Source organism: Brachyhypopomus gauderio, chromosome 20, assembly GCF_052324685.1.
Source record: "Brachyhypopomus gauderio isolate BG-103 chromosome 20, BGAUD_0.2, whole genome shotgun sequence".
In the NCBI taxonomy this organism is placed as follows: Eukaryota; Metazoa; Chordata; class Actinopteri; order Gymnotiformes; family Hypopomidae; genus Brachyhypopomus; species Brachyhypopomus gauderio.
The window spans coordinates 6035396-6107484 of NC_135230.1; the positions used below are offsets into that span (position 1 = coordinate 6035396).

The 72089-nt window shown below is 42.9% G+C and overlaps 2 protein-coding genes and 1 long non-coding RNA gene across 6 annotated transcripts; all 3 read right to left on the bottom strand.

The window, feature by feature from the left end:
- Positions 1 to 14079: 14079 nt before the first annotated feature.
- Positions 14080 to 31262, bottom strand: micall2b (mical-like 2b). Of its 3 annotated transcripts, none has more exons than XM_076983426.1 (17): positions 30975 to 31259; positions 30627 to 30675; positions 25683 to 25824; positions 25392 to 25513; positions 25076 to 25206; positions 22603 to 23886; positions 21561 to 22244; positions 20689 to 20846; positions 20519 to 20579; positions 19824 to 19984; positions 19578 to 19648; positions 19173 to 19290; positions 18229 to 18331; positions 17987 to 18060; positions 17746 to 17860; positions 16620 to 16666; positions 14080 to 15117 (listed from the first exon to the last, which is right to left on the bottom strand). In XM_076983426.1, the coding sequence occupies exons 1-17, from the start codon at positions 31115 to 31117 to the stop codon at positions 15056 to 15058; spliced, it is 3525 nt and encodes a 1174-aa protein (XP_076839541.1). In that variant the 5' UTR covers positions 31118 to 31259; the 3' UTR covers positions 14080 to 15055. The 3 variants fall into 3 exon arrangements, with proteins under 3 accessions (XP_076839541.1, XP_076839540.1, XP_076839542.1); XM_076983425.1 differs by having other exon boundaries at positions 20689 to 20849; XM_076983427.1 differs by lacking the exons at positions 14080 to 15117; positions 16620 to 16666; positions 17746 to 17860; ... (3 more) ...; positions 19578 to 19648; positions 19824 to 19984 and adding an exon at positions 20127 to 20283 and having other exon boundaries at positions 20689 to 20849; positions 30975 to 31262.
- A 3691-nt stretch (positions 31263 to 34953) lies between these two features.
- On the bottom strand, positions 34954 to 48876 carry gaa2 (alpha glucosidase 2). Of its 2 annotated transcripts, XM_076983430.1 has the most exons (21): positions 48737 to 48876; positions 46457 to 47101; positions 46107 to 46252; positions 45672 to 45837; positions 45330 to 45426; positions 44434 to 44553; positions 44198 to 44316; positions 42892 to 43023; positions 42635 to 42745; positions 42376 to 42489; positions 42210 to 42294; positions 41998 to 42115; positions 41591 to 41724; positions 40818 to 40969; positions 39113 to 39261; positions 38851 to 38992; positions 38496 to 38594; positions 37782 to 37946; positions 36244 to 36390; positions 36053 to 36129; positions 34954 to 35079 (listed from the first exon to the last, which is right to left on the bottom strand). In XM_076983430.1, the coding sequence occupies exons 2-20, from the start codon at positions 47090 to 47092 to the stop codon at positions 36067 to 36069; spliced, it is 2895 nt and encodes a 964-aa protein (XP_076839545.1). In that variant the 5' UTR covers positions 47093 to 47101; positions 48737 to 48876; the 3' UTR covers positions 34954 to 35079; positions 36053 to 36066. The 2 variants fall into 2 exon arrangements, with proteins under 2 accessions (XP_076839545.1, XP_076839543.1); XM_076983428.1 differs by having other exon boundaries at positions 34954 to 36129.
- Positions 48877 to 53358: 4482 nt separating this feature from the next.
- LOC143483983 (uncharacterized) lies at positions 53359 to 56551 on the bottom strand. The gene is made up of 3 exons (XR_013122518.1): positions 56384 to 56551; positions 54895 to 54947; positions 53359 to 53745 (listed from the first exon to the last, which is right to left on the bottom strand). It is a non-coding gene; the product is annotated as an uncharacterized LOC143483983 (long non-coding RNA).
- Between the last annotated feature and the right edge of the window lie 15538 nt (positions 56552 to 72089).

Genomic DNA, 72089 nt, shown 5'->3' on the forward strand with positions numbered 1-72089 from the left:
TTTATTAATATTCATAATTTAATAATGCAGCATTTGAGGCTGTCCGCAGAGGGAGAATCTCCAAGATAAAGCACCGTGACATCCAGGGATAAGGGCTCTCTCTCTCTCTCTCTCTCTCTCTCTCTCTCTGGCTGTCTGATACACACATACATGGATAATTTTTCAAAGGTAAAATCACAGAAATACACCATGCATAATTGCGCCTACTGTTGGTCTTGAATGTAAAATTGATTTTTTAAAATAAACTTATTTTCTCCTAATAAAATTTTATTACCTCAGGCCAAAAAATTTAATTTTTATTATTTTCAGAATTCTTTTAGAGTAGTTAGAAATTTTCCAACGTACAGAAATCACATGTGCAAGATACATGTTCTGAGTTCTGGGGGACAGTTTTTATTTCCAGTTTATTTTAGTTCCAGTTTTTATTCACACTTCAATTTGCATTATTTGACTATAGTTATTATACAGGACAATAAAGTTATAGCACATCCACTTATCGTTATGCATTTTGTACCTTCACCTAATTTCTCTCTCTCTCTCTCTCTCTCTCTCTCTCTCTCTCTCTCTCTCCCTCTCTCTCACTGCAGGTGAGGAGAGCTGAATTGACATTTTCTCTTTCCCCTCCCTCTCTGCTCTTCTCTGGTGCTGTAATTTGGCATAATTAATGCTAACATTACTGCTGATAATTTAGCTAGTTAATTAAACTCCGAGGACTTCATTAAGGCTGGAATGGCACCGAGGTGCATCTGTATGTGCGCCTACATCACAGATTCAACATACGTGTGTGGCTGTATGTGCGCCTACATCACAGATTCAACATACGTGTGTGGCTGTATGTGCGCCTACATCACAGATTCAACATACGTGTGTGGCTGTATGTGCGCCTACATCACAGATTCAACATACGTGTGTGGTTGCGTGTGCGCCTACATCACAGATTCAACATACGTCTGTGGCTGTATGTGTGCCTACATCACAGATTCAACATACATGTGTGGCTGTATGTGCACCTACATCACAGATTCAACATACGTGTGTGGCTGTATGTGCGCCTACATCACAGATTCAACATACGTGTGTGGTTGCGTGTGCGCCTACATCACAGATTCAACATACGTGTGTGGTTGCGTGTGCGCCTACATCACAGATTCAACATACGTCTGTGGCTGTATGTGTGCCTACATCACAGATTCAACATACGTGTGTGGCTGTATGTGCGCCTACATCACAAATTCAACATACCTGTGTGGCTGTATGTGCACCTACATCAAAGATTCAACATACGTGTGTGGCTGTATGTGCGCCTACATCACAGATTCAACATACGTGTGTGGCTGTATGTGCGCCTACATCACAGATTCAACATACGTGTGTGGCTGTATGTGTGCCCACATCACAAATTCAACATACGTGTGTGGCTGTATGTGCGCCTACATCACAGATTCAACATACGTGTGTGGCTGTATGTGCGCCTACATCACAGATTCAACATACGTGTGTGGCTGTATGTGTGCCTACATCACAGATTCAACATACGTGTGTGGCTGTATGTGCGCCTACATCACAAATTCAACATACCTGTGTGGCTGTATGTGCACCTACATCACAGATTCAACATACGTGTGTGGCTGTATGTGCGCCTACATCACAGATTCAACATACATGTGTGGCTGTATGTGCGCCTACATCACAGATTCAACATACGTGTGTGGCTGTATGTGTGCCTACATCACAGATTCAACATATGTGTGTGGCTGTATGTGCGCCTACATCACAAATTCAACATACCTGTGTGGCTGTATGTGCACCTACATCACAGATTCAACATACGTGTGTGGTTGCGTGTGCGCCTACATCACAGATTCAACATACGTGTGTGGTTGCGTGTGCGCCTACATCACAGATTCAACATACGTCTGTGGCTGTATGTGTGCCTACATCACAGATTCAACATACGTGTGTGGCTGTATGTGCGCCTACATCACAAATTCAACATACCTGTGTGGCTGTATGTGCACCTACATCAAAGATTCAACATACGTGTGTGGCTGTATGTGCGCCTACATCACAGATTCAACATACGTGTGTGGCTGTATGTGCGCCTACATCACAGATTCAACATACGTGTGTGGCTGTATGTGTGCCTACATCACAAATTCAACATACGTGTGTGGCTGTATGTGCGCCTACATCACAGATTCAACATACGTGTGTGGCTGTATGTGCGCCTACATCACAGATTCAACATACGTGTGTGGCTGTATGTGTGCCTACATCACAGATTCAACATACGTGTGTGGCTGTATGTGCGCCTACATCACAAATTCAACATACCTGTGTGGCTGTATGTGCACCTACATCACAGATTCAACATACGTGTGTGGCTGTATGTGCGCCTACATCACAGATTCAACATACATGTGTGGCTGTATGTGCGCCTACATCACAGATTCAACATACGTGTGTGGCTGTATGTGTGCCTACATCACAAATTCAACATACGTGTGTGGCTGTATGTGCGCCTACATCACAAATTCAACATACCTGTGTGGCTGTATGTGCACCTACATCACAGATTCAACATACGTGTGTGGCTGTATGTGCGCCTACATCACAAATTCAACATACGTGTGTGGCTGTATGTGCGCCTACATCACAAATTCAACATACGTGTGTGGCTGTATGTGTGCCTACATCACAGATTCAACATACGTGTGTGGCTGTATGTGCGCCTACATCACAAATTCAACATACGTGTGTGGCTGTATGTGCGCCTACATCACAGATTCAACATACGTGTGTGGCTGTATGTGCCCCTACATCACAGATTCAACATACATGTGTGGCTGTATGTGCACCTACATCACAGATTCAACATACATGTGTGGCTGTATGTGCACCTACATCACAGATTCAACATACATGTGTGGCTGTATGTGCGCCTACATCACAGATTCAACATACATGTGTGGCTGCGTGTGCGCCTACATCACAGATTCAACATACGTGTGTGGCTGCGTGTGCAGGCATGTTTTGTTGTCTATTTGTTTCTGCCATTAGAAACATGAAATCTGTGAGCATCAAACTTCTGAACTCAAGCACGTTTGTTGAATGGCTGAAGGTTCAAGTTTCTACAGACTGTATCAGCAAATTATGTCAGAGTTCTATAATCTGCAAAGGATGTGCTACAGTATCACATTGGATAGTTATATGACCTTTATGTAAATATTCCACCGATGGGAAATGAAAATTTCAAATGTTGAAACATACTGTATTCGGATCCATATATGGACACCGGCAGACAGATCGTTAAATTTGCAGTGAATAAACCAATTGTCCAAGAGAAGCCATTTAAAAGGAGGGGCCTCATTTTCTTCTCCACAAGCTAAGGCAGTTCAAGACTGTCTGTTTTACTAATCACTGCTCGAATGGTGGGATGAAATATGTCTCATTCATACATTATGCATGTGAATCACTGGCGGTGTGTAACTTGGCTTGTGAGTTTGAAGGGCCTATAATTCACGGCACTGTTTTCCTGCTACTCCATAGCATCCACCCAACCCCCACCCGACCCCCACCTGCCATTTACCACTTTACCAGAACTCATTAAACAACACAGAAACACAGAGGTGCGAAAGAACTGTAGCTCAGACTGGTTTACGGTCCCATCAGTAAGGGCTTCTCTGGATTTGTGGTCCTAAACCCAACCTGAACCAGAATTCCAAGACAGGTTTATGAGTGCGAACGTTAAAGTTTAAGCGGAGGCTGTTTGCACCATGCATGTGCTGATAGGTTGGGCTGTGTTCTTACAGCTCCCATCTGTAAGAGGGTTCAAAGGTCAAGTACCACTAAAGACATGTGATCAGTGCCATGATCCAGCTCCTTTGCTTTTGTTTTCAAACTAAATGTACATAAAAGCTTGTGAAAACATATCTACTTAGCCTCTCCTCCTCGGGTGCCTTATATTTGCACAGCACCGACCACAGGAGGCATTTGCAACCATTTTTTACACTAATATTAAAGTTCTAACCTAGACCCTGTGTTAGTGTTGAATTAGTGTTAAAGGAGCTCGAAACATGTATTTTTAATCTAATTCTGAAAAAAACACTTTCCTTTATCTTTCTTGCTGGTGGCACTTTCCTGAAGGACATTAATTCAGTAAAGATTTGCTACTTGTGCAGGTGCTTGCCCACGTGACCTGAAAAAGTAAGTACCCTCCAGTGAGGGTCCCTGGCTGCGTAATAGGACGAAGCCTTCTTTCCCCTAGACCCTTTACCCCCCAAGGTCACGCCAGTTGAGTGGGTGTCTGCTTTTAATCCTGAATGAAGTCAGCTCCACAAATTCATATGTTCGGTGCCATCTCTGTATCTTGATTAAGGTTTAAGGATTTAACGTTGAACTGTCACTGGATTTTGTAATTATTAGCAATAATTATCATTGTTACATTTGTTGTATTAGCTACTATACTCTGTAAAGGGGTAAAAATGTCTTTACCACTATTATCAGGGTATGACAGTGGTGTGGACGGAGGGTGGTTTGTTACTGACACACATCCAAGTGTGTGTATGTGTGTGTGTGTGTGTGTGTGTTTGTGTGTGCATATGTGCACGCATGTGTGTGTTTGTGTGTGTGTGCATGTGTGCATGCATGTGTGTGTATGTGTGTGTGCATGTGTGTGTGTGTGTGTGTGCGTGCACGCGCGCGCGTGTGTGTGTGTGTGTGTGTGTGTGTGCGTGTGCGTGTGTTTGTGCGTGTGTTTGTGTGTGTGTGTGTGTGTGTTTGTAAAGGCAGATTCCAAATCAGGTCTGCTGTCATGCTGAGTGGCTTTGGGATTATCTGTGTACTAATTAACGCCTGTCCTGAGCAGGTGAGAGAGGGTCTGTCTCAACCTCATGACACAGGGGCAGCACAGGGGGAAAGAAGCCAAGAACCAAGTAGCCTGCCTGCATAAAACACGCTCATACATCAAAGTGTTTCCTTTCGTCTGTTCCTTCCTGGTTTTACATTTTCGTCAACACTTTAATGTGTCTTAACTCCCTAATATAAAAAATATAGAGGCTTTCATGCTTGTTTATTTATGTTATTAGGTTTGGCTGTAAAACATAATTCTGCTGGATCAATTTGAGAAATGGGACATTCCATCTTGTTCTATTGTAACTGTCATGTCACTGCACGTACATAAATAAAAAAATTGATTAGTTATGTTAGTACTGATTTAACTGATCTGCGAATCAGGTGTTGTGTAAAGGTACAATACTCCTCAATACTTCAATACTACTATCAATACATTTAGAACCTTTGCTCTAATATAGAACTCACTGCAAAGTAAACAAAAACATGTAGGTTTCACTTCTCCGTTTGTTCGTTCCTAACTCTCACAGATTAAAAGCTTATCTTCCACACGCTCTCAGCCACTAGTCCGCATAACATCTAAAACGCCCAAACTAAGTCCGAAACAGAGCTCAAAGGAAAATAAGGCCATTACTGGCAAAGAGGAGCAATAAAAGCAAGAAAGTGGGCCTGTCAAACGACTCCAGGCAAGATGATCTGATAAGGTATAATCAATCAGGAGCGCGCAGAAATGCAGAAGTGGCTGGTGTAGGAGCCCTCAAATTCAATCAGGCAGCCTTAGAGGAAGCTCATTCAGCACGGTGTCCTGTTAGCGGGAGCAGCTCGGATATCACGTAATTCCATGAAAGGCTTGTGATGAAGTTTTACACACCCGTCGCAGAGGCAAAAACTAAAAGGTTGGAGGATTTTTTAATATTGAAAATTGAGGGATATTATATCATTCAATTTGTCAGAGAGGGAGGGGAGATCTGATTATGCCGTCTAATGCGCTTTGGTTGAGAAAGGTGTCTGATCCTCAATGGGAAGCCAACAGAGAGGTTGTAATATACCGTGATTAACTATCTAATCCACTAAACAGAGCAGGATCTGTCTTCATCTGTGCAGGCTACATGGGATGAAATCAGGTTAGCTTAGAAAATGAGGAGGGGAACGGGGGGGGGGGGGGTGTAATGAGAGAGCAGAGGAAGAGGAGGATTGGAGAGGAGCAGAAGAAATGGCGAAGACAAGAAGGAAAGGGAAGGAGAGAAATGGAGAGAATGCACATGGAAGGACCAAGAACCATGGTGAGCATGATGGACTACTACTGTTTTAGTGTTAAACTCCAGGTTATTGTCGTAGTGGAACAGTAGGAGAAGCTGTTCTCCTACTAAGGCCTAAAGCCTTAAAGCCCTGCCAGACTGAAATGTTCCTCCATCAGTCAGTATCCTCAGCACCTCTACGTTTATAACAAATGGCTGTTCAGTCCTATAGGTAGTCTCATGAAATGAAATATTCAGGTTGATTCAAATTGTGGGCTTTCCATTTTACAGGTGTAGGGGTGAATCTCACCTCACTATAATTAACCATAGTAGCCTTGCACAGCGGTTTTATTTGTGCACAATACATATTCCAACTTTAACTGCACAGTGCCAAAAAACAGCAAAAAACCAAAAATGGTCCAATCAGTCATTTGGTAACTTTGAAGCAGGGTCTAGCATGAACTCACTGAAGCTTACAGGCCAATATAAAGTGTTGACCAAAGATGAACCTTTGTTTTGGCAAATTAAAATGTTTAATAATCTCCAGGAAAAAGCCTGACATACTCTTATTTCTCCTCAGTATTTAATGGGCTAACTGCAGAATGTTTAAGCTGGAGTAATACAGGATGGAATAACTCTTGAATAAGTTGTCATATTTTGGGCCGAGACTTGTTGGCATGGTGATGCAACGTGTTTTCTTGGGAGATTATTAGTCAGACCGTAATAAACGTCAGAAGAGAATGATGGCAGTGATGACAGACAGCGGCCAAATCGGGCTCTACTGCTCATGTCTCCCGCCATAAGGTCACAGTAGTCTGCGCTTAGACAGAAAGGCTGCAGAGAACAAGACGAAACCACACGAGTGCCCACAGTGCCCCATCACACAACAGCGCAAGCGCCAGACAAAGACAGCCGCTTTCACCCGCTGACGCAAGTTTTGCGCAGCTACGTCCGCAAGCGAACACACAAACGCACAATCACACGTGGAGCGATAATTATACTCTAACTATGTTAGCCTTGGCAACGGGTCCTGGTCCAGTATGATTTTGAGTTATCACCTCGTATGTGTGTATGTCTATGGGAGAGTGTGAGAGACACATGACAAATTGTGCGTGCACTCCGACACTCACGTCAGTGGGAGTGATTCACTACCTCTGAGTGAAAACGCAGTGCCACATTGAATTACACATCAATTTCTCTCTGTGTCTCTCTAACACACACAGGAGCCAAAATGGGAGGGGTGGGGTTGAGGTGGGGTGGTAAAGGGGGCGGAGGGGGGATTAAGTCCTGCTTAGACACAGCTTTAAGCCATTCCGACGACACAGAATCGTGTCGTGCTGTGCGTGACTCTGACACTGTCCAGGTAGACACGTGGAGAGAACAGAAGACACAGATTATGAAACCCAACCTCCTCAGTAGAGGAACAAGGCCTCGGGTGAATCCTGCTGAAGTCAACACAGAAAGCCAAAAATGGCAGCCAGATGACCACCGGTTGTTTACTGCTATAAAAATGTGGGAATGAAGGATAGGGTCTTGAACCTTGAATTTCAGGTGCAACAATCAGTAGATTTCTTCAGTCCAGCATTGGACTACCTCAGACTGAGGTTAAGATGTCTTAACCTGCAGAAGTTCTTCTGTTTGACCAATCGTGTTCTTGTGTTGCCCCTGTGGTTTTGGATCATTACCATGTCGTAATTTTAGCTCTCGCCACCATGCGTCACAGTTCGGCTTTTGGAGTTGGTATGACGAGCTTATAAAGTGGTATATTGTGTACCTTTACTTGAAAATTTAACTTTTGTCTTATTTGAGGTAAATTGTTGAGGTAATGCTCTCGTAAACCCAGATGGTCTTTTGTCATGTGAAATTATCAGGAGCGTTTGTTTTTGATTCAAATACACCCAAGCAGCCTTAGAGGAAGACCGTATAGCATGGAGTCCCGTTAGAGGAAGACCGTATAGCATGGAGTCCCGTTAGAGGAAGACCGTATAGCGTGGAGTCCCGTTAGAGGAAGACCGTATAGCGTGGAGTCCCGTTAGAGGAAGACCGTATAGCGTGGAGTCCCGTTAGAGGAAGACCGTATAGCGTGGAGTCCCGTTAGAGGAAGACCGTATAGCGTGGAGTCCCGTTAGAGGAAGACTGTATAGCATGGAGTCCCGTTAGAGGAAGACCGTATAGCATGGAGTCCCGTTAGAGGAAGACCGTATAGCGTGGAGTCCCGTTAGAGGAAGACCGTATAGCGTGGAGTCCCGTTAGAGGAAGCGGCTCAGACATGAACTTCTTGGTCACCTCGCATACACAAATGTCTTGATAAACTCAAGTACAAGTGATGCCTGCATTACCTTACTTATCATATTTTAGCATTCCTCACTTTTATAACATTTTTACAGGGTGCACTGGTATTTGTACGGTGGCTGAGAAGACCCATTGTGGTGCAAAAGAAAAACGTGACGCAAATACAAACGTCACCAAAATTACATATATGCTACATTTTAGAAATGCGCCGCAAATTCAGAAACATTGCAAATCCAGTGACAACACAATGGAAGTGGTTCTGGATGAAGTATAAGCAGTGACTAAGTGAAAAGTGATTACCACAATATTATCATGAGTAAGCAAACTTATATGATACTGAATGAAAATCTAGTTTATTTGAGGTCTGCATTCTTGTTTATTTTCGCTATTCTGTAACATGGTGCAGCTTTGAAAACCCTGATAAAACAATCTAGTTTCTCTATAAATAACTAGCTAGTTAACTACATTTAAAGAGAATTACTAATTTGCTCATTTAACCTAATGAGATAATGAACTGTATAATACAACTCCTGTTTCTGGCGAACTTACAATTAGTGGTATTGCCTTTGTCTCAGCAGTTTTTTTGCCCATTTTGTGGTTTGAAACATATTGCATCATTTATCGTACCAGTGATAAAATACTGTGAACTTGATAGTCACTGCTTATAATTGTTTGTCCAGAAACAATTGTGTTGTGTTGTGACTGGATCTGCAGTCTTTCTGAATTTGAAGCATGTAGTGTTCGTGTTGTTTTTATAAATTTGCTTTGTGTCTAGGAACTGGTCTTGTGACCGGAGGGTCGTGGGTTCGATTCCCAGACCTGAGGCCATGACTGAGGTGCCCATGAGCAAGGCCCTTAACCCTCACTTGCTCACTTGTATAAAAAATGAGATAAAAATGTAAGACGCTCTGGATAAGGGCGTCTTCCAAATGCCATAAAATGTAAATGTATTTGCAGAGCAATTGGTCTTCTCGGCCACCATAAAGATATATGTCTTTAATCCACTCTTGTATTATCCAGAGAGAGAGAGAGTGAGAGAGAGAGAGAGAGAGAGAGAGAGAGAGAGAGAGAGACTTATTATATATTACTATATATTGTGTGTATGAAAATATATATTAGGAACCACTGTGGAGAAAACACTCCTAAATGCATTTTTCTTAGATTTCTCAAAAGATTTTTGTAAACATAAGCTATTTTGGTATGACACCTAAAGACTTTCAACTATTAATTATCACCACAACCATCTCATGCACATTTCAGAAATAAAACAGCATATTCCTTGTTCAGATGTCAATGCTGCATTAAATACCTGGGACCACAGAGTAATGCGTGCAGCCAAATGAAGTGATCTAAAACACACACGTGTTTGCTAGTTAAGACACTCTCTGTAGACACAACAAGTCTAATAGAGGTTGGATGAAGAGACAATAACGTGGCATCAGATGCCTGTATGTGCACGTCTGGGGGACGGCCGGGGTATAAAGAAGGTGGCTGAGTTAGAAAACGGCTGCCTCTCCAGGACAGTTTGAATACTTTTTCCATTCCATAATGTCTTTTCCAGAAATCTCCCCACACTCACACACACACACAATGAAAGGATTATATTTTTAAGAATGCACGTGTGTGTGTCTGTGTACAAGCTATTGAACTGTAAAATGAATAATTGTGAGTGAATGCTGAAAGCTCATGCGAATGCCGTTGTTAGATGGTACCCAGAGGCCCAAAATGTTTGTTTCACAGACAGTTGGAGTTTTTAAAGTCAAAATGAAGACTGATATCAATCTATATTGTTAGCATATAAAAACACATTTCCAGAAGTTCAACCATGGGAGTCTAGGTCCCTCACCAAGTCTATAGACTATTAATGGTGACTCACTGCTTTACAAAATAAGTCTTGATTTGGCTTTATCCAAGACCCCTTTACAACATAGTTGGCCTGCGTGCAGACTAAATCACTCTTAAACTAAGCTTCTCACAGCCTCGCAAATGTTCAAACTCTCCAGCTCATTTTAACAGTGTATAATAAGAAAATGAAAATCTGTCTACACACATGCACAGAGACCACTTTATTATGTACATCCACTCTAGGTGCACCTAAACGGCATTATACATTATAAAGATAATTGTAAAATGTAAGTAATCTGCCAATTTTTTGGTAACGCCGACATGCTCAGAACTCTGCTCCCTGGCGGAAAGATCAGCCTTCATCTGCATCTTTACAAGCTCGGTGGGCCGGATGTTTCTAAACCTGTTGGTAAATACTCGTTCAACAAATCCTTCCAAATGTAGCTAACATGTAAACTTGTACGTCTCTTTATGAGGTATGCCTGCACTTTCCATTAAGGACTCCTTAGGTAGCGATGCCCCACAGGCAGTGGGTGGGCCCGTGCCCAACGCTTGAGTGTATGAACACTTCAGAGAAAGAACTGTAGCCAACTCCTCAGGTATCGTAAGACGTAGCCCAAATTCAGACGCTTTACCCCATGCCTTAGCTGACTACAACTGCTTTTAAATAAGCTCCATATAGTGCTCAGCGGGCTGGCCCATAGCAGACGCTTGTTTCGGATCAGATGGAGAAGAACAGAGTTAATCCACTCTGCCTATCAACGATGACTCAGTAAACACGCACATTTGCATACGTTAGCATTTCCATTCTTTATTTTACTTGGTGTGTAATCTGTGTGGCTGCAGATGTCTTTATTGATCATCCAAAAAACGAGATGAAATGAGAAACACACACACACACAATCACAGCGATATACAAATTAGTGTGTGTTCTAGATAAACACATTTACATTTACACATAAATACATTTAAATACATAAACCTATTTAAATACACAAAATAAAAGTACATAATTGATTTTTTCTTCTTGCACAACAGAGACCCTATTCCACATTTGCTTTTTTTAAAATCAGCATCAGATTTCCAAAATGCCGTACTGTAAACATTATTACTCCGACTTGTTTTTTTTAGACAGGAAAATGGCTTGTTTGCAGTTCTCAACTTGCTACAGGTAGCCAAATGGGCCATCTGGCAAACACACAATACTGCGAGTTACCCAATGAGAAGGCTACGAAGCTGTGTTTTTTATATTATTTTATTGCATGCAGCTTTAATTAATGTATTCGTTTTACAGTGACATGTGTGGCAGTTTCATTTATCCAATTATAGCCAAGGTACAAAGCTCAGATTTTTGTGCCACGTCAGAGTTTCTTTGTAAATATGCCAGTGTTCTAAAAACAGACAAATTAAGCCAATATTACTTATATAGCGAATGGTACAATGGCTGTTGCCACACCTAAAATCTGACGTTTTATATCTGACTGGATGCCTAAGAAATAGCAGAATGATTATTGGGATGATTCTGACTAAGTGAGTGAATAAATAGGTAACAAGTAATCTAGTAATTACTACTGTCATTACTTCACATAACAGTAAAGTGCAGGAAAACTGCATATTAAGCCTTTAATGTTCCTGGGCTTCTGTGTGTGTGACTGGACTGGGTCTTGAATAATGTCTGGACTGCACTGGACATGTGGAGATTTTAATATATTAGCTGGACAAGTACATCTCAATGTCTTAATGACCAAATAAAGGGGGTGGGGATTATTTACACCACATTGTGGTTCAGAATTCATGTCAGAATATTTGGAGTGATGGGTACTCTGATATAGTGAGGGCAGATGGCTATGTTTCATATAACAGGGTCTTTCATACAATCAAAAGTGAAAGGCACCACAGTGCTATTAAATATACAGCTGTATGTACACAGTTATTCTCATTCAGAAAACAGATACTGACTACCTTCTTGTTCGGACAGATCCACTATATTTTCCAGAATCAGCTTCTAATAATGCACTCCTCAAATGTCCTGAAAAAGACTGAAAGAATCTTCAAATAGTGCCCTTGTCATAGGGACTTAAACCTTTGGGATTGATTTGTTTACAATTTTTAAAAACTGCACCACTACAAACCCCCTGAAGTCTTAGGTGTTACCATAAGTTGTAACACACAGTGATATCTGTATGTTGGGTTAACCTGCCACCACCAAGCACTTCTGGGACCGTTACCAGGCTGGGTATCTGTCACTCCATCCAGAGCATTTAACTTGGTCAAAACAAATGAAAATACATTCACCTATAGTTTATTGAATACTATTAAAATCCATGTGTGTTTGGACCTCCGGAGTGAACCAGAAATATTGACATTTGTAGCAGAAGCAGGTTTGACCTCAGTACTGTTCTTCAGTTATTCTTCAGTTGTAGGGACCTGGACCCATGCACTCGTAAAGCTGCTCTGTGTCAACATGTGTTGTAAATATGTGAGTTATATAAATAAATCTGACTTGATGTACAAAAAGGAGCAGATATATTCATCTAGTGGTGAGGTGGATCTGCTGCACTAATTAATATGCATGCATTAATATACTTTCTGTAAATTTCATCTCTGAGGTTGGGCTGCCCCTTCCAGTATCGTGTCCCACTTTAGTATTTTCACATGCCCTTGTCGACTTGCCCTCATTCCTTAACTTATAGCAACTCAAATGAAGTGCACTGAATGACCCTTCGGAGGACTGAGGGGTCAAGTCAAAATAAGTGTAGACTTCAGAGAGCTGAACATGTGTAGAACGCATCACGATCTGGCCATATTATTTCAAAGCTGCAAAGGAGTTGTTGGACAAATCTGCTTATGAATAATAAATAATATTAATATTTGCTGTTTATATTCAGTTGCACACAAGCAACAACTCAAATCAATTTATGACAGCTGACATTTTCCTAATGGCTGGTCAACCATTTTTGCTTGCTGAGAAAACGTGTAGTTTGTGTCAGGCAGATTTCTTCTTCATAGGAATTTTCATATGCTGAAATTCTAAGTCTTTAACCTTTGCCACACAGGGCAAGTGTTTTTATTAGAAAGTCTCCAGCGTGCTTCCTGGAACATTGCAGAGATGGCCAATCAAGGCCACTTGATCCGACGATCTCAGGATTACATTCTACAATGAATTAGGGTCATTTCCTAAACTACAGACAAACAAGTCCAATCCCGGTTCGTCTTAGCAGTTCAAACATTTACCTGCTTCTGCGTCATTATTTCATTAAATCAATGGATACTCAAATCTGTGAGGTGTGAAGGTTAGGAAGGGTGAAAACCACGGAGAAAGTCCTAGCCCAACGGTGCTCAGCAAACACAGCAGTCAAACTAGTCAAATGACTCCTAAGCACAGTTGTTCTTTGAGAAAGGAGAACAGAAAGGTCAGAGCTCGTGATGCTCACCACCAGATTCTCCACCTAAAGATTGCACAACCAAAGTTCCTCCATGACTTGTTACTAGAACAAATAAAACAAACAAAATATGTAATGGCTTTATACTGGGAGGACAAGGTTCTTTACAAGACCCATTAAAGGAACCTCCACTTAAGATAGATGAACCTCCCCCACAGCACCCGTATCCAGTCCACCCACTGGTTTATGAAGGACGTTGATGAACATGTACACACACTGGAGCGCTTAACCTATGGGAAGCAGAAGGTCAGGCCCAAGACTGTAGTACCACCTTCCCGTACCGTGTTAAATCAGGAGGTTCACGCAGGGTCTGACAGGAATGGTCTATATTATGCAAAAGACCTTTACCCTGCTAGTCATAAATCACTTCGATGAAATCGCCTCACAAGATTAAATGAGGGAAAACAGGAGAATTTTCAAACTTTATTGTACATATTAAATGTCATTATTTTGCATTTAAAATCTGGGTAGTAACCACAAACACTGAAGTGGCAGGTTGTTTCAAGGAAACAAATGCATCTTAAAATGTTGAATTTTTAAATTGGATAAAATAGTACCCATATTTAAGCAGGGATTTCACTTACTGAACCAGAGTACAAAGCAAGAATATTCATAAACAAGCATAAATACTAATAAGTTAATTCAATAATACTGCCACGTTCACATATTTCTCATTGGTTTCCAACAGTTTATATACATGTTCAGAACAAATTTCAACAATTATGTTGCAAGTCCTAAATATTTTGTATCACCACTTAAAGAAGCCCCATGACAAATTTTAAAAAGTTAATTACTGATAAATTCAGAGACTCTTTTGTCAAAAATAAGAATCAGGGTGCCCCCTGCTGGTAAAAATATATAAGCACATGAGATAGTCCAAGAAAAGTAGCCTGTTCTAGTAATGCGTTTTTAACAGGATTAGATTTCACAAGATACAAAAAAGAAATTGTGGAACAGCATGACTAAAATGTTGGACTTAATGCAGTCCACTGACAAACTTGATTCAATATGAATCGATATGAACATGTATTTCTATTCAAACTCCCCAGTAGTGCCAGAAACAGAGAAATAAAACCCAGCACACATTTGCCAACATGGAAAATGTGGAACACGTGCACAGAAATCACTTTTCTTTTCTTTTTTTTCTTTTCTTTTTTTTTTTTTTTTTTACAGTGAACATATCTAAAACAACAGAACACTCGCTTGTGGGTTACACGATTCAGTTCTCAGATTACAGAAGTCATCTGTCCCACTTACAGTCCTGTCAAAAACCCGAACAAACCCCAGTTTTAAACTCATTTCCAAATGTAAACGACTAAATAAAACAGCATCTGAAAACCCATGAACACTTCTCTCTTGCTTGAAGGATCAAATCATCATCTCTCACTAATTTTTCCAGCCAAACAACTTGGCCATGGGTGATTTCTTCTTTTTTTCTTTCTTCATATCTGAATAAAAGAAACAAGAACGTGTGAGGCAGACCATGTTCAGAGGTGACTCTCTGATGCCAACAGAAGCCAAAGGCCCATTTACTGGGGTGCTTTTCAAGCTAGGAAATTCCAACAATAGCTTTCAACACATTCAAAGTTCTTAAAATCATGCATTGCAAATGTTTGACATCTGCCCACATTTGAATCTGGCTTAATTGGTCCAGTAAATTATACATTTTATTAACACATCTTTCAGCTCTAAAAAGCAAAAGTCATTAGCTATGACTAGACTGTAATTGTTTCCATTAGTGGTCATCAAAATAAATGGGATGCATATCTTCTGTTACTCACATTTAGGACTTGAATACATAAACACAGTGATATCTGTGAAGTTTCTGAGTACTGGCTGCGGGGGCGGTGAACATTACGTAGGTGCACCCCAAAAAGACACTCGTTTTATGAACTTTCCCATTCGAAACAAAATGCAAGACCTTTAAACTCCTGAAGCTCAAAAGAGACCATTAGTGCCACGAGTCGAACCTAAAACACTCGCACACCAAAATCTGCACACACTTTCATAAACGTTTAAAAAACATAACTGTCCACGCACAGCAGTCTGGAAAAGTTCAGTTTGGAATGTGACGTGTCTTGTCAGACCCAAGATAAATACTTTAAGGTTACTTTCAGTCATGTATGTCATCACGACAGTTCATTCGTCTTTGAAATAGAAACCTAATAGCCGTGTTGGCAAAGAAAAACACAGTCTGGGAAGGCAATTTAAAACTCGAGTGAAACACTTAGCAAATATTTGTTTGTTGATGATTTGTTGATGACACTTGTTTGTTAACAGACCGGACTGCTCTGTGGGACCTGCTCTAAACACAGACTCCGCTCCATCTTTCTTTAATGAAGTTTGCAGAGAACGTATTTATGATTCCACAGAGAGAAGTCACACATTCTTAAATGTGGAACATGGAAAACGCATGCAGCTGACTGAAGAAAACACCTTCCTGACGGGTTACTGAATTTGTGAACACACACACACACACACACACACACCATTTTATTTAGATACACCCTGCTAGTACTGGGTTGGACCCCTTCTTGTCTTCAGAACTGCTAACAACCGTGCCATGTTCACTTAAATCACCTTTCTTCCCCATTCTGATGCTCAGTTTGAACTGCAGCAGATCGTCTTGGCCATGTCTACATGCCTAGGTGTGTAATTTTACCTGTGGCCATGGAAGTGATAGGAACACCTGATTCTGATCATTTGAATGGGTGAGTGAATACTTTTGGCAATACAGTGTCTAATTATATATAATTTTATACGCACACAAACCTGGACACATTTCAGTTCATTTTTTAAATATTCTCTACGTTTTAGAAGGTATCAAAATGATGAATTAACACATATTAAATCAATCACACACACACACACACACACACACACACACACACACACACACACACACACACACACACACACACACACACACACACACACACACTTTTCTTACCCAGGTCTTGCATCATCTTGTTCAACTGCTCATCCTCCTCTTCTTCCCTTTGGAAGCCAAAAATTAAACAAGAAATTAAACAAACTGACAAAGACTAAAAGACTAAAAGACTATAAAAGACTACAGTGAAAAGTTCTCAGATGAAAGACTGTAGCTTGAACTTTTAACCAACTGGAATTCCAAAGTTTAATTACCACCATCAAGAGTTCCTCCACAAGCTTTAAATAGCAGATCCCAATCAGTCCAAATGACATTAAGCACGCTTGACATCAAATAGAGCAGTAGAATGGAGATGTACATTTCCATCAAATAAGACAGTTAACGATATAAGGTCAAACAAACAAAGGGAGAGAGCGCTCTGCTTTCTGGTGAGAAGTCTTCGCTTGATTAAACATATCTGAAAGTTATTATACTGTCTAACTATAAATACCAGCATAGGAACCAGCATAAAAACCTAACTTTAGCATCAATTTAAATGTTGGCAGGTTATGAATTTACAGTTTCTGTGCAAATAATGTGTTAAAATGTGATCTGGTCCAGGAGGTCAACCGTCATGCAGAGTTACAGCACACTTGTCCCAGGTGAACATGGCCCTTCAGTGAGGTCTGAATATTAGAGTTGGGTGTGTGATTGCTAAACCCTGTAGAACTTCAGGAGGTCTGCTGGCCCCCTCTGTCCTGCGTGTTATTTGTGTATGTGCATAGTGTGGTCTGGACATAGTTGGAAAGGAACCACTTTTGTTGCCACATCTAGTATTAACTCTAAGGTTTGTTGTGCCATTCTGTACAACATAATGATGCACTGTTGTGCAAGAACCAACTGAGAGGCCCGCTGTCCAAATATTTATGGTCCTCAAATATACAGAAGCTTGGAAGATGAAACGAACATGATTCCTAAATGCAAATGTCCTTAGATTAAAGATTGCAATTATCCTTCATTATGGCTAATCCATCACGCTCGAGTCAAGAAACAAAGCCACGATGAAATTGCATCACAGCCTGTTACTTAAATACACTGACACAACACCTAGATCACATGTCACTGCAACAGAACTGTCCAGAGGTTTCTGCCAAGTTAATAGAAAACAAAACCAAAAAACCCCCCAGAGAGCAACAATGTTGGACACCTTATTCTGTCTTCGTCCAGGCCGTCCACGATAGCGTTCCGGTCATCGACTATTTCTACCAGTTTGGCAATGAGCTCCTCCTCCCGCTTCCGGTCTCGAAACGTCTTTCGGTGCTCTATGGTGACGCATTCATACGAAAAGAAGAACAAACAACGATCAACATCGCCGCTACACTATAAGCACCATAAGTGGTTGTTTGTTTGCCAACCACACACACACAACTATTTTATCCTCTTTTGACCTGGTTTTTCCATCAGTTTCCGCAGCTCTGCCTCGACGGTGGGCTGCTCTTCTTCTAGGTCCTGGGTTCGTCCTCTGCCACACAGAGATGGTCACGTGATTATTTCTTGAATGGTTTCATTCTTTTTTTTTTTTTTTTTTTTTTAAACAGCTGATTTTGCAACACGTCTCAGTTCCCTGCTCACACAGTCTTGGCCAAACCCTCGAGCCTCACCCAGTTTCCCCCAAACAACATGTACTTACATGTACACAAGTTCACTCTCTCGCCTCATGTAGACCTGCTTGTTTCGGATGAGGTTGAACCAGTCCACCATCAAGTCGTTCATCAACACGTCCCCTTTGCCCTCTGGAAGTGAACCGTACCATTACCACGAGTCAAGTGGGAAGAGTGATCTGTTCACCCTCTGACCTCAGCTGGTACCTTCTCTCTGAACGGCTTACCCAGACACTTTCCTAACCTGGACCAAAAACGATCTCCCTAATGTCTCGTTTTGCCTTTACTCCATTGTGGTCCGTTTTCACCCATTAGAGCACTCTTTCACACGGGACCCATCTTAGGGAGCAGAGAGCACGGTGCAGTGGTTCAGCCCTCTTTGATTTGAGCTCTGTAATTACTCACTAAACGTTATAAGCCAAGACCTAATAAACCTACAGCTATTAAACAAATATTTCAAGTCTTGTTTAGTGATTGTAAGAAATCGTGCCTTATTTGTGGGTTATGAATTAGCTTTATGGCAGTGCGTCTCACTAATTGGGTTCGTTTTCAGTTCGCTCCATATTTCATGGCTCTGACACAAACGTGCACCATGTAGCCCATAATGGAGTTCAGGAATAATACCGCCACCTGCTGGACACTAATACTTTTGCCTGATTACTGTAATCATGTGCAATTTAACCCTTCATTGTAAAATAAACCAGGCAGCTGGTGTGAAGATGTAATTCTGAGCCGTGACACTACGTTCTGAGATGGTATTAGAAGTGTGACTAGCGGAAGCCTGGAACAACACATAAGGATGCTGTCCATGACCATCCGATTCCAGTTTCTTTTACACTTTTTTACACACTTCACAGTTTAAAGCCATGGAAGGCACATAATGGATTCTATAGGATATAAATGCATGCCACAGACCCCCACCCACCCCATCCACCCCCACCCGTTTGTGTAGTTTGTGTATGCGCACACCCACCCTCCTCATAAAGTCGGAGCTGCTTCTCCAACTCGATTCCCTGCTTCTCCAGTTCGTCCAGACTCTCCTCAATCTCCCTCAGCTCACGGAGGATCTTCTCTTTGGGGATGTGGTCAGGCTGTATTAACGCAAACAACATTGGGCAGTTAGTGGGAGCCAGCTGACTGCATTCACACACATTCACAGTACAGTGAAGTACCGTGCATGATTAGTGTAACACTGAGAAGGAAAAGAAAAACCTACTTGATTTAATGTCACAAGAATGTCAAATAATTTCAATTATGTTTAGGCTACACTTGCAAATGGAGCACAAGTCCCTTTTCAAAGTTTAATTTAATTACAGGGGTCAGCTGAAAAAAAGTGTTTGCCCCAACCGAGAAACAGCAGCTGAGAGAAGACACAGACCTTTGCCATCTTCTGTGCGTTTGTTCCTGACGAGGAGTCTGAAAGTGCTGCGATGCTTCTGTTCTTGGCTTCTAAGAAAGACAAACAAAAAGAAAGAAGGCAAAGAGACAGATGAGGAGATGGAAAACATGGCCATGGTAAATATTAAATCACAAGCACTCAGTCTTGACAGAAACGCATCACACACACCTTGCTTGTCATTTTCTTTTTTTTTTTTTTTTAATACAAATTTTTTCAGGGCTTTACCTTCAGCCTTACCACACGGTGCAGTCCCATTCAAAACCTGGCTGGGCAAAGCTGAACTGCGCTGTGTGTTATTGGTGAAGCCAGGGCTAGCGGTAGCCAGAGCAGGCCCAGAAGCCTGGGATTTTCCTGAGCCTGGCTGTGTGTCTTTGGATGTTGCTGATCTAATAAATGTGGGGGGAAGGAAAGAAAGAAAAAGGCAGGAGTGTTAAATTCCTCCACTTCACAATAAGCTGTGAAATGTGGGCCAACTATCCTCTCACCTCCGACTAGGTGAACATTAAAGAGGGACACGGAGGGGGAGGGGAGGGGGGGGGTCTGGGGGAGGGGGTGTATTTCTGGTCTTCGCTGAGAGGGAAACTTCCTTCAGACGCGACATGGCGCTGGTTTCGTGCGCCGTAGAGGAGAACGCACATCAAGACAACCAATCAACAAGCGCGAGGGAGCGGGAAGGACAGAGCATCTGGAGAGTCAACCAATCCCAGAAGATTAAAAAAAAAAAAAAACCAGTAAAAACTACAAAACAGGAGAAAGTCAGAAATGTTTTCCACAGAAAAAACTACGAGATGGTAAACTGAAAAGCGTGAGGCGATAGACTCTTGGCCTAATTATTTGACCATTCACAAAAAACAACAAGCATGCTTGCAGGACATCATAAGAACAACGGGCGGGAACTAAATGTATGTGGAAAAACGTACTTTGAATCTTTGGCCACAGGCTTGAGCATAGACCTCCAGTCGGCAGGCGTTGCGTCTGCTTCTAAAATTGCAGACCAGTCAGGTTCATCAGGTTGGACTCAAATAACACACAACACCGTTGTTATGTAGGCGAATACAAAAGTGTCATTGATGTGATTGAAGGGCTCTACCTTTATTAACAAGAGTCAGCGAGTTAGCCGTTTTGTCCTTTTCTTTGGTAGCAAGCCAGCTTAGTGTTTTAGCCGATGCTGGAGCCGGGCTCTGTCCTGAATCCTTGTGCAGTGGTTTCTCAGAAGGGCCTGTGCAGTCAGTATCCCAGGGGACACTGCTACTATACACAACAGTGGAATAAGAGTTGTATTAGCACCAGGATTCCACAAGAGGGCAGTGGCAGTATGGGTTGATGGACAGAGACATCATTACAGGAAATACAGGAAAGATAGCCCTGAGGCCAACACAGGAAACTACACGGTGTTTCAGAAGGTCATTGTTCAGCACGGTTTAGGGACTTCAGGGATTTCCCTGTTCAAAATGCACCTGATTCCAATTAGCAGGTTTAGTAAGAAGGGAAATCACTACAAACTCCAGTTACAGGAATGAAGCTGAGCCTCCCTACACAGGAGTCTCAGACCAACCAGGAGGATTAAATCCCCTGTTGATTTCAAGCACTATATGAACATAGTTGACTGTAATGCGGGTTTTAATGTAAGGCCTGTTGTTGTGTGAAACAGTTTGATATTGACAGCCGTTTTAAATAACAAATGCATGTGAACATATACCATCCAGCCTATAGAAATATTTCCTTATGAATAAATTGAAGGACTATTCACTTTCACAGGTCCAGATTTACGCCACCGTTGTCCTTTGCTTCCGTTCCTGCAATTTCTAGTTAACGCTTTAAGCTTTTGTACGTTAGATATGAATACTGAGAAAATGAACCAATGGTATTGTTGGTCAAAACAAACTTAGTGACATGATGTTTTCATGGATGCGTGCGACCAATGGCATGAGTGGGGGGGGGGAGTAAGGAGGCAGCGCTCACCTAGCTGGAGCTGATCTCAGGTCAGCGGGCATCCGCGCCGGGCTGCTACTCTTTCCGATTTCCACCGTCACCATCTTGCTGATGACAGACTTGGCTTCTTCCTTCTCGTTCTCCTTGTCTCTCTCCCTGTCTTTGGCCCAGTCTCCCACACGCAGCACAACCCTGCTTTTAACCGGCCGCCCGCTGGCTGGGGCCACCACCGCCACGGGTGGGTCTGCTGCCGGTGCAGTCACCACAGAGAGGCGCGCGTTCTCATTGGTCTTTACAGCCATTGGTGAGGTCACCACAGAGAGGCGCGCGTTCTCATTGGTCTTTACAGCCATTGGTGAGGTCACCACAGAGAGGCGCGCGTTCTCATTGGTCTTTACAGCCATTGGTGAGGTCACCACAGGTAGCCGCGCGTTCTCATTGGTCTTTACAGCCATTGGTGAGGTCACCACAGGCAGGCGTGCATTATCATTGGTCTTGATCTCTATTGGCGCGGTCACCACAGGTAGGCGTGATTTCTCATCGGTCTTGATGGCCATTGTTACAGTCACAACAGGTAGGCGTGCGTTCTCATTGGTCCCGACCACTGCTGGTGCCGTCACCACAGGCAGGGCTACGCTCTCATTGGTTCGACCAGCCAGAACGCTCCTGGTGATTGGACCAGTGCTCCCCGAGCTACTGCTCCCCTCAAAGAATCTGTTGGTAAAACAAGGGATTGCATTTTAAAATACATCTTCAGAGCAATTCCTTTGATCATGCCCATTACGAAGAGGTCTGGCCCCCTGACCAGAGGAATAGCTCTGCTGGCCATCTGAACGCATGAGCATGTCCCCTGTGCAGTACAGCAAGCCTGATGTGATGCATGGCCAGCAAGTGGGAGAAGGTGTAATGTCAGAACTACTCTGCTGTCAAGATATCACAGTGATCAGTTGTAGCCACAAACCTGCAGGAGACGCTCATGACTCACTGGGACGGCGTCTGTCCAGTCACGGCCAGTAAGCTCCCTGTGACGAAGGTCAGATATGCGACCGCTAACCCCAAATGTCCTGCTCACCTTTGTCTTGCCTCCTGGTTCCTGACAGCTGTGCTGCTCACGGGTTTCTGGGTCTCGGCAGGTGTTCTTCGATCTGAGGGGCTTTTCATGGATGGGGCCAGGGCAGCAGAATGGGCCAGTGTGGGCTTAGAACGGGGAGCAGGCGTAGGGGTAGAGGGACCATACTTTCCAGCCAACCAATGGGAGCTTGGTTTGGATATGGTGGAGGCCTTTCCCAAGTCAGCAGGTGATGGAGGAAGACTGGAGTGGACAGCTGGGGAAAAGAGTTTGGCATAGGCAGAGGGTGTGGCCTTGGGAGAGGGTGTGGCCTTGGGAGAGGGTGTGGGTGTGGCCTTGGGAGAGGGTTTGGCCTCAAAAGAGGGTGTAGGTGTGGCCTCGACAGATGGTTTGGCATCAAAAGAGGGTGTGGCCTTGACAGAGGGCTTGGCCTCAAAAGAAGGTGTGGCCTTGACAGAGGGTTTGGCCTCAAAAGAGGGTGTAGGTGTGGCCTTGTCAGAGGGTTTGGCCTCAAAAGAAGGTGTGGCTTTGACAGAGGGTTTGGCCTCAAAAGAAGGTGTGGGTGGGGCCTTGACAGAGGGTTTGGCCTCAAAAGAAGGTGTGGCCTTGACAGAGGGTTTGGCCTCAAATGAAGGGGTGGGTGTGGCCTTGACAGAGGGTTTGGCCTCAAAAGAAGGGGTGGGTGTGGCCTTGACAGAGGGTTTGGCCTCAAAAGAAGGTGTGGGTGTGGCCTTGACAGAGGGTTTGGCCTCAAAAGAAGGTGTGGGTGTGGCCTTGACAGAGGGTTTGGCCTCAAAAGAAGGTGTGGGTGTGGCCTTGACAGAGGGTTTGGCCTCAAAAGAAGGTGTGGGTGTGGCCTTGACATAGGGTTTGGCCTCAAAAGAAGGTGTGGGTGTGGCCTTGACATAGGGTTTGGCCTCAAAAGAAGGTGTGGGTGTAGCCTTAACAGAGGGTTTGGCCTCGGCAGAGGGTGTGGCCTTGACAGAGGGGGTGGCACTGGTGGGGGATGTGACCTTTACAGTGGAGGTGACCTTGACAGGGGGTGTGGCATTTGTGGTGGACTTTGCATTTATGGTGGGCGTGGCGTGTGTGGTGGGTGTGACATGTGGTGTGGGCGTGGCATTTGGGGTCAGCGTAGGTAGAGTATCCCGCGGGGGCAGTGAGATCTGTCTGGGCTGAGGGGTTGGAGGGTTGTGTGTACTCTGGTGTGTTCGACAGATGAACGTGTTGGGCTCCTTTCCAGGTTTATATGTGCCCGACAGAAGAATGCTGGAGCACTCACTGCACCTGTTGATTACAGTTTTATTGAATGATTAAAGAAATTAAGGCTTTAATTCAATCTAGATACTTGGTTGATGTTACTACACATTGTGATGCACCTCACAATATGTGGAAAACATTAAAGCACAACACTGGATGTGATGGCGTTATTTTGACCAGCGTACTCCATGATTGCAGTATTGTGTGTGTTGATTCATCAGCATACACTGCTGACAGCGACATTAGCAATAGGTCAGGACATTCACAGCACACAAAGAAACAACTATGATTCATTACTGTGTTTGTTTGGATTGGACTTGGGCAATAATGTAAATTTAGAAAGCACTTCCCCAGATTTACAGTGATGAGCATTATTACGGTTTTACATATTCCATTAAGACGTACACATCTGAGTGGACCTCCATCATTTTAGTCAGGAAGCAATTTAGAAAACAAACCAAAACCAGGCACAACAAGTACCTCATGGGCAAAGAACTAAGGAAAGACGGGGTATAAATGTTTAATTAACGAACAAAGACCTACAAAGAAAGGGTAAAGCAACAGAGAACTAAAAGATAGTGAATGTTCATTATAGCGGAAAATGCGATGTTAATGAAAATGTTTTGACATGTGAACTTTTTTTTAATAACATTGTACTTTTTTTTTATTATTATAACACTTCACATCTAAAGTTCTCCATCTTGGTGTTGTTCTTCTAGATAACCATTTTTTACTCTGCTGGAGAGCAGATCACATGCACAGGAGTTCACCGGGAGACTTTAAAATGACATTCAAAAGATAAAATGGTATGTAACTGAAACCACCAGAATGATAATTTGCTTAACACAGATTATGTTCATCTCCCTGAGGGTAGTGTGCACATCACCATAAAACAGTCAAATAACCACAGAATAGAACTCTTCACTACCAGAGCTTCGCAGCATTTTGTTCTAAACAAAAAAAGGACTTTCCCAGAGCGTCATCCCTTTGGCAACAGTGATGAGTCATGGCACGTGTGGCTGACGACATGCGTCAGCATAGCAGACTCAACGTTCCAGGAGGAACTCAAGATATTGCACTTCCTTATGCAAGCATTACAGATCAAACCATCCAACAACCAAAATAAATTAACAAAAAAAAAACACAGATGTGTCACATTTGACAAATAGCAGAAACATATGGGATAAATATGGTTAATAACAAAGGGTCAACATACCTGAAACAGTTCCTGTGGTAGAGCTTCCCATCCACTAGGTGGCGCTGCACAAGGTGGACATGTTTGTTGCAGACATTGCAGTTGCTGCTTAGCGTGCCGGGTTTGTTGGAGCGCTCAACCAGGACCTCCCTCTGCAAAATAACGCACAAACACAGTAGGACATTTACTCCAAACCAATTAACAGTATTTAATTGAGCTTCACACAATTAATGACAAATGTAATGACCATCTCAGGAGAAATAGACCAGACGTTTTGATATACTGCATTCATGTCAAGGAGAAAGCAGGAAAATATGGTTCCAAAAACTCCCTTCACCGTATTTTCTGTGTGTGCTTTAGGTGTGCCGAAGACTTTGGCTGTGACTGGCTGGTTCCTCTTGCCAGGTATCTCCTCCCTAGGTTCTTCAGCGGGCCTTTTCACGGCACCCATGCCCCCAACTTCAGATACGGAGTGATGGACACAGGCAGCAAGAGAAAGAATAAGTAAAAAAAGGGGGAGATGGAGAGAGGGATTAAAAAAAAGGCAACCACCAATGTATCGCAGTACATTGCAGGCACACACGCAGGCACACGCAGGCACACGCAGGCACACGCAGGCGCGCCTTACTGGGATTGCGGCCGTGGAAGTAGTTGTAGTACTGCGAGACGTAGGTGAGGATGCTGAGACGATCGGGGACTCTGAGGGCCACCATGTCCTCTGCGTCCAGCAGGGCGGGGATACCCAGCTCCCTCTCAGCCACATCAAACGCCTTTGGCCACAGCGGACGAGGAAGAGCATGAGAAAACAGAAGGTGAGGAAAGACGGCCCCGTTCAAGCACTCCCCCTAGTGGCTGCTTCCTGATTCGGCTGGTGTGAGGGAAACTGTAGAATCTCATTCTTTTCGCGCAGATTCCACAGCAGTTGCACCATGACGGAAGAGTGACCATTTCTCTCTCTGCCTAAAAACCAGGACAACTGGTTAATGCCCGTCCCCTTGTGTGATGCCAGTTTGACAGCATGCACAAGGCTTCACACGTGTGGTGAGAAGAGTCGTGGCGTTTGGTCTGTTTGTAGTATTTCTAACGAATGGTCACAGCGCGTTTGCAATTACCCAGTTGTTGCTAATGGTGTGTGCAGTGATTGTGACGAGCTCTCTCCATTGCATGGGAGGTCCAACCATCTGTGCTTAAAGTAATTAATTTTGGTCAAGTCCTTTAAAAGTTCAGCCTTTACTTCATTATGAATTTTAGGCAACACATTTTGACCGAAATGCTGTCAGCCTGGGACTTCATATCATGGATCCAGCATACTGGATGCAAACACTTGGAGCTGTTGTTTTCAGAGAATGATGAAGGGCGTGTATCCAGCGTCATGAATACCCCGCCTGTCCGGGTAACTGCTCGAGACCAGGCTGAGCTCTCATAACAGCTGTGGTAAAAGTGTTTAAAACAAAGCTATCACTCGATCATGATTGGATCAACATGTCACATGACACACAATGTTAAAACAATAAAATAGGTCTAATGAACATGTTACAAAATGTACAGCTTGCCTGTATATGACTGGATAGGACTATAATAAAACTGAGCTGAGTAGGTAGTGAATGCAGTAGTAGCATCAGGTTTGGGTTGGTTTGACCTGGGGGGGGGTCCACAGTTCAGTCTTCCAGAACCACCACAAAACACTGTGGATGTTTGCATCACATTTTAGTTCTCGATTTCAGAACTGTTACATTCAGAAAATACACTCAGGCCACACACACACACACACACACACACACACACACACACACACACACACACACACACACACACACACACACACACACACACACACACACACACACACACACACACACACACACACACACACACACACACACACACACACACACACACACACACACACCCCCTTCACAGTTCAGCAGAAAGTATTCACACAGGTTTCACCCAACCTCCAGCAGCCAATCTAAATAAGCAACATCAGAAAGTAGAATGTCCAAATGCAGACTGCAGTCTTCCGGAAGCTTCCTGTGGTAATGCGAAGAGCTTCTGGCAATTTATTATTTTTTCCATTTTGCTTCTCATAAGGCTCGGATCATTACGACATCAACAACAATACACACCGTGCGTTAATACAACACAGCGCGTGATGAGAATTTAGCAATTCACCAATGCCAACTCAAGACTTGTTGAAAGTAAAGCTCTGGTCAGTCCACCCACTATTATGAAGTTCAAGAGTAAATCCCACGGCAGCTTTAACCCCACTCTACGCTGAAAATATTTGCATAATGAGAACATTGTCAGTATTTCTGGGCAACATATGTTTGGGTAACATGCACTGACCTTTACATTTTTCCAATTTTTCACCCTTTTTCCGGTGAGTACCATTCTCGCTTCCCTAATTACGTTATCAAAACAATATAATAATGCAATTATCCGGTTAGAAGACTACAACTGTGAGATTGGTGCACCCCTGTAATTAGTCTGGTAAGATGTGTCAAATCGCATTTTGTTGCCAGAGTCTGAGAGAGTTAATCAGAGTCTGAGAAGACCGTCTAAGAAGAGAGAGACGGGAGCAGAGACGCTGAGGACCGGGACGTGAAGCTGACCACCAGTGGTGAGCGGGACATCCCTGGACACCTCTGTCCATTAGGGTCGTCTGTGCAGCCGCCCAATTCCTCAGCCGTCGACAGGACTGGGGCCGAGCTAAATAACGAGAAACAGGAAACGTAGCCAAGTGCTTCACGGCACTTGCAGGTTCACGTTCCTGATCACACCATGCGTGACTGAGCCGTGTCGATCTGAAACACTTGTACTAAGACTCAGACGTGCCTTGTTTACTGGAAACTTTCAGAAAAATGCTAATGTCTCAGTTTTTATTCCAACACCAAGGCTAAAATATTACTAGTAATAACAAGGGGGGGATAAAATTGAAATTAACCAATAGCGTTGTGTCATTTTATCATTCGCCCTGACGGACAATTTCTGGCCCAGAATCAACTTAAACAAACAGCATTGTTAATTCAGCGCATTTTATGACCTCTCCATGATGTGGGAGCTCAGGGTGTAATTTTCCCACATGAGGGAAGAATGTCTGAAGAACATTCCTGCTTATCTCGTGTTTATCTCACCACCAAACACAGCAAGGTGATCACTGGGCCATATTCTCCTTCAGTGCTGGCCAACACCACTATCACAAGGGATCAAAATATACAAGACCCAACATGAGTAGAAAAGGTAAGATGCAACCAAGGTAGAACAAGGGGGAAAGGGGGCTGTTCAGGGAAGTGTGTGTGTGTAAGAAAGGGTAATCAGTATGCTGGGTGAGAAAGATGAAAACAATTTTCCAAATGAAGAAATCTGCACATGGTCACCAGCTCAAGAACCACTGGTAACTGCTAAAGACAGAACACACCCAGGTTGTACTGGGTAATATTTACTTACGGTAAACATTGGCTTCACAAGCTTTCATTTTTCACATTTTTAAAAAGATCTAACTGTGTGAGAAATTCCCAGCTCATCCCGTATTGCTGCTTTTCATTTATATGCGTCTTGTAGATGTCCATTCACAAGTGTAGGAGAAGCCCTCTCACAGGGAGTGAAACGACTTGAGGATTAATCCTCAAGTACAAGTATCTTACGATGACAACATTCAGTCAGCATTCATTCATCACTGCACCCAAACCCAGAACCTATTTTGCCGAGATGCTATGAAGTTCTCTGCTCTTCTGGATTACCACTACTGGAGCCTTGAAGGTTTAGCACACAGTAGGAATGAGCTAGCTACAGCACACTTTACTCTAACTACCATTTAGTTGCCAGGTGTAGTGCATGTCTCCATCCAGGAACAACCAGGCCTGATGGTTGGGCAGCCCAGGTCTGCAGATTTACACCTACAGTCCAGATAAGATATGGGACAGGTGAGCAGGAAGTATGGCCAGCTATATCAGCCTTGTGGAGTTCTTCTTACACGTCTGATGCGTTTTACAACGGTTTGGTTAATGAACTGCAAATATACAGTACCGGGGCTTTCCTGGACAGAAGAAGGCTGCTCTGGCGTACTGCACTCCAAAGAGACGACACAGGGCAGGTAACCCCCCCACAGGGCCGGTCTCTCCCCCCCCCCCCCCCCATCACGGGCCCTCCCATCACATCAAATGACCAGAGGACTTTTACATCCTTCTACAGCTGCCTGTCCGCTGTCTCTCTATGGTAAGTGCTTACATGCTTGTCTCTCTCCTTTTCCTCTCATACCTTGTTTTAATGTTAGAATAATCTGGCAGTGCCATTCCGGGTCAGCATTTCCTTGAGAAGGAGACAGGAAGCATGAGAATGCATTTGATTTATGACCTTTGACACCAGCATTTTTTTTTTCTCAACTGCAAATCTTTAAAAATAATAATTCCATGGCAACAGAACAACATTCAAGGGGTCTGTCGGCCATTTCCCTCAGCCAGTCAGAGAGGTCACACAAACAATGACAGCTGATGTATTAATCACCACTGAAACAACAGGGGGAATGTTCACCCTGGGAATGACCGAGTCAGAAAGTTGTTTTTTTTTTAAGGGCTTTTGGAGGACAAGAATCAGACAGCAGTAAAGAATCCATTAAAGGAACAATAAGTCAGTCATTTTCTCATTATACTGACACCTAGTGGTCTGGATGATTCAGACATTCTGTACTAAATCTAAATCCATTTGGAGGAAGTTATGTGAAGCATAAACTGGTTCATTTAAGGAATAAAAAGCAATCTGATTCTTCATCTTATGTGAGCCACACTTAATATAAATGTAAAAATAATAACCACTTTGATATACATTCTTTGCTACTTTAAATGGCGTACCTTTCCTTTAAGTCTACAGAGACAATGGCGAGACATATCCAAAGTTGCAAGAGATGCATGACAGGAAAGAAAAGTTGCAATGCAGAGATACATAACATTTGTCCGGCAAAGCAAAATTCAACTGCGGTTTCACAGGTAATTAAGTCTACACGCTGTATTTATGCTACTGGAGCGATTCATAAAGCACCCAACAGTTCCCACACCTCTACTCCTGAAGACCAGACCCGGGAACACGCACACGTGTACTGGAGACAGTGGCCAACGGGGAAATAACTGATTCAGTAAGTGGACAGAAGCAATCGCAGCCCAAAAACAAAGTATGCGGAAAATGGACATGTACGATTTATACACTGTGGTTAGTTAGTTTAGTTAGCAAAGCCAAGACAGCAAAGACAGTGTAAGTTACACACCGGAGAATAAGCCCAGTTCATTCTTCCAGTGTTTTGATCCATCACAGCATTTCCAATTCATGGAAAAATACCTGTAGTTCGGTGTCCGATAGGATACTAACAAGTTGCCTACATGAGTTCAAATGATACAGCTAAGGATTTCAGTACTGCTGTAGTACCCACAGAGTTCATTTCAGGATAAATAGTTTGTTCAACGTTTATTATATAATGAAACTGAAATCAAGTCATGCTGACATGTCTCACCACTGCGGGTATGAAAGCAATGGACGAAGATATATGAGAGAAGAGGTGCTTTAGAGGCGAAATAATACTTACCAGGTGATTGTTCTCGTAAACATTTTCTTTTCTCAAGGAGTCAAAGTCTCTACAATAAAAGCACCAAGAATCATTTTAAAATAAGCGCGTAGAACATTAAATCAACGATTTTGGGCAATGTCCAAGCCGAGGGACTCCCTGGTGAGAAAGACTACCATTCAGTGCTTTGCAAACTATAATAATCTGCATTTTCCAGCCAGTCACTCGAATGCATGGATTATCCCGAAGTTTCTACTATGTAACATTTACAAATAAACGCAGTAGTGCCCTGAACGCAGTACCTGCGCTTTAAGAATAAAACACGAACGACACGAAACCAAACAAAAACCAAACGCTTTTTGTACTCACATCAAGTCTGGTCTGTGTTTGTGGATCATGGCACAGAAGGCCAGTCCATCCCTGAAGGACGTGGTCATGTTGGTAATGGCCACATCGTTGTATCCTTCACACTGGATCTTACACCACTGCTGAAGCGCTTTAATCGCTGCCATGCCGTGCACAACACCAGCGACTGTCCTCCTGTCGTTTGAGATCAACTCAAATTGTTTCCACGAATGATCAACACCTCGATGTTGCGACTTCACATCATGAGACGAACAACCAACTCACTCCAGAAAACTTAGATGCGGCTTAAGGCAGTAGGTGGAGCCAGGTCCTTTAGTTGGGGGTAATCTCCACTAGTTTACCCCCTCCTTTAGGGAGCCTTACACACATTCTGTGCTGTGTGCTCTGTTTAGGCTTTATTATTTATGCAGTGATGAAACCTCCCACCAATACCTACAGAAAATCACAACAATTTTGACGTAGACCTGATGATGATTACAATTTAAAAAATTATTAAATGTGTTGCACAATGCAGCCTTTGTTTAATAAATCGGATACACAGATTTATATGTTGTTTGATAGTTAGCCTATATGATTGTCTATTTGTGTTTATTTCTTATTTGTAGACATAACATCATAACTTTTAAAAAGAACTAACATAAAAGGACCTGGCTTTAAAAGCTTTGATGTGGCAGTTTCATATGGACCAGCTGGGTTACTGCTGTGGAATCAACCCTCCCATGTCAGGAAGTTAAGCATGTTTCAATTGAAGTGAGTCATTTTCTCCTAGAAGAGTACTATCAACACACTCTTTTTTTTGCCCATCTCATGCATTATTAGACTGGCTCGTCTCTGTGTGCAGGCGTCAGAATGGCAGTAACGTGTTCAGATCAACTCTCTGGCAGGCACACAATAGCAAAGTTCACAGCTCATCCAGTCGGGTGTGGCTGTATTAGTGAAAGCATGGTAGGTGTGTGTCACAGGACCTGTTCCGTCTCGCTGACTCACACCGATCTGCCCCAGGTATGGCCTGAAGTCACACATGGCTCTATCAACAAAACACATGTTGCATCGGGCAAAACAGTGTGGGCACATGTCGATTTGGACTTGATTGAGTGCAGTCTTCAATTTTTCTTGCATTTGAGGTTGGGCAGATATTCCTAGCTGGTTTCCTGCATATTCCTGCAGCTGCACAGTTTGGCAGCTCTATGAGGCCCTCTTGTGGTCTCTTTGTTTGTTGTTCCTGTGTAACGTGCACACTCATGTTTACAGAGAGGCCAAGACACGGATGTAATTTTGGGGGGGGGACGGGGGGGACATGTCCCCCCCACTTTTTCAAAAGCTGGTGTTGGTCCCCCCCAGTTTTTACGGTTAAAACCAAATATTTAAATAGCGACGAATCCATGTCCCCCCCACTTTTTAAATCAAAATTACGTCCATGGGCCAAGATAAGTACTTTGCACTTACTAGGGATGAAACATAGAAGTTGGTTTGGGCAGTAGTGTGTCTGCAGTAAGAAGCTGGTGTGGAATCTGGTGGTACTTCCTGTCACACACCAGGAGGGTGGAGGGGGTGTGGTAGGTGTGGGAGGATCATCTACACTGCTGGTAGCTTTGCATCTTGGATCCAGTATACTGGCTACAAACTGGTTTGTATTTGGGACCGAACAGTTCTTACTTCAGAATCGGAGACATCTGGATAGGATGGTCTTTAGTGTCACTTTGTAGGAGATGGTGAGGATGGATGAAGATACAGCTGACTTCTGTGGTTCCTCTGTAGGAGATGGTGAGGATGGATGGAGATACAGCTGGTCTCTGTGGTTCCTCTGTAAGAGGTGGTTAGGATGGATGGACCATCATCCTCTGTAGGACTCCAAGGCACTGCTGGGCTTCTTTGGTGAAGCAGGTGGTGTTGAGGGTGAGAGTGCGATCTTCCTGTGACGTGCACACCAAGGATCCTGGTGACTCTCTACACTTGTACCATTGCTGTGTGACGGAAAGAGCTCAACGCCAAGTCCTCCTGCAGTCAAGAACTTTTCCACATTGTCAACTCCGCACCAGTTTCGTAACTGCTTTGACTCCACGTCCACTTCTAACAACATCACAGACTCCATGCTGACCAATCACTGCTTTCCTTAGAATTGACTCACACAGCAACGTACAGTTTGGTTGGTTGAAGCTTTCTTCAACATCATTGGAAATGTGGGTCACCTGCTGGTTAATGTGTTGAAGAAAGTGTAGTGGTGCATCTCTTTAAGTGGTGAGAGGAGTCATGTACTATGTCATGTAATGGGCATATAGACATCAGCGCCATTGCAGTGTGTTTAAACTGACGTGGGATCTTTTCACAGCAAGTCTGCTGAGTACTTTTTGAGTTTCGGCTTGGTTTAGCATGTCCGAACACAGTGCTAAGCCTAGTTGTCTTCAAGAGCAGGTGTTGCCTAAACGCTGTCAAGCAATGCAACATGAATTAACACAGCACAATGGCTCGAGGCCTTCAGGTACCAGGAAGAGTGTTTCACATGGCTTCCCCTCTCTGGCTACCCATAAAATACAGAAATGGTTTTAAGATTTCATTGGCCGTTTTAAAATCTGTCATTTTGCCAATGTACATTTATGACCTCCTGCACTCACATTCAACATTAAAAAGCTTTAATATCCCGCAATCAGTTGCTCTTGCCAATCTGTAATCGTGACCAAAAACTGACAGCATTTTGTTGTTTTTCTATGGGAATGTTTTCATATGGACTTCATCCACTTAATGGTTTTATGTCTCAAAACATATTTAATATCCTCAGGTCTTAAAGCATATAGTTGCATGTCCTGCTGAAACTATTTTCAGTTTATGTTCCTTTACCTTGGTTTTACTCATCGGATTTATCCTCGTACTCATATTCATTACATTTGTACTGCTTACGTTATCCGTATGTGTAAACCACGCAGCATTTTTGCTCTAGTACACTTTTAATATGTTCTAAAACGGACGATCTTGACAGTTGTTGGGCTCTCTGACTTGAGTTAATGTGTGTTTATGAGTGATTCCTGCCGACAGCCATGTGCGAATGATGTGGCGATAAAAATTACTTAACCTAGGATTATGCCCTGAGCTAGACACTAAATGTTTTGAAGCCTGTTGTGCAAGAAAATTAGAAGACCTTTGGAAACAAAACCTGGCTCCGTTCTAAAAAGTTGTACATTTGCCAGTGTCACCTGCGGTGTTTTATCATTGCTGTGTATCCGAGTAAGAGCTTTTGCTCCTTTTAAAGAGCTGCTATGAATATTCCAGTCAGTTGTCACTCATTGCTTGCTCATACGATTCCTCATCAGTTCCAAGGACGGAAAAGTTTGCACTCGTTCCAGAAGAGATTTGCAGAACAGGAAGGAACTACCAGAAAATAAAAAAATCAGGGCTTACTGACAGATCATTGCTACATGTTACATTAATTACAGGGTACCAATTACAGGGTTTGCTTACAGGGTAACTCCAAATCATAAACACATTAGTGATTACTAGCTTAACAGGCTATGCATGTTTAATCGAACACACTCTAGGGCACAATAGAACAAAAATCTTACTATTTTACTAAAAAATAAATCTCAAAACATAAGATGAAAGTGAGAACGGATGTTGTGGTTATGCTTTAAAATTAGTTTCAGCCTAATATCGTCACACCTTATTTCATCTATGAGGTGAAAGCATACAGAAAATTAACATGAGCACATGTTGCTGGAGCTAAACACGATCACATTTAAAACATTCAGACAGACAGAAGACGGAACAGAAAATTCAAATGGCATCTTTGGGAACAACCTTAATGCATATCATTCTGAGCAAAAAATGTTCAAAGCTAAAAAGTCTCCTTGAAATCATGCACACATTACTTAGTGATTAGAGGTACAATGTAGCACATCACACAGCTGAGGATAATCGCTGTATTTGAACATGTGAAACCTAATCGTTTTAAAACAAGAAACTATGTTTGCAAATAAAACATGAAGCTTGCAACGCTCTTTTGTTTAATCTTAATCTAGCCTATACAGACTTTGTACACATTGTTTTCCCCTCTGGATGCCTACATGTGTGTATGCAGCAGAGTGCCTCATTGTGTTCTGAAGCTTCTTCTCAGCTTCTAGAGAGAAAAACAACAGCGCAGAAGATCACAGTTTTGAAGCATAAGGCACAACGTGCTACGAAAGCTCAGACATCTGTCAAGTGGTCCACACACACACACACACCCCTCCTTAAGCCTTTAAAATTACCCACAGTGTTTCATGGCCTAAGATGCAATGTCAAAAATTCTTACAAACGTTGCATGTTTTTTCCACCCATCCCCCAGATGACTTTAAATGACTGGAGGGCTCCCTCCCAGACATAAACTGTAAGCCACGGACATGAAGTTTAAACATGCAACAGTTGTACAGTGTCATCAATACATTAGTCACATTAGTGCAATCAAACGCAAGTAAAGAGTAAATCATTTATACAGACTACTGCGACCCAGTCCAACAGCGTGAAATTATGACTGACCGGGACAATTCAGAGCAACTCTGCTAAATTGGAGAGTTGGTGTGAACGTCATTGCCTCTGGTTGTTAAGATGACTAGGATTCTTCTGGAAAAGGGGACCACTAGCCCACATGCCTGCAGTAGGACGGTTGCAAATTCATTATACAAGAAATTTCATGTTCAGAAGATTCATTTGCTCCCCTTTCAAATGTATTGCACAAGCCCTCTCCCCTGAATGCTTGGAAAATAATAAATATTATCACTAGATGAATGTTTCTCCTGACCTATACGTTAGGCCAAATACACTAGTTTGTAATATCATTCACAGTTTTAAATTTTTTTTGGTTTTCAAGTAAAAAAGAAAAAAGGTAAACACACAGAATGATTTTAAATGACAAAGACCAATGATCAGATCAGACTTATTAATTCTAACTTTTAAAATTGTCTCCGTGTTCTTGCACATATTGACGAGTTGATCACTGTTCCCAAGTGCACTTGATTAACATTCCAGCAACGAGGCATTATGATCAGACGATACAGACCAAGACTGTGTGTCAAGAATCTGATAGATTACAAGTTCTAGCAATCCATCAATACCAAATCATTTCAGATTACATCCAGCTGATTGTGAAGTTCTGACCAAGGTTGAGACCCAAGTCTTCTACATTCAAAACCTAGAGAAACAGAGAGGGCAGAGAGACGTTATACTTGATGTTACCACAACAACGTTCAAATGACCTTTAGGCCTACAATCCACCCCGCTGTCATAATCTGTAAGGATCTGTAACCTGATTGGCTGTGTAGCTGAACTCGGCCTCTTCGGAGTTCACGAGGACACTGGTCGGCTTGGTCTTCACGCCGTAGAATGAAGCCATCTCCACCGTGATGTATGTGGCCTCCACATCGCTGTGCACGACCTTGGAGGTCATCGTGCTCTGCAGAAAATGGTAAAATATTCCCCACAAAATGTAATACTTCATTTTACTGCACAGTAAACAACAGAAAGTTGTTTCTCTGTAGATCTTTTCAACAGTGTATATACCTATTAAACAGTAATAACAATAGCGAACAAAAAAATAATAAATAAAAGGTTAACATTTTATTTAAAAAAATAAATAAATGCATAAAAAATGTTTCCTATAAAAACCATTATATTCAATACGGTACCAAGCAAAATACTTACACCGATGACTACCTGTACAAATTTTACAATGTATTGTTCTCTGTAACAGTTTCTAAAAACATATTGAGCATAAAAAATAATTTCTACACCTTACATTTTTGCGCAATTATCTGTACTTTCTACTCCTTACGTTTTAGAAATTACTATTTCATTTTGGCCTGTTCTCAATCTGGCTTGTCATCATAAAAAAAAACTATCCAGATAAATCATGACATCCAGATGTGGATTTGGTTGTGGTGGGATCAGTAGTATAAACATACACCACTCCCACACCCTACTGGTTTGTGCGCGATCCATCGCACATGTCAAGTCACACTCTAGCACTGAGATAGCAGACATGAGTAGCGTAGTATGACGATGTTCATGGCACAGACTCGAGAATTGGAGCGAAATATCCCAACTAAGCACCAGCGAGGAGGCTGGGATCCAGGACGACCAGCTGATACTGTAGCCTATATCAAAAGTGCTCTGTTATAGGTTTTTGAAATATTTGTTTTAATAAAATAGCATTTTACTAAAATGCATTCGTTTTAATGGCCATATATGGGGCTGAAACAGTTAGCTTAGTGCATTCGTATTTTTTTACATTGACATTTTAAAATAACATTAGTCATTATGGCTTTTAGAAAAATGTTTTTGGGGGGGAGGTGGGGTAGTGCCCTATGGGCCCTGTGACTTGGCCTACGTTTTTGTCCTTAATTACATTTTCCCCTTACATTACTTTTACTTTTATACTTTAAGTACTTTTGAAACCATTATTTTTACGCTTTTACTTTAGTCAAAAGATTGAGTTGGTACTTCAACTTCTACAGAAGTATTTTTAAACCCAGTATCTACCCAAGTAATGAATGTGAATATATTTGACACCTTTGGTCTTACCCCTATTTCGTCTGCTGTTTTATTATCGCTCGTCTAAGTAACACGGTAGTAAGTTACACACAAGTTTTTTTATGCAGTAAACATGAGCATGCAGGGGTCATTTTACAAAACTTTGAAATTGCCAATTTTTCATTTCAGGGCCTATAACTAAATATCACCGAGACCATCATGGACACTATTTCAACTTAAGATCTTAGACTGTGTTGCTATCCTACAAATGTGTACTGAAACGTAACTGTCTTTAGGTCATATGATCCACACTACCTCTTTCAGTGTGAACGTGATGAAGGCGTAGTGGCCAGTCTCGTAAGTGTCCAAGGAGCTCCCGTCGTCCCAGAACAGATCTCCCTCAGCCAGGCCCTCCTCGCTCAGGCAGGCAATCAAGTGCAAGGGCTGACCGCTGCTCACCCACAGGGTTGTGTTGGGTCTCTGCAACGCACAGGGGCAAACCCCCCCACCCCAATCACCATAACGCACAAGAACATACGGACGCTGCTGTTTGTCCACACTGCCCTACTGAACTACAACTTACAAAGATTACTCAATAACATTAATAACACAAATCCAAAATGATACCATTATATAACAAATCACAGCTTTAAAAGATTCTTCTAGATACGTTTGCGGTGGTTGTCAGTGGTATGTATAATAAAAATCTGACAACACTTTTTGACAGCATGGCTTTGTTTAAACACCACTGGCTCACCGGACTCTTCAGGTTCAAATCACATCCCAACACATGAAACTCTATGTGCCACCGTTGGTAACTGGATTACTGCACCATGCGCGTTATCATCTCATAATTTACAACGCTCCCTCACAACTGACCTATGCTCTCTATAGCTGCATGTAAAGCTGAGCAGTGATCTTGTGCCATGATCTTACCTGTGGCCAGTCGGTTGTTATTAAAGCCATCTTTCACACAAATTGGGCCCTAATAAAAGCCCAGAGAGGGTCAGCACATATAGCGACTCTTACCTGTGTAGGTGTGATCGTTCCTTCTCTTAGATGCAGGCTGATTTTGTCCAGAGGAGCATGAAACTTGATCTGTTCACCCTTGCTGACCAGTGATTCGCCCTGAGTGCCAGGCACAGATGAGCACAGTTACACACACACACACACACACACACACACACACACACACACACACACACACACACACACACACACACACACACACACACACACACACACACACACACACACACACACACACACACACACACACAGTCAGCAAAAAAATGTAGGAATATCCATGGTTCTAAAACAGACTTCTGGCAACATGAAATTGGCTGTGTGGATAAGTGCAGAAATACAGGAAAATGAGACTGACCGTGTAGAAGTCATACCAGACGCCCTTGGGCAAGTAGCCGACGACATAATCCACACCAGGCTCCAAAACTGGGGTGACCAATAAACTCTTCCCCCATAGGAACTGTTTATCTATGCTATGCGTCTTGTTATCTGAAGGGTATCTGTAACAATCACAAAAGAAAAGAATATGTACCACATAAAATGTACAATACGAATCACAAGAGAGGGACTGCACATGTGCATTTGTGGTTATGAGAATACAGCAACCCGGCGAGTCTTACTCGAAAAACAGGGGTCTGGCAACCGTGTGTCCGCTGAGGTGGGCGTGGTGGAAGAGGGTGTAGAGGAAGGGGAAGAGGGAGTAGCGCAGTAGGAGGGCTTCCTTCATGGCCGCCCGTGCCGCCGGACTGAACACGGTGGGGTCCTGAGCCTACAGAATAACACAGGGGGAAGTTAAAGTGGACTGGGGAGTTGCACTAATGCGCTCAGCTTTGGGGAGACAGAACACGTAGGCCTCAACACCTGTGCACGCTGGTACGCCGTTACCAGATAAATGTGTGAGTGCTGGTTTTAAATGAGGCCTGATGCTTAACAAAGAGGCAAGCGTCCAGCTCATTCCAGCATGTTTCCTTAATTGAATCATTCCAAGCCTGAGCACAGTGACTGCGTTAATAAGACTAGTTCTAGCGTTTACAATATACATTGGATTCTGAAGGTATTCAGAGCCCTTGCACAATTTGTGCTGTGGATTTGATTTGTGAAATGGAAATGAGTCCACACTTGATTAAATGTAATGACGGCATGGCAATGTGAAAAAAGATGCATTCTGGACTGACCACCATCCCGTAAACCTGGCCTTTATGGCAGAATGGAATGGACGTTAATTTTGAGTAAAACGAATATGACAGCCTGCTTGAAGTTCGGTAGACGGTACGTAAAGCACCGTGGCAAAATACGGAAAATGATTCTCTGGTTTGATGAGACAAATACTGAACTGTTTGGCCATTACAGCGGGTAGTGTGCCAGGTGAAAAAAAAGACAGCACGTCACCGGCTAAAACCATCCGTACGGTGAAACATGGTGGTATAGCCGCTTCTCGGAGGTGGGGAAAAAGTGGCTGGTAACTACTGAGAGATGGAAGGAAATCTCTACAGCACAGACAGACTCAGAATGGGCATCCAGGTGAGGGATGAGGGAACACGCGAGGGAACACGCGAGGGAACACGCGAGGGAACACGCGAGGGAACACGCGAGGGAACACGTGAGGGAACACGCGAGGGAACACGCGAGGGAACACGTGAGGGAACACGCGAGGGAACACGCGAGGGAACACGTGAGGGAACACGCGAGGGAACACGTGAGGGAACACGCGAGGGAACACGTGAGGGAACACGTGAGGGAACACGCGAGGGAACACGCGAGGGAACACGCGAGGGAACACGTGAGCGGTGTCGGGATGAGTATCCGAATGTCCTCGAGTGCCCCAGCAAAGCCCTGACCTACAGCCCGTTGAGGCACCTGTAGCTGTTCAGACATTCACCATCAAATCTGACAGATCTAGAGGGGCTTTGTTATGAAGCATGGGACAAACCGGCCAAATCCATGTGGACAGAGTTCATACAAACACATCCGAGACCTGCAGCTGTAACAGCTGCCAAAAGCGTTTCTACAAAGAACTGAATAAAGGACCCGAATACAGGAGAGATTTCTGAATTTTAACACATTTTCTGAAATCTGTAAAAACATTTCACTTTTAAACATCATTTAAACATGTAGTTATAAATGATGTTTTTATGTGTACATGTAAAAAACATAAAAAATGATGTTTTTTTATGTGTGATTATGTGTAAACTGATGGGTAATAAAGGTAGTTATTCCCATTCCAGAATCAAATTCATAAAATGTGCAAGGGGCCCGAGTACTTCCAGAATCCATTGTCTATTTATATATGTAAAGAAACACACACACACACCCACCCACACACACCTGTGACTCTTTGGTGTTATGGTTCCTGGTGAAAGGGTAAAACGCTCCCAGCTGAGTCCAGCGCACACACAACTCTTCAGTGGTGTTGTCTGAGAAGCCACAGATGTCCGCTCCCACCAGAGGAACTCCCAGCAGGTTAAACGTCAGCATCCCTGCACGGAGGGTGAGGAAAGAGAGACGCCGAGTCACACACGCGTGTGTGGAGGGTGAGGAAAGAGAGACGCCGAGTCTCACACACGTGTGTGGAGGGTGAGGAAAGAGAGACGCCGAGTCTCACACGCGTGTGTGGAGGGTGAGGAAAGAGAGACGCCGAGTCTCACACACGTGTGTGGAGGGTGAGGAAAGAGAGACGCCGAGTCACACACACGTGTGTGGAGGGTGAGGAAAGAGAGACGCCGAGTCTCACACGCGTGTGTGGAGGGTGCGGAAAGAGAGACGCCGAGTCTCACACGCGTGTGTGGAGGGTGAGGAAAGAGAGACGCCGAGTCACACACACGTGTGTGGAGGGTGAGGAAAGAGAGACGCCGAGTCTCACACACGTGTGTGGAGGGTGCGGAAAGAGAGACGCCGAGTCTCACACGCGTGTGTGGAGGGTGAGGAAAGAGAGACGCCGAGTCTCACACGCGTGTGTGGAGGGTGAGGAAAGAGAGACGCCGAGTCTCACACACGTGTGTGGAGGGTGAGGAAAGAGAGACGCCGAGTCTCACACACGTGTGTGGAGGGTGCGGAGGCCCCGTGTGAGGGAGAGTCCTCACCATCCTTCACCTGCTCACCTGGAATGGACATGTATAAATCTTTCCATCCGCTCTTGTTGTCCCCGAGCCAGTGGCCAGAGTACACGCCCTGACTGGGAAACGTGGAGCGAGAGATCACGAACGGACGCTTCTCCAAGATCCTCTTCAAAGCACTGACGTACACACACACACACACACACACAGCCTGTTAGCAAGAACCTATTAGCTTACAATCAGTCAGATTCCAGGAGTGTGCAAGCACTAACGATGGAGTGCACAATCACTGCTCAGTGTCATATTCTCACACCCCATTAAAGTCATTCAATCAATGCCAAACCTGAACCAAACGTCAAGAGAAGTTACAATACTAAACTGAGGCCCTCAAAAAGAGTACTCTAGGTATTCATCTAGACACATAGAAACGTGTGTGTGTGTATGTGTGGTACCTTGCTGAAGCCTTGGCTTCCATGAGCCCATACAAGCTATGTACGTTGTAGTGAGAGTTGGTTTTCTGCTGTGCGGACGCACATACTGTCTTAGCCCTCAGAGTGCCCCCCAGAACACCTACGTCAACCACAAACAACCAAAGGTACATGAAGACTCTGTTATACAGTGTTTATCAAACACTCTTATAGTACCTACTGGAATATACAAGCACCTGGTGTATAAGGAGGGGTTTCCAATTCATTCTCAGGGCAGCCATCCACAGAACCATCAAAAAAATTGGATGGCTCATTCATATCCTGGGAGAGAGACAGGCAGTTAGGAGACGCGTGTAGTCACAGGTTGGCCGTTAGGTAACTGTGATTGCAATCTTAACTCACAATCCACAGCCCATCAAACGGAACTTTGTCATGAAGTTTCTGCAGGTTTTGGTACCACCACTCGTGTGTGTCTGGGTTGGAGAAGTCTGGGAAAGCCGTGAGTCCTGGCCAGACCTGAGTAGAGAGTCTAGGTTTAGAATAGGACTCAATCCCCATTCGGAACAGGAAAAGTAGGAACGCATTTCTTAAGTGATCCCTTAGAGACAGAATTACTAAAAGTACTATTTGTGTGTGCCCGTTGTCTTCTGCTGATCCATACCTTCCCAATGAGAAGGTCTCCACTGGAGTTGGTGATGAAGACACCTTTCCTCACTCCCTCCTCAAAAGGCCAGTAAGAACCAGCTGGCTGAGTACTGCTGATACCAGGATCCTTACATATAAAGAAGACAGAGCAAGGTAACGCAAACTCTGTGAAACAACGGCAAAGAGGTTTTAGCATCACACCTGAACACCGAATACCCACTGCCAGCCCCAAACAGAACAACAATGAAAGCAAACGTGAATCGGTGTGTTTACCAGAATCATGACGTAGCGCTGGTTGTTTATGTGAAGGTCATTCACGAGATTAGGCAGGGTTGAGAAGGTCACGGGGTTGTAGGTGAAGTCTAGGGCACTGTCCATGTAGTCAATGTCATTCCACTGTACATCCTGAAACATGAAAACAATTCTTCCCTAAAACATTTCCTAAAAGCCAAACGAACACTATAGCAGCTGTCATTTACGTGCTGTGTAGACAGAACACACTGCGCAGTATTTGCTGTGATTTTATTTAGATAGACCCATTTAATTACGTTTCCACTGCCACGTGCCCCACGCCACTGACTGTACATACATTTGTCAATGACAACTATGGCGACAGACCGTTAGCAAACAGCAAAGAAGAGGACTGGGCAAAGAAGAGGACTGGTCTACATTAATGTTAATGAACATCAGAGGCGGTTCCAACAAATGTGACATTTTAGCATGGTCCAATAATGCCTGTACTACTTATGTATTCGTGCTTAAATTACCTGAAAAAGGACACAGTTTTTGCGCGACTAACGTGCTGCATTAAAACAACCTATATCGTTGGCGACATGCATTTCTAGCCAATAATGAACACGCTGCATCTGAACTGTTGGTAGCTCAGCGAAGTAAGCAAATAAAGTTGAACATGAAATGGACTTCTGGCTATCTAATGGGTAAATGAGGACATTTTTGATGTGTACTGCCCAATCATATTATTGCTTGTGTGCAGTCGACAGCCGCAATCTTATAAAGCTACCTGCAGTAAACTAGATAACGTAGGATGTTTCCTAAGAGTGCAATCCAAAGAACAACCTCAACGTTTCAGTGAAGGTTTGAACAGATGGCCTCATCATAATCAAATGGGTCATGTTCAAGTGTGCCATGCTGTAGATTGGTGTGATGTCTACTAGACGTCTCAATGCAGGACGCAGACATGATGCAGAGATGTTCCAAGATCTGCTCTTAACAATACAGCCTGAAGATAGCATGCACAGATAAAGACATGGAGACATCAATCCGGTAGGATTAACTAGCAAGCTCTCCCCTACAACGCTCTCAAAGTCCCATTTCCTGTTACACTGATGAGCGATTTCCTGTTACTTGAGCCTTGTGGCCGAGGACCCTGCAGGCTTTTTAAAATTTAGGGACATTAAGAAAAATTAACCCTGCCTTCGCCCGGAGATGCTGGGATTGGCTCCAGCCCCCCGTGACCCCGACTAGCGGGATTAAGCGGTACAGATAATGGATGGAAGAAAAATGAAAGTTTATGTGTTTTATACACACATCACACACTGAAGACTAGTAAACCCAGTACCTGTGGAATGCCATAGTTCCTCATTTCTTTCACGACCTCCCAAGTCTTATTGCTGGAGTCGTAGCCCCACCGGCAGAGGTGATAGCCCAGTGCCCAGTACACAGGCATGGCCGGCCTTCCTGTGAAGAAAGAAAAGGGGGGTGTAGATGAACTGCAGACTGGCTTCAGGTGTGCTGGCTAAGATCAGTGTGTTGACGCTTCTAAATACATTAAAAAAACAGGCAAAGAATTCTGACCTATGACCTCCAGGTACTCTCCAATCACCGAGGTGGGGTCAGGGCCCAGGAAGACGTACAAGTCCAGTATTCCCCCGACTGTACGCCAGGTGAGTGCAGGTGCTGGCTGGAGCACCACATCTGTGGAGAAGGGGAGGGGGGGGGGCATTTACAAATCAATATGCAGAAACATGTTGAAACAGACCCCCCCAGCTGTTAGGATACACCTGCAGCACAGATCCTGCAAGACCCCAGAGCCTCGTCCCCATGATTTACTGGTATTATTGCACAAAGTCCATCAATCATAAACATACAGATAAGGGGAATTACTGATAGACATGTGCATGAACATGTGTGTGTGTGTGTGTGTGTGTGCGTATGTGTGAGGGTGTGTGTGCATGTGCGTGTGGCCTGCTTTACATACAGCACAAAATAATCTTTGAAATCAACACCTATTGCTGTGAACTGAGTTATGATAAGGGACTGTTACTATATATATATAGTATATATATAAAACCAATGCATACTTCAATAAAATGCTTAAAAAGTGTAGTTAAGTGATTTGGGAGTAAGTTAGCCTTCCAAGTCTCTCCCAAGAAAACAAAAGAGCAATATAAATGTGCGTTGGAGGGTCCCCACTTCAATCGATTCATTCATTCACCCCGCAGACTTAAAAACAAGGCCACATTCTAGACCACACTAAACATGCACCATCCATCAAGGTCCAGATTCACTTGGGAGGAATGCTGAACTTTAAATCAACTTCCCAGTTTCTAAAAACAGTGGAGGCGGGGGGCTTTCCACAATACGTCTGTGAACCATCTGCCTCCTCCGTCATGCATGTTGTATTTATACAGGAAGCTCTTCCTCCCCCAGGCCTGAACTAGCTCTCCGCAGGTGCCTGCGCGTTAACACACCCATAGCGTTGCTATTGAGAAGAAACGACCCGTGCGCCAGTCCGTCGGACTCCATGAGAAGGTAAAACGGATGAGCGCCGTAGAGGTTAGTCAGCTCCTACAAGATAAGAGAAAGACCAAAGAGGATTTAAGCGAATTTCCACAAGAGTCCCCAAAGGCCGTCAAGTAATCACACCAAGTTTGCACAGGAAAGGCGTGTTTCAGAAAAAGGATGTTTTGAGCAAAACTTCTTTAGTTGTGCGAGCGAGGTGCTCCGTGCATGAAAAAGTCAATCAACAAAGACGTCCGAGACATTTAATTCCGTTTGCGGTCACAACGGTGAAATCACGACGGTGCGGTTACCACGGGCGCTGCGTCACGGGCCCACATGGTGAACGTGGTCCACTGCACGTCGTGCAGGAGGTGGGAGCGATGCTCGCCCAGGCCGTAGACGAAAGCGGACGGCAGCGATGTGGACATCTGCAGGAACTGATCCGCATAGAAGAGTGGTGCCACGGTAGTGTTCAACCTGATGGACAAATAACAGGGCTGGTAACATGTTAGCGCTGCTTGCCCTCCCCCCTCCCTTCTGTGTGGCTCTACACAGGCTGTTCCTCTTTCTTCTAGACAGCTCTTAAATGTTTCACTTCATATTATAATGGGCCTAGTTGGGTTTTTTTTTTTGGCATTTAGTTCAAAGCTTTGATTAACTCATGTCTGACAGACTGGCCCAAAATCTTTGCCAAAAATGCCATTATCCATTTCTAGAACAACCGTAATTGTAGACAGAACACTCACACAACAGCGCCGTTTTGTTTCCGCTTGACAATAAGCCCGAACGGCTGTTTGGTGAACTCCACAGTATATATCGGGTTTGTAGCCCTTGTTTTGACCACAGGCACATCAATGGGCACCTCATACCTCTCGTTTGATGGGTCTGTTATCTGAAATACAGAGATGATGGTAAGAACAACTGAGAGAAATACCAAAATATAAACCATCCATCTAGATTAGATAATACAAAACAAGCCATCCTACTAGATTAGCTCATTCAAAACATAAACCATCCTTGTAGATTAACTAATACAAAACCTAGCATGTTAACATTATGGGGAAAAAAAGGGCTGTATCTAAACCAGTTCACTCACTTTCACGTGCAGTCGGTTGTCGGACTCGAACAGCACATCCAACCGTAACGTCTCTATGTCCTTAGGATAGTAGGTCTTCTGTGTGCGAACCAGTTTCCCCCTATACCCCATCTCCACGTCATCGATGGACACCAGCTCATAAGACGGAAAGTCTGGTGGATAAAAGCACCACGGTACTCCACTCTGCCCAGGCAGCCGGGCCTTTGAGTCGTGCACGAAACAACAGTTCCTGGCGTGGCACATCTCCTCCGTTACCACCACGCCTCTCTCCGGGTAGCAGTCGAACCTCCAAGCCTCCGCAATGAGGTAGCAAGCCTCCGGCTGCACCTGCGGTTCACCCTGGCCCCTGGACCTGCTTGAAGGGCCCGCTGGTGATGGAGGTTTATATCCATCTTGAGAAGGACTCCGTAGCCACAGTGCAGTTCCCAATAGCCAGATTCCAAGAACAACCAGGATAAGGCATCCCAGGGTCATAAGAGCGGCGGTTGAGGAACACCGTGGTCTCCGGGCCAGCAGGGGGAGCTCTGGATCTTCGGCCTTCGCCTCACTGTCCCCAGAATCATCAGGAGGAGCCTCCAGTAGAGGAGCACCAGAAAAGTGCACCTCCTCTGGGTTCAGCCTCTTATAAGATACCATGGCAACAAGCTGGTGTGGAGACAAGGCAAAGTATTAGCCTTAAACTGCTCTACTATCTGTGTGGAGAAAAAAGTCACCATCTTATGGTAATGTGTTGACTGACTTGTGCTGATTTAGCATCCTTGTTTCTCACTGTGACAAACCAATAGCTGAATGAAGCCTGCACCCTAAATATAGGCCCATGTCCTGCAGCCTGGGGTTTTACTACAGTTACGTGTTTATTATTATTAATGCGGTGAGATATAAAAGATAACGGGTAATCTTTCATTAGCTCATTTGTTCAAAGATCAAACTATGCATTTATTACCTGGTATTATATTTCTGCTGAAGTGCTCACTTTGTAAATTTAAAGGTCAAATGGCTAACAGAACACAGCACATATCCAGACATCAAAAATATGGTAACCTTACACCTCACTGAAATGCTTCCGTCCTCCTGAAAAGTGATTAAATAAAAAGCACTACCTCCTGTACACCTGCATACCTCTAATATGACAGAACAGAGTAAAGAAAGTGCTAAGAATTAAGAGGTTTAAGTCCATGGGACTGTGGCCAACACCCTGGATGTGACCACAAGAGCAAAATCGGTCCCAGATTGAATAGAAAGATAGACAGAGCCAAAGAAAACAACAGGACAAAGGTACGTCAGTGTCAGACCGTGTCCCCCGTCACTTTTTGAGTGACATCACGCTCCATGTAAGAAAACCCAGGATGACTGCACTGTTGAAAACACGTAAAAAAGACTCAAACTAGCTAAAATGCATAATGACAAGCCACTGGCAGATTGTCCCTTTAAAGGGGTGAGACTAAATTGGAGCTTTAAATCCGTGAAACGTGGTTAACAGATGTTGAAGTTTCACTGGAATCACTTGTTTGCATTAATTGCCTATATAGGTTGTGCAACATAATATTTCATTAAGCGTCACAGAATTTGTGTCCATACTGTTTCCAAATGTTTTATTATTTAAAATATTTGCTGCGTATAAAAATCAAAAGCAAAAATCTTACATTTATTCAATATGCAATAAACAATTACGAGTGTCAATTTATTTTATTACTGCTCGACTATTTCAGATAAAACTGTGGATTTATCTGTGTTTTTATGTTAGGGTACCACGTCTGTACCCAGCTAGACTGCTATTAAGTTAGTTAAACTACCCACAATAATGAGATTACCAGTGTAACATATCCACCCAGCTACAGCCTGAACCTCCAACACTACACACACACACACACACACACACACACACATCTTATTTCACACGTTTCTGGGGTTAATTTAATGTATTGATCTGGGTCTCCCTGCAGCCACCACTAGCTAACAACAACACAGACGACCAGGTCGTGTGAGCAGCTGGGCAGCACAACACCACCGACACACCACACACTGCCCGGTGTCTTCATAACGTGTGTGTGTGTTAAACCGGATTATTTACCACCGGTCACACGGTGGTGTGTGATAATCCCCGTGTAGGTTGAACACCCCCCCCCCACACACACACACACACACACAGCGCTAGCCCGTTAGCCGCTAGCTAGCAGGCCGTTCATGTAAACACAACAACAACGGACCACCGTCGCCCACAACCACCCGCCCCCGGTAACCGGACGTTACTCGGACGACCCCCCCGGTTACCGGACCGACCTTCGCGCTGCTCCGGACTCGAGACCCGCTGAGTGAAATAAAAATAAAGGCGGTCACATGATACAGGGGGGAACAGCAGCGCCGCTCCGCTCGTCCCTCTCGCGCAGAACCGGCTCGTCTCGGCGGCGTCCGTACGTTTGTAGGAGCGCGTGCGCGAAGACGCCCCCCCCCCCCCCCCCCCGGGGGGGCCTCGCGCGCGAGAGGCTCGGCTCGCGCACCCGCGCCGTCTGTGGTTCTGGTTCGTGTTTACTAACACACGATGAGGTGAAGTTTCAGCAGTGCGTGTGAAACTGAGAGGAAAATGAGACACCTTGACTTTGGGCATAATGCGTTAAAATAACATAATAATAAGTTAAAGAGTTTAAATAACATAATAATACGTTAAAGGGGTTTTAATAACATCATAATGCGTTAATAATAATGCGTTAAAGGGTTTTTAAATAACATAATAATGCGTTAAAGGGTTTTTAAATAACATAATAATGTGTTAAAGGGTTTTTAAATAATATAATAATGCGTTAAAGGGTTTTTAAATAACATAATAATGTGTTAAAGGGTTTTTAAATAATATAATAATGCGTTAAAGGGTTTTTAAATAATATAATAATGTGTTAAAGGGTTTTTAAATAATATAATAATGCGTTAATGTCCCATAGCCAAAGCTGGTGCAACATTTGTGTGCCAGTCCACATAATCCAGCAGATGGAGACAGCGGTTAATATATGAATCGCGTGAGAACGAGCGTGGTCAAAAAGCGAAATTTACCTACCGAGATGATTGACGGTTATGGAAAACGTGAAAAAAACTAAAGACAAAGAAATTACACAATACAGCAGACAATCATGGTGGATTTAAATGTTATCTTTAAGAAAGTTAGAAGAAAGCTACACCTTCTTAATAGCAAGAAGTTCACATATGTTTTCTGGTGGTGATATTAAGTTTTTTTCCCACATTATTCAGTACCCGTACATCTATGCAACTCAAATTTTCCATCCAAACATAAACAGCCTGTTTTGTTTAGTGTGCTGTTTTTTGCCCCCCCCAACACACACACACACACACACACACACACACACACACACACACACACACACACACACACACACACACACACACACACACACACCTCCATGCTTCTATTTGCACTTGGTAGTTCATAACAAATGTCACAGAGTGTCAGAGTGTGAACGGGAAAGAGTGAAAATTCAGCAGACAAGCTTTTGCCAAAGGTGTTGTTTGGTTAGTGTCTGAGCAGTCGAGGATGCACTTTCTCAGTCCCTGGATTCTCAATGTTTACTTCTCACCTTGAGGAAAATCATGCTGTTGGCTCCACCAACATGCCCACTCAAAAATCTAAGGGCCTTGTCAAGGGATGTTGAGTCTTACGATAACACTGGCTACAGCACAACGAAAGCACTTCACCACACATGCTGAATACTGCTCCCCGCAGGGTGAAGAAGAGGAGGACGGCAGACGTCGGCTGGGAAGAGTCACGGCTGAGACTTGGCTGACTACCAGAGCTTTGTCTTTGCCCCAAAAACAAAGGCTCCAGCTGACGATCAACACTCTGGGGGTATTACTAGCCTGGCCCAACACCCAGGAATCCATTCCCAATCCTGGATCCAACTTCCATGACACAGAGAAGTCCTGGCTGGCTGGTTGTTGTGCTCACGGTGTGTCAGGTTTTGAGTCCACCCGAGAGGTCACCCTCAAGTTATGGCCAAGAGTCAGTGAGGCCCCACGGACGAGTTGTCTCTCGCTGTGGAACTTGTGCCTGAACTGCATACTAGCAATCCTTACAGGGGACGACGCTGTAGAAGGGAAACAACCTGAAGGTCAGACTATCATGTGTGATCTGTTTTACAATCTCGGAGTTTGCACAGGCTCATAAGGGGTTAAAATTAGGTGGTCAAGTGAAATCCTAACCAGCGCTCCCAGTGGAATACGTCTCCATTAGGGACAGCTTCCTCTACTGTGTGGTTTAGTGCCAAGAGGATGTATTTGGCTCACGCACGCCCCCTGGGAGGCAACCTTGTAGCAAAAATAAACAGCAAACAGCTCTGGAACGACTTGAACTTGTTTTCTCTTGATGTGCAAGTCCACAGCTTCTGTCATTTGTGTTATATTTCCACATTTAGCAGATATTGTGTCCCCCAGAGCAATTTACATATTTATTAGTACAGACAAACCATGACCTCGGTGTATGTACATATAAACTAGGTCCTATAGTATCAGTGTATGTACTCTACATCAGCACATGTCTCCCCAGAACATGTCTGCCAGCTCTTCTCGCACCAGCATGCCCTTAGAGCAAATCTGGGCGCATCTACTAGGGATGCTGCTACGTTTGGCTCATAGCCATGAATACATATTGGTCATTATGGACCTCCTACCATGAGACCGTCCAAGAAAGCCAACCCTAAAAGCATCACCCTGTAACTGCTACTGCTATCCAGTTAAGTGGATATCCTGAGAGACATCCCTGCCTGGCAAATCTCAGCAAGCTGCTACGCATTAAACAATGAAGTTTCCACTGTCAAATGGACGGAGCACTCCAATCCGACCCAAAAGCACATTAAGTGGTGGCCAAGACAAGCCAGGAAAAGTGTTACTAGCACCCACGGGACTTTCTCCCATTACGCTTATCTTTGGCATTGGGTTCCCCAGCTCACCTCTGCCTGTTGGCACAACAACTTGCAGATTAACACATTGAAAATATTATAAACACGGCAGCATTGTCTATAAAATCATACCCAGGGAAAAAGAGCACACGTGAGAAATATTGTCAGCCCAAGAGCACAAACGTGAGAAGCTTTGTCAGCCCAAGAGCACAAACTTGAGAAGCTTTGTCAGCACAAGAGCACAAACATGTCCCGCTGATCTGTGGAAGTTCTGGTTATTATCTCCTCAGCTGAATCCATCCTTGTTTCCCTGGTTGGGTGGGAGGGGCTCTTGAACTACAGCGCCAGGAAAACTGGGCAGAAAAAGAGTAAACAAAACATTTCAAATCAACTCTCTCAATGAATGGCTTGAAACTTTACCATTCTTATCAGTAATTCTTTATTTATAGGATAAAACCACCTCCCAGGAACTCTTGAACTGACTCCCCCATCTTGTAGTAGAAGATGTACATGTAATTCCAGAGGTTTTCTCCACACTCCTGGGGAAGAAGAGATGAGGAAGATGCTATAGTTTCAGGTATCTGAACTATCCCACAACTGTCAAGACCCTGAGGTTCAGTAGCAACTATTAGAAGTTAAGGAACTGCTACTATATTTGAACAAGCTAATCGAGCTCTTGAGGTGCACATTGCTTAACCTGACCATACTGGTTGGTACTGGTAGGTGCCCTGTCAGAGTATCATGTCATTTAGTCTCTACAAGCTCTCAGCAATGTTTGCAGAGCCTTATGGACTCTCCTTTTTTAATTGTATTAAATTTTTTTACCAAGAATATGCAAATGCCTACTACTTTGATGATTATCCATGCTGAGAGGTGAGCAGAACACCTTGTTTTCTGTGTGGTGCTGGGATAACCCTAAATATCCTCTGTGGGTTGTATCACAACATCCAAGGGCTCTGCTATGGTTACAAGAAAAAAACATCAAAAAGTTATTCAGCCCATTACCAGGACCGAGGTACACACCATAGAGGTGCACACCATAGAGGTGCACACCATAGAGGTGCACACCATAGAGGTACACACCATAGAGGTACACACCGTAGAGGTACACGCCATAGAGGTACACGCCATAGAGGTACACACTGTAGAGGTACACACCATAGAGGTACACACCATAGAGGTGCACACCGTGGAGGTACACACCATAGAGGTACACACCATAGAGGTACACGCCATAGAGGTACACGCCATAGAGGTACACACTGTAGAGGTACACACCGTAGAGGTACACACCATAGAGGTACACACCGTAGAGGTACACACCGTAGAGGTACACACCGTGGAGGTACACACCATAGAGGTGCACACCGTAGAGGTACACACCGTAGAGGTACACACCATAGAGGCACACACCATAGAGGTACACACCGTGGAGGTACACACCATAGAGGTACACACCATAGAGGTACACACCGTGGAGGTACACACCATAGAGGTACACACCATAGAGGTACACACCGTGGAGGTACACACCGTAGAGGTACACACCGTGGAGGTACACACCGTGGAGGTACACACCATAGAGGTACACACCATGGAGGTACACACCATAGAGGTACACATAGAGGTACACACCATAGAGGAACACACCGTGGAGGTACACACCGTGGAGGTACACACTGTAGAGGTACACACCATAGAGGAACACACCGTGGAGGTACACACCGTGGAGGTACACACTGTAGAGGTACACACCATAGAGGTACACACCGTAGAGGTACACACAGTGGAGGTACACACCATAGAGGTACACACCATAGAGGTACACACCGTGGAGGTACACACCATAGAGGCACACACCATAGAGGTACACACCGTGGAGGTACACACCATAGAGGTACACACCGTGGAGGTACACACCATAGAGGTACACATAGAGGTACACACCATAGAGGTACACATAGAGGTACACACCATAGAGGTACACACCGTGGAGGTACACACCGTGGAGGTACACACAATAGAGGTACACATAGAGAGGTCTTTGTAGGGAACCGCAGGAGATTTATTCCTCACTCTGGTTCTGCGCCGCTCCAGTCCATGGGCTGAGCCAGGAGAAGCTATGCAAGAAAGATCCGATCTGCCGTCTTCTTGCCTTGCATGACTATGCACAAAGTAACAGACTCTGCACACAGCAGGTTAATGTCAATAACCAATCACATACACGTACACCCTGACCAGACACTCACACCATCAGACCACCAGACCATCAGGCCATCAGGCCATCAGACCATCAGACCATCAGTACTGGGGGCTCAGGGGGAGATGGTTGGGGGTTGATGGGCCATATCCACCCACTGGCTTCAGCATCAACACTGAGGCCTAAAACTGATCAGAGAGGAAACATTGATTGGACAGAACCAAAAAAACAAGAATTAGTTATTTTACTTAATAAATTTATCACATGATTCAGTCTGATTAATAGTTCGCTCACAGAAGGGGGGGGGGGTTGGTACTGGAAAATTAGACTTTAATTTAACTTTTACTGTAAATTACTCCAATCAGTTTAAATACCCTGTTGTTTATGTAGCCCACTAACAGTAATGTTTTCAGGTATTTTTCCACATAATACTGATTCATCTATCATGTTCTCTTTTTTTGGTTAAACTAATCATGTATATCAAAACAAATTTATAATGAATCAAATTAGGTGCTATAAGGACATTGAGTAAAATTTGCTATATCATGTATACCAATTACAATAATTTGGTATATCAGTTATATCAGGAAGGTACATAGGTGTGTCAGAATAGGAAAAACAGTATTACTCAGAACTGTAGTGATCCAGGACTGGAATAGAGCCAGGACTGGTATTACTGCTTTTCCGATACATTAACATTTACATTTAAGGTGTTTAGCAGACCGCTCTTATCCAGAGTGACTTACAAAGTGATACCTGCCTTTTATACACACTGCAGTACCCTTTAAACGCTTCCATGTTTAGGGGACTTTACCAGCCGTAAAACTACGTGAGGAGTTTTAGATATACATTCTAAAATATTATGAAGCGGTCAAAGCTGTAACATGTCTGTCTAAGTGTAATCACAGTATGGCTCCCTTCACAGATCTTAACAGCACTTAAGAGGAGTTGAGACCTTCAACATTTAAGTTGATCCTACAAAGAATCAGAGGAAAGGGACTGAAATGATGCAACCTTGAAGGAAGAGTGAAGTCCTTCGTAAATGTGACCCCCAAGAAAGGTGTCCACCCATTTAATGGCCTCGTGAAAGCTAACAAACTTAACAAATGCTCATCTAAGGTATGAGAAATTGTTTTAAACACATTACTGCAACATTACTGCAATGATGTTAAACAGATACCTGCAACGATACAGTCATTTAGATAGGATCACAGCTAAATTTCTTGATACAATGTTGATCTGCTGGGAATGTCATATGGTCATGCAATCGTGTATGAGAGGCGTTAAGCCCAGATGGGATTACATCTTCTCGTAAAAATAAACGCAAACAAACATACCAGAGCACTCAGCTGAAGAATGAATATCGGCCTGACGTATCATCTTTACAAATCTGTTCAGAAAAAATAAATAAATTATTCAGTTGCCTCATTTTGAGAGAAAAAAAACAAAAAACAAAGCAAACACTGATAATGCCAATGCATAAAAAAATAATGTGCCTCAGAAAATAATGAGGATTATGGTATCCACGCTGTGCTCAGACATAAACATCTCGTGCCAGTATGTTTGACAGCTCTGCTGGGCCACTGATAACAGCATCATTCATATTATCATGAAGCATCTAGAATACATATGCAAAAAGATGTGCGTGTGCATCATAGTTTTTTTGTCACTTGTAGCGCTATCTTCTACAGTAAAATGAAACGGATTATCACCTTACAATATTATTCTCATTTCTGGAGCCATTCAGAATGGTCAATACATCTTGCGTGAAGATTAAAGTTATAAGTGAAGTTATAGATTAGCACATGCAGCCCTGTGTGAGCTCACTGTTATCACACTATACACCACTGAATGGCCAAAGAGCAGCCAGGGTCTTTATATCTTTACATCTTTAGATGACACAGCAGTGGGTGGTTCAACATGGGAAAAGTAGGGCCATATACTTCTATAGAAATCCAATAGATTCATCCAAATTTAATATGGAAAAATCAAATAAATTATATCGGTCTTAATTCACATATGATAAATGAATTGATGACTACATATAAATGCACATAAATAAGTTCAATAAGTTACAAATAAATTACAATCTGACCCGGACCACTGAAAATGATAATGTATTCTCTAGAGTTTAGCCGTATTACCACTTCTAGCTAAGAGTGTCTAGCATTTTGCATATTATGTTCTTTGTATGAATATTCATTAAATACATCTGTATATAAATGCATTTGTAATTTTTGTCAGAAGCGGGCAGAAGCTATACCTGATCCTAACATCTAGTGTTACATTGCTCTCTCTGCTTTAACAGAGATTTGTAAGAGAATACGATAATGTTCAACTGTAAATGTCAGGCATGTTTGTAAAAGTATGTGGAAAAAGTGTGATAACGACACATGCATGAAAGCACTTAACTAAATTAAATATGTTGCAGGTCTCCTCTTTGAAAAACAACTTTGTGATCATTTTTGCTTCACCTAAGGCAAAACCGTCATAAGCCTCAAACCAAAGCATTGGTTTTTCAGCTTCTGATATCAGTAGCTTATCCAACCTGTTTTTGGCAGCGTGCCAAGGCAGGAATTATTTGTCATAAATGTGGCTGGTACATCTGGCACAGATATCGGTCTGCTGTGGGAACGTTTCCAAATGTTGTGCCTCGGGGTAGCAAAATTTACTTCATGGGAAGCATTAGAAATAAATGCAGATATGGCTAAAAATTAATGGAAATGGTTAAGACGTGAATCATAGCGTTTATAGAGAGCTTTAATGATGGATGTAAATTTATTTAAAAGTTTTAAAAGGAAATATAAAAATCGAAAGAAAACTTACATTAAAGTCTGAGATAAAAGTTGTCTGGTGGCCAAGAAACGAAGCTTGGTCCTCCTGAGTTTGAGCACACAACCATACCTGCAAACGTATTCCTTCTATTATGCTAATTATCCAGCTTGAGAGCGAAAGCTAACAGCACTCAATTTCAAACAAAAACACCAAGGTAAGCACAAGGAGAGAGAGAGAGAGATGAGAGAGAGAGAGAGAGAGAGAGAGAGAGAGAGAGAGAGAGAGAGAGAGAGAGAGAGAGAGAGAGAGAGAGAGATCAAGAGAGAGAGAGAGGGAGAGAGAGAGAGAGAGATAGAGAGAGAGGGAGAGAGAGAGAGAGAGAGAGAGAGAGAGAGAGAGAGAGAGAGAGAGAGAGAGAGAGAGAGAATGTAGAATAAAAGTTCTCCAGGATCAAGTGTAAGGAACACTGGGACACCTGGGTGAGGTTGGCCCTCCTGTTGTGCGGAGGCTGTTCTGTTGCCAGTCCTACTCCCTAGTGGACCACCTTTCTTTTTACCTCGGAGACAAAGACCTTTTCGTCTGTCTTTATCTCCTGCTGAAATGAAACGGCAGCCATGATGCTCCAGAGACCGGTACCTGCCTCTCTTTCTCAACACGCACACTCTTGCACACACATTCCCCGCTGGTGCCGACTTCACGTACTGGCTGGAAAATTGTGAGTGATCACACTGAGCTGAAGGTACAGTGAAAAACAGGGCCACTTTAATATCAAACAGCAAATACAGAAAAAAAATGCATCATAACAATCACATGTGCTTGGCAGTTTGTAGCAAAAATAATATTATTAGTATTAATATATTGATATATATTAGCTATCGTTATTGTGTTTACACTAGATAGATCATTATTTGTTTTTTGCAACAATGTGGCAAAACCACAAAACATGAAAAAAAGTTGTTACATTTGTTAAGAAGTAGATTATTTTGTACCACCAGTGCTGTTGCAGATGCAACATGGTAAGATAAAATACACACACTGAACATACCAAGACTTCTGACAGCTGAACAAATCTCACAGAGTTTGGCACAGAGATGCAGCGTGTTAAATTTTAAACCACAGGAGCACTTTTCCTGCACCCTCTGTTGGCTTGGCTCTAAGCTCTGTAGTACGGTAGCTTTCCAGAAGGACAGCCGATGACCCATGACATACAGATGGACTGCACTGCTTAGCACATTAGGTGTATCATTACCTGACCCACTGCAGTAGGCTAATAAAACCTCACAGTTTAGTATCTTCCTTGCTCTGCTCAAACTATTTAACCCCTTTTAAGGAGTTAGTAGATATGACAGGCGTGTTAGAGTACAGTAAGCAATTCGTTGTCTTTGTTTACGCTTTGATGTAATTCAAATTGGTAATTTCTGTGCATATTTCACAAATATAATAATCTGGTCTTTAACCTAGAACATGCTATGTATATGGGGATGTGAATGTGAATGATATATTTTCTATTTTAAATTTCCAAATTCTACTCTGCACCTTTGTTACCAAAAAGAAATAAACAAAAACACACAAATATGCTTGATGCACTGTGTCAAGTTTACGTCAGACCACACAATAAACTGAGTTTCATAAAGAGCACCAGATCTGCGGAGGGGTAAACAGTCCAGGGTGGACCTGGGATACATGGAGTAGAACAGCTGGTGGTTAGCAGGCTGATGACCTGTGACAGTAGCAAGAGTAGCCATGCAGGTGACAAACGTGACCCGTGTCACGTGACCATGACCAAGAGTAGCCATGCAGGTGACAAACGTGACCCATGTCACGTGACCATGACCAAGAGTAGCCAGGCTAGTGACAAACGTGAAGAGTAGCCATGCAGGTGACAAACGTGACCCGTGTCATGTGACCATGACCAAGAGTAGCCATGCTAGTGACAAACGTGACCCGTGTCACGTGACCATGACCAAGAGTAGCTATGCAGGTGACAAACGTGACCCATGTCACGTGACCATGACCAAGAGTAGCCATGCTAGTGACAAACGTGATCCATGTCACGTGACCATGACCAAGAGTAGCTATGCAGGTGACAAACGTGACCTGTGTCACGTGACCATGACCAGGCGAATGACCAATGCTCTGTTTGGCAGATCACTGTACCCGTGCTATTAAATAATTACAGGTTTGGGTCCTGCGTGTACTATCCTCTGATGCGTAGTCTTGTGAGGCATGATGGGAGCCTGAAAAACCTCCTGCGCTTTGTGGACTTGGAGAAATCACAAGATCGTGTACCTCAGTGTAAATTGTGGGACACGATTCAGGATCAGCCTGAGTATACACACTGGGTTTCTTGGCGTGATGGAGTGGTTCACGTGGGTGGCGTGCTCTGCCAAGGATCCATCTTGTCTTTGCTCCTGTTTGTGGTTATCATGGACAGCATATCAGCTTGCAGCTGAGGACGGAGAGGTGGGATGTAATGCAGGGCTGGAGATGGTGTCTCTGTTATTTGAGTATGATGATGTTCTTCTAGCAGCCTGTGAGGTGGACCTCACGTGAACCTCAGTGCGTCGGGGTTAAATGTGAAGGTCGTGGTGCTCTCCCAGCAAAGGATGGACTGGTCCCTTCAGGTGAAAAGAGGAAACCCGTCCTTTATGGAGGAGCTGAAGTTTTTGGGGGGTTTTGTTCATGACTGATAGGAGAATTGCATGTGAGGTTGACAAACAGATCGGGTCAATGGCAGCAGTGTTGAAGTTCCTGAATAAATTTGTGGTCGTGGAACAGGGGATTAGACATACGATGAAACTCTCCAGGATGTGAACCGGTCAGTATTATGTCCCCATCTTCACCTATGGGAAGACCTTTCACCTGACAGAAAAATACTGTAAATATAAGTGGTGCAAATAAGGTTTCTTTGCAAGGTTGCTAGACTTTCACTCTGTAATAGGGTGTTGGAGCTTGGCAATCTGGGAGGTCCTCAGAGCAGAATGGGTGTTACTCAAGCTTGAGAGAAGCCAGTTGAGGTTGCTCGGGCAACTTTAAAGAACGATGCATCCCGATGAATCCCGCTACAACTGTTTCAGTCAAATCCCACAGGATGGAGACCCAGAGGCAGACCCTGGAGCTGCTGCAGGGATTATATCTCACAGCTGGCCTGAGAGCATCTGGGTGTTCCATGTGAGGAGCTGCAATCTTTTGGGAATTGAGTAGTTCTGATCTTTTCATCCTGCTTCCACCACAATCCTCGCCAGGAGAAGTAGGAAAAATATCATTATTTTTATTGATTTATTTAGTGGTTGTAATAACAATAACTATAATAATAACAGAGACAATCAAATAAATGTATGAATAATTGGGAATAAAACTGTTAATGTTATTGCATTGCTACGATGCAGTAATTATGTCACGGTAAAGGAAAGCGGAAAGAAATGTTCTTCGGCGTGTTGAGAGAAGGTGAAAGTACAGGTATGTAGGTGGGAACACTGTCCCGGGGTTCAGAAGACGCCACTCTAAAAGCCCTTTCAGCTCTGCTGCGGAGCCTGGGACGAGGAACAGAGAGTGAACGAGTGCTGGGAGAATGGAGAGGACGTGGCGGAGAATACGGATGAAGGAGGGTGGAAAGTTAAAGAGGAGTCAAACCATGAAAGGGTTTAAAAATAGACGAGGTACTTTATGTTGTACGCGAGGCTGAACAGGCAGCCAGTGCGCGAGGGCGCGAGTGCGCGCGTGTGTGAGTGCGCGAGTGCGTAAGTGTGCGAGTGCGCGCGTGCGCGAGTGCGTGAGTTCGCGCGTGCACGATTGCGTGAGTCCGGTGGTCGTATGTTCCCACGGTCTGCTGTGGACAAGATCCCCCGCATTTGAGCGGCTCTACCTGATGTAGCTCCTTAAGGTCAGAGACGGGGAGCTCGCCCTAGTCGGCACTGCAGTAATCTACACTAATCATTTTAACTTTACTGTGCTCTTTCTTTGGCAATGTATTCCTACACCTAAGCTCCTTTTTTTTAGTGGGAAGCATAAAATCAAACAAATGCTTGAAATACTATAAAGCTTAATGTTACCAGTAATTAAATCCAAGAGAATTGTAAATGTGTGACCAGAACACCCACAGACCTTACAAAAGAGCAATATTGTTCACTTAAGCACTGGCAAATGCTTTCATACATTAGCATATACATCGGTTTGTTGGGAAGAGCATTATCTTGCTGACCAAGCACTGAGTCACTAAAATTTATTACCGTTAACATTTACTAGAGTTAACAATTAGCCCAATCAATAAATGTTATATACTTTATAGATTATGTCATTGCACGAAATAATTATGATATGGATATTTATTTTATCACCCCTATGCATTGAAACCATAGAATGGTGTTAAAATAGATATATTTACTAATTATGCATGAAAGGTTATTTTCATTGAGAATTCCCACTCAGCCAATACACACGCACACACACACACACACACACACACACACACACACACACACACACACACACACACACACACACACACACACACACACACACACACACACACGCCCACACACACACACACACACACACACAAACACACACACAGATAGAGAGAGAGAGCGTATGCTATGTAAAGGTTAATTGCAGTCACAGAAGGTCACATCTGCTATAGAGTACTCAATAGTGTCACAGACAGAAAGCCGAGAGAATGAGTGTGTGTATGAAACAGAGGAGAGGTCTGTGCACAAGGTACATGTTTACACAAAATAAAATGGAAGTTAACCCATTTTTAAATGTGAGCCTTTCTAACTCGGGGTTCACACAGAGGGGCAACAAGTCAGTTTCCTTCAAGTGTTTGTGTCTCTTCTCACAAGGATACGACTGATATTCACTTTCCTACTCACTTTAATCATTTCTGAATTTGACTTCTTCCCTGGTGCCATGCTGCTAAGAAACCCGTAAGTGTCTTGCAGTAAAGTCTGCTTTAAGTCTTACACTCCTACGCAGAATGATTTCAAGGTTCTTAATCCAGCTTTATTTGTGCTTGTTCCTTGTCTGGACATTGTCTCATTAGCTTTCGGCGTTCCCAAATAAATCAATTTGAGCAAAATATACAAAATAAATAAACCCAAGAAACAAGATAAGGCTAGAAATCTTCAGTATCTACTAATATGAACACTTCCACACCATCTTGTTCCAGGGAGTATATATATATATATATAAATATATATATATATATATATATATATATATATATATATATATATATATATATATATATATATATATATATATATATATATATATATATATATATATACTATATATGTAAATTATACATATACGGTATGGTAAGTTCTGCTTGTTGATAAATAAGGCAGTACAGATAAAAATAAAAGTCCTTCAGCAGTCAAACTGAGCTATTTGATACAGTCATGCTCCCTCTTTCTCTAGAGATATCATTATATCATTAATGGCTTTTGCCTGGAGAGTGGTGGCCATAGAAAGAAAATGAGACAGACACAGGTCCCTGAGTCTCACATCAAGGATATTATAACATACACACACACACACACACACACACACACACACACACACACACACACACACACACACACACACACACACACACACACACACACACACACCTTTCAGTCATACTGCAGCTCCCTTCTCTGAAACCTCATCCCTGCAGAGTACTACAGCGCAGTTTACTTTCTTGTTGCTGCACACTTGAAGGGGTCCAACAATATTTACTATTGAGTTAAAATTTGGTTCTTTATGATATCGTAGTTAAATCAATATTTGATCATTGATAAATGACATTCATATATAATTTGATATTATAATTAGTGAAATATTGAATAACGTCATGAGGCAAATATATTTTGTAATTCCCTGATGGGTCCATAAAACTTCAGTGGGATAAGATTGATATAAAACTACAGTGGGATAAGACTGATATGAAGAAGTAAGCTTGAAGTGAAGACGTGTGTGTCTGAATCGTCCTTGCAGTTGAGTTCATGTCAAGTTAAATAAAGCCACAAGCTTAAATCCAGGTGAATTATTAACTCCACTTGATGACTTGAAGTGGACTGTGATTTTCATGTAGAACAGCAAATTGCAAAGCAACGTTTTTAAGGGCATCCAGATGGCAGATTGAGAAAAAAAAACTGCAATCAGGTCTTTCCTGTCCGTGCTCAGGAATATCATTTTTAGTAGTGAGCAACTCATTGGTCTTGTACATATACATTAACATGAAGGTAATTATTTCCCCAAGACCTGCTTGAACTATGAGAATCATATTAATGTTACATGTGGTAATGCAGACTAAAGAGTGACTTACAAACATGACATATCATTCCATATCAGAGTGCTGGTGTGATGGAGATTTTAACCAATTGCTATTTTCTGTCTGGCTGCACACACTATATAATTTATTCAAGCCCTATTTGCATTGTAGGTGTTTTGATTGATTCTGTCAATGGGTTGATGTATAGCATTAGACCAATTGCCATGAATTACAGGGAAACGTCAGCAAAGAAACGTTCATTTCTTTGCTGAAAACCATTTAAAAGAATGGTAGCAGAATCCAAGTGCATAATCATAAAGAACACTTTTTATGAAGAATCATTTGGATATTTGTAACTCATCACTGTGTCTGCATGAGCCACACATGTCCACACAGGCTGCTCAAACAGCCGTTAGAAGCAGCAGATTCTGACATACTGTCATACTGAACAGAGAACATGGACGGTCAACACTTTGTCATCGGACAGATATGCCTTTAACATCAGAGAGTTCAGATGCAACCTCCGGGGGAAACAGGCTGCATTATTGGCATGAAAATAAATGTTCTTCACAACTGATTGTGAAACCAAGCTGTCGAGCTGGCTTTATGTAGAGTAGTCTGCAGGCTGCAAAAAGATATGATTCCAGGGCAATCCACCCAGCTATTGTATCTTTAATACCATTTGGGAAGCTATTGTATCTTTAATACCATTTGGGAAGCTATTGTATCTTTAATATCATTTGTGGGGAGTGGGGGGGGGAGGTTGAAGGTTGAACAGCAGATCATTTTTTTACATTTCATGTAAGGCCTTGAGAAACAATAGGTTTCCTGTGAGCACAGGGACATGTGTGTGATATATATCATCTGGTTTGGCTTTAACCAGTTTGAACCAGTCATCGGATTATTGTTGAGAGCCACAAACAATTGGGATTTACAATGTGCAATAGTTATTTCATTGAAATTCACAGAACTGTAAGATCAGATGTTTCTGCTAAACTCATGCCTAACCTCAAGCACAGCTGTTCCTAAGTCTCTGTATCAGTAAGCATGGATTCCTATATGATTTTCTGTGGTTTTTAGACTGCTGAGTGTGCCAAACCCTGATAATATCTGGTTTGGGGACATTTAAGTGAGAGATGGTAATAGATTTGCCCAACATTACTAAACTAAGGTAAGAGTGGTAATATTAAAAGCAGAGACTCACTAAAGACTCATTTGCATGAAGTAGGTAGATAGGATGGGGGGGTGGTGGGGGGGGGGCGCTACAATCTAATCTAATCATGAAAAAGAAATAAAATGAAGTAAAACGAGTTCTGTTGTGATGTATGATCTCACTCTTAAACGTAGAGGTGTGTGCGTAGGAAACACAACCCTTCAGGAGCGTCACTATTAAAGAGGGTGACCTTGGCGTACACTGGGTTTACTGTCTTAGAAATTACCTGTCAGTCAGGATGAGGCTTCTTTAGATTGTTTTTGTGTGTGTGTGTGTGTGTGTGTGTGTGTGTGTGTGTGTGTGTGTGTGTGTGTGTGTGTGTATGTGTGTATGTGTGCGCGTGCGTGTTTGTTTGTTTGTTTGTTTTTTGAATCACAGCAACAAAAAAGACTTTGGGGACTTTTATATTGTGACATGGGGGAAGTCTTTTGTGCTCCTTCTCTCTGAAGATGCGTATAATGTAAATCTGAGGTCATGTTGAGGAGTATACACAAATGGCCTTTTGGATTTCATTCTGAGTCATTAGATTTTTCTGGCAGGGTAATGCGCTGAAATTACAATCCGTGGTAATCAGCACTCATGATACCAATGCAACAATAAGATATTAGGCTATAATTGCTGGAATATTCTAAAAAAAAAAAAGAAGTCAGCTGAAGAAAAACGGTGTTTGAAGATACCTGGAGAAATCCCTCCTCCACACACACTGTATTTTAAATGCTTGGAGTGTGAATAAAAAGGGTGGTGGTGGTGTCACATGTGTGTACTGCAGAAGGATTTGCTACAAGCAAATTTCCTTTGGGGATTTCTCCACTTGTGAATATCTCGCTGAACGTCTCAGGAGTGAACGTCTTTCAACTCTCATTGATCACTCGCTAGACCTGTGGGGGGGGGGGGGGGGGGGGGGGGGGGGGGTTTGTTGTTAAAGTTGGAAAATGAATTTCTAGGATGTTTAATTTAAAAATGCATATTCATATTCACATGAATGTTTTCTCATCCCACTTTGCTTTGGTTCAGATCAGTTCCCTATACTGTAGTAGAAGACACCACAGTGGTCAGATACTGCTGTCTAAACTCACAGTGTACGCTGTGAGACGACTGACTCTAGGGTGTCTAAAAGTGGGACGTTATACATACTGCACAAGATCAAAGCAGCTTGGTAGTCTTGTAAAGTAAGGGTGGAGCCTCCAGGCACATGCATACTGTAGCTAAGTAGTATCTCAGTGCAGGATCTGTAGTCAGATTCAGGGCTTTTTCAGCCATCTACTCCTTTCACACACTCTTCTTGTGACACCTTACTTGACTTTAATTCTAAACTGCAACTCTTCTGAAAATCAAGAAACCAACACTGCCCCAGGCCTAGAAAACGCCCACAAGAGGTATAAAATCTACATTTCAAGACTAAAACGACACTTCGAAAGCGCTGTAAGGAAATGATAGATGGGGGGTGGGGAGAAGGTAAACGTTCACCAGACTGTTTAAAAAAAAGACGGAAAGGAAATGATTAATAGTGTCATGGATCTCGCAGGGAATTCTTACATCTCAGACTTCAGTGACATTCACAAAAACAACTCTATCACACATCATCTGAGATCTCTCAAAGAAATGTAATGTGACGACAACATTACTTACTGCTCAAATCATTGCCAAAAAAGATTAGCACAGTCAGCGATCAAGTTCAAAGAGTATACCATGCTTCTATAACATAGTGGTGCAAATATAATACCTGTGTTTAATTAAATAAGTTTCAGCACATTAACAGGTGTTTTCAACAAGAAACAGGCAATTTATCCACATGACCTCAAAACAGCAATTGTGGTACGTAATCTACTTAAGTAGTTCGTAGTCTACTTAAGTGGTACGTAGTCTACTTAAGTGGTGGTGAATACCAGGTTGCAAATTATACTTTCAAGTTTAGGGTATATCTTGTACACTTCCCTCATATCACCATTCTGAACCCTTCACTGTTAAACCCATATGCCCCATAGTGCTAGAGTAATTAATAACTAATAGGGAATTAATTAATAACATTTGCTTTTCATCGGTATGCAGAAAACACGCAGAGCCGTCCTCTACCCTGAGGACTGCAGGTATAAGTTAACCGTACAACAACTTTTAAACTTATGGCACAATATTCAGTAGATATATTGTAGTTACAAAAATAATGATGGTATGAACCATCGGGTGGCACCATGCAAGGGGTTTTATTATATCAGCTAGGGCACATGATAAATAATAAAGAGCTCAGAACTGAAGTGTAGGTATGCAAGATATGAAAGTTGATCAACAGTCCAGCATGAGATAGGGTTAGGTTTAGGGTTATGTTAGGTCAGGGTTAGGGTTAGGTTTAGGGTTATGTTAGGTCAGGGTTAGGGTTAGGTTTAGGGTTATGTTAGGTCAGGGTTAGGGTTAGGTTTAGGGTTATTGTAACGTCGGTGTCTGGCTGAAGGACGAGGCACGAGTCCTTGCGACTGACGAATGTCACGTTTATTGCACAAATATAACGAAGCGCGGATAGCACATACACAAAACACACGTTTGCAACGAACGTTTAGACAACGACGAGCACAGGACACCACACGAACGCACATTAAATAGACAAACCACATAAACCTCCACGTGATGACGAGACGAGCCACAGGTGAGACGGATTATCACAAGACGCACCCGCAACCACGGAGATACACAGACGAAGACGATCAGACGCAGACAACGTAAACAAACGCCCAAAGGGAGGGTTCGGGGACCGTAACGTGACAGTTATGTTAGGTTAGGGTTAGGGTTAGGTTTAGGGTTATGTTAGGTCAGGGTTAGGGTTAGGTTTATGGTTAGGATTAGGTGATAAATCTTGATGCTGCAAGACACCTGACACCATCATCCTTCTTTTTTACTCTAGAAACCATTAAAAATGGACAGAGACAGCATGAGAGAGACAGAGAGGACAGACAGATAGACAGGCAGATAGAGAGATAGACAGATAGGCACCTTGAAAGAGGAGTAAGAACATTTGGGAATTTCCCTAATCTAGTCTTATGTTTGTGTTTATTTTATTTATTGTATTTGTGTTAATTGCAACAATTTATTGTAATAATATTTGCACAAACTTGGTAGCTTGGTCAAACTAATGTTTAAAATATGTATACACAAACAAATAAATATTTGAATTACAAAAAGAGCTTTTTAAGCAAACTTTCCAAAATGCTTAATTAGAAAACACATTTACTAAAAATAAAATCAGCATTTAAAAGAAGAAAAATACATATAGGCCTAATATACATCTTAAAAGAGATTTACCGTATATATATAAGAATCTCAGAAAATGATGAGGATGCCAGTAACTCACAGCTTCTAGAGACAATGTTTTAGAAACATTTGTCTCTGCCTATTTAAGTTCACAGGTCCCCATTCCTGACTCACCATATTTGCCCGCCAACAAACTTACACTGTACTATGTTCATTGTGCCAAAGATGTATACGGTTGTGTTCTGTTTCTGTTTACTGTTGTCTTGGATCATTTACTTATTGTCTGGTGATCTGTTTAATAAACCGTGTTCACTCACTCACTCACTCCTACCCTGTCTCATTTAGGTGTCATTTGTCTAACTGTTTGCCAATACCATCATTCCCAGTTAACTGTTTGAATTAATACTGAGTGTTTTTTTTACAATAAAGTGGAAAGAGCAAATAAGATGTGACATTCTGTAAGGTTGTGTTAGATTTATCTTTAATCCTAACTGCTTGAGTTTACCAGCTGTAACTGCACTGTTCCATTACTTTGGGTAAACACTGTATGATGCCACATGAACACTGCATCTATTTAGCAACTGAATTAGTTATTTGGCTTTTAGGGAGTGACATAATTCATTAAGACAGCAATCTGATGAGCATTGTACCCACTAGGTATGAGGTGAACAGTTGACCCATGTAGTCTAGACAATGACTGGACAAAATCTGAACGTTACATGGAACTACCTAAACCATGACTGCACAGAATCTGAACGTTACATGGAACTACCTAAACCATGACTGGACAGAATCTGAATGTTACATGGAACTACCTAAACCATGACTGGACAAAATCTGAATATTACATGGAACTACCTAAACCATGACTGGACAGAATCTGAATGTTACATGGAACTACCTAAACCATGAATGAGCAGAATCTGAATGTTACATGGAACTACCTAAACCATGACTGGACAGAATCTGAATGTTACATGGAACTACCTAAACCATGAATGAGCAGAATCTGAATGTTACATGGAACTACCTAAACCATGACTGGACAGAATCTGAATGTTACATGGAACTACCTAAACCATGACTGGACAGAATCTGAATGTTACATGGAAATACCTAAACAATGACTGGACAAAATCTGAATGTTAAATGGAACTACCTAAACCATGACTGGACAGAATCTGAATGTTATATGGAACTACCTAAACCATGACTGGACAGAATCTGAATGTTACATGGAACTACCTAAACCATGACTGGACAAAATCTGAATGTTACATGAAACTACCTAAACCATGACTGGACAGAATCTGAATGTTAAATCGAATGTGACATCTTATCTTCTTGCCTTGCACACATGGTTTCACCCTAGTCCATCTATTTGGCAAACCTCTTAACATGCATTGGTCAATCAAGCGACTGGCATAGCATGTGAATAGTTAAGCACACTTAACCCAAGAGGACAACATATCACACGTATCATATATAGTGTGCTATACCAAGGTGGTGGCTGCATCAAAGAAATCTTCTAGTCCTCTAACGTGGGGCTCCGTCTAATCTACACACACAAGCCCTTTAACAGGCTCTCTGCGGGCATCAGGTTTCCCAGTCAAGAGTACGGCTGGCTGATTGGATGTCTGCGATGGCCTCTTCTCAGCTGATGGTATCTGCCCATCGGTGATAATAGGCCTCTTCCCGAGCTCACACAGTGTGGATACGAACCAGGAGGTCGATCATCCTCCAGGAAATCACTCGGTTTGGCTTGTCACGGTAAACGCAACTGTGGGCTTGTAAAAAAATGCTGATGTTTAACAGGCTAAAGAGCAAGAAGTGTTTTTAGAAGTGGTTCTGTTCCATCTCTGCGGTGTTCAGGCAAGCAGCGAGGATTAGGACCGGGCTGATTTGGTGGGAAGACAAAGCCTCATGCACAACACCCCTAAATGAATTTAATTTGTAAAACAGTTTACTTGCAATATTCACGGGACTCTGAAAGCACAGGAGAAGCTAATCGGGGTACCAATAATCTGCCTGCTAAACAAAGAGCTATTATTTAATGGAGAACAGAGGCAACAAAACAGTTGTGTTGTGTAGAAGTCTTGTTTAGCAGAAAATTCTCTTGGCTCCTCACAAGCTGTAGGAATGAAGGTGCAGAGGTATATATGCTGACAGCTAGGACATTGTTTACTTTTCTTTAGGGAAATTGGGCCTAAAGGAGTAGTGGTGAAATATAAGCTTTTGCAGAGTCGTAAAATGGGCAGTACACCGAGGTTGGTGTGCTAGCATGGCCTGAATAGAAGTACTGGTGCTGATGATGGCCTTCACCAATCAATCAATCAATCAAATTTTATTTATATAGCGCTTTTTACAACAGTTGTTGTCGCAAAGCAGCTTTACAAGTGCCGAGTCCTAGCCCCCAGTGAGCAAGCCAAAGGCGACAGTGGCAAGGAAAAACTCCCTAGTTTTTTGCATGAGGAAGAAACCTTGAGAGGAACCAAGACTCAGGGGGGGAACCCATCCTCCTCTGGCCGACACCGGTCACCATGACAACAACAACAATATAGACAGAATGTAGACAGAATGTAAAAGATGCAATAATGTCCATTTAGACCGAAAAAGATGTAATAATGTCCATCATGGTGTAGGCATCCGGTTAGGCAGGAGGTGGCCGGCCAGGATGGATCGCTTGTCTCTCCTCATCTCATTATTCCTCAAGCAGGCGGGCAGCCATGTGGAGAAATGAAACAGGGAAAATTAGCTCTGTATGAGGACATATACGGGACAGGTAAAATTATAAACATTTCTGGAGTGTGGCAGCAACTCCGGCACTAAGTTAAATTATTACAGCCTAGCTAAAAAAAGGCAGAACCAGAAGGTAACATAGGCTTGGGGGCATTCTGAGACAATGGCATCCGTCCACTGCACTGTCAACAAACTTGAGTGACCACGAGCAGTGACAGGATGACAGCACCAGCACCCCAGTCTACCATAAAACCCTTCGTCTATGAACCCCTGGATCTGTACCTTTATCTAAGGGGGATATTAATTATCAAACGCTAGACTAAATAAGTGGGTTTTCAACCTAGATTTAAAGATTGTGACTGTGTCAGAGTCCCGGACACATTTAGGAAGATTATTCCAAAGCTGGGGGGCCTTATAAGAAAAGGCTCTTCCCCCTGCTGTTACCTTGTTAATTTGTGGAACTAATAACAGACCAGCACCCTGTGATCTTAGTTGACGTGGGGGTTCATAGTAGGAAATAAGTTCCTGGAGGTATTCAGGAGCAAGCCCGTGTAGTGCTTTGTATGCTAATAATAGAATTTTAAAATCAATACGAAATTTAACTGGGAGCCAATGCAGGGCTGATAGGACTGGTCTAATATGCTGAAATTTTCTAGTTCTGGTCAGAACCCTAGCTGCGGCATTTTGAACTACTTGAAGTTTATTTAGATTCTTATTTGAACATCCTGACAGTAGTGAATTGCAGTAGTCTAGTCTAGAGCTAACAAAGGCGTGCACCAATTTTTCTGCATCATCCTGTGATAATGCATTTCTTAATTTGGCAATGTTGCGGAGATGTAGAAAAGCTATCCTAGTAGTATTATCTATATATTTATCAAATGATAGGTCGGAGTCGAGTATGACGCCTAGGTTTTTGGCTACTGTGCCAGGTGTAATGGGACAGTCTGCAAGATTAAGCATTAAATTAGGAATTTTCTGTCTTGCGGCCTTAGGGCCCACAAGGAGAACTTCTGTTTTGTCCTCATTTAATTGTAGGAAGTTTAGAGACATCCAGCATTTAATATCTCTTACACAGGCCTCAATTTTTCCTAAACTGAGTTTGTCATCGGGTTTGGCTGATATGTAAAGTTGAGTGTCATCCGCATAGCAGTGAAAATTGACACCATGTTTGTTTATAACTGTGCCCAATGGTAGCATATATAATGTAAATAATAGTGGTCCTAAGATGGAGCCTTGCGGGACCCCATATTTAACCATTGTACGTTTGGATGAAATATTATTGAGCTCTACAAACTGATAGCGATTTGTTAAGTAAGACTGAAACCATGAAAGGGCTGTGCCTGAGACTCCAACCCAGCGTTCTAACCTTTCTAGCAAGATCCTATGATCAATTGTGTCGAAAGCTGCACTAAGATCAAGAAGCACTAACAGTGATACATAGCCTTGATCTGATGCAAGGAGGAGATCATTTGTTACTTTAACTAATGCTGTTTCAGTACTGTGATGGGGCCTAAAACCAGATTGGAACTTTTCAAATGTGTTATTCCTATACAGATATAGGCATAATTGCTGGGCAACAGCTTTTTCTATGATCTTAGATATAAATGATGTGTTTGAAATGGGTCTATAATTAGACAGCACAGTCGGATCAAGATTTGGTTTCTTGATCAGAGGTTTGATAATTGCTAATTTACATGATTTGGGCATGTGACCTATTGTAATGGATGAGTTAACTATAGTTAGAAGAGGTTCAGTTACAGCTGGTAATACCTCTTTTAATAACTTTGAGGGAACTGAGTCTAATGTGCAGGTAGTACAATTTAAGGAAGAAATTATTTTCTCTAATTCTGATTTTGGGAGTGGATGAAAAGCATCAAGTTTTTCTCCTGGTATGTAATTTAAATCAATATCAACCAAACCAGATGACATACCAGTTGTATTGCTAATAAAGGGTTTTATATTTTGTCTAATATTCTCTATTTTATTATCAAAGAAATCTATAAATACATTACTAGTGAGGTTTACTGGAATCTGAGGTTCTGTGCCTGCTTGATTTTTTGTAAGTTTAGAAATAGTATTAAAAAGAAATCTAGGATTGTTTTTATTTTTCTCTATCAGTGAGGCTAAGTATGCTGAGCGTGCTTTAGTGAGTGCCCGTTTGTAGTCAATAATGCTATCCTTCCAGGCACAGTGGAATACTTCCAATTTAGTAGATCGCCATTTCCGCTCTAATTTACGTGCTATTTGTTTTAAGTTTCTAGTTTGGTCGGTGTACCATGGGGCGAGCTTTTTGGATCTAGCTTTTT

Coding starts and splice junctions, on each gene's coding strand:
- gaa2 (XM_076983430.1), bottom strand. CDS start 47,092: ATGGTATCTTATAAGAGGCTGAACCCAGAGGAGGTGCACTTTTCTGGT. Junction 44,317..44,433: donor AGAGTACCTGGAGGTCATAG/GTCAGAATTCTT, acceptor CTTTCTTCACAG/GAAGGCCGGCCATGCCTGTG. Junction 43,024..44,197: donor GGAACTATGGCATTCCACAG/GTACTGGGTTTA, acceptor TTCATGTTTCAG/GATGTACAGTGGAATGACAT.
- micall2b (XM_076983425.1), bottom strand. CDS start 31,117: ATGGCAGCGATTAAAGCGCTTCAGCAGTGGTGTAAGATCCAGTGTGAA. Junction 30,676..30,974: donor AAACACAGACCAGACTTGAT/GTGAGTACAAAA, acceptor CTTTTATTGTAG/AGACTTTGACTCCTTGAGAA. Junction 25,514..25,682: donor CTTCCACGGCCGCAATCCCA/GTAAGGCGCGCC, acceptor CCGTATCTGAAG/TTGGGGGCATGGGTGCCGTG.